The 61394-nt window shown below is 46.7% G+C and overlaps 2 protein-coding genes across 2 annotated transcripts; both read left to right on the forward strand.

Moving 5' to 3' along the window:
• The first annotated feature begins 1342 nt into the window (after positions 1 to 1342).
• Positions 1343 to 11073, forward strand: LOC122097432 (cytochrome P450 2A13-like). The gene is made up of 9 exons (XM_042667922.1): positions 1343 to 1527; positions 2364 to 2526; positions 4187 to 4336; positions 4810 to 4970; positions 5280 to 5456; positions 7595 to 7739; positions 8143 to 8330; positions 9408 to 9549; positions 10669 to 11073. The coding sequence occupies exons 1-9, from the start codon at positions 1351 to 1353 to the stop codon at positions 10848 to 10850; spliced, it is 1485 nt and encodes a 494-aa protein (XP_042523856.1). The 5' UTR covers positions 1343 to 1350; the 3' UTR covers positions 10851 to 11073.
• A 20858-nt stretch (positions 11074 to 31931) lies between these two features.
• Positions 31932 to 40359, forward strand: LOC122097366 (cytochrome P450 2F2-like). Its single transcript, XM_042667796.1, is given in 11 exon segments — positions 31932 to 31978; positions 33169 to 33358; positions 33444 to 33606; positions 34114 to 34263; positions 35536 to 35696; positions 36492 to 36671; positions 37028 to 37169; positions 37805 to 37825; positions 37828 to 37979; positions 38508 to 38649; positions 40107 to 40359. Coding segments are annotated over 10 exon segments (1464 nt in total). The 5' UTR covers positions 31932 to 31978; positions 33169 to 33187; the 3' UTR covers positions 40289 to 40359.
• The last annotated feature ends 21035 nt before the right edge of the window (positions 40360 to 61394 follow it).

Raw genomic sequence — 61394 nt, forward strand, 5'->3', positions numbered from 1 at the left:
TTGGGGCACCTGACTGTCCAGTGTAGTCCCAGACAGTATTAAAGACTTTCTTTTGACTGTACTCTTTGAGCCTGTATGGTCTCTCCTGGTGGTGGGGGGAAGGGGCTTCCCTTCAACAATTGTCTCTTCCACATTGTTCTTAACACTTTGTCATGTATGATATACCAACCTTCAGGCAGATGATAGAATATAGCATAGATGACACAGAATATGGGTTTGTGAAACTTCCATCTATGTAATTGATTCACCAAGGTAATAAGATATAGTAAAATATAGAGAGAGAATTGCTCTTTAACAATTCATGGCCCAAGAATCACTGAGAAATGATGTTTCCAATCTTCACTTTCTATTCAAGAAAAAGAGAAGCAAAGCAAGGACCCAGGCCTGGGGTTAAGCAAAGGCCAACAGGGAGCTGACCACACCACTCAACTCCTCCCTCTCTCCCTTTCCAAAATCAACAAGTAACTTGCCTATATTGTTGTGTGTTTTGTTTTCTGCACTTTGGCCCTCCTCATTGACCCCAGACAGATAGCAGTTGCTGGTGCATCTCCCCCCTGCCTGTCTCCTAAGAGAAGGTGAAGGAGGAGGGAGAGGAGAAAGAGGGAGAGGAGGGAGAAGGAAGAATTTCACATAGAAATCCTTACAACAGCTATACTCTATAATCTTAGTATATCCCTCCCTAACACTTTACACTGGTCCTTGGGCTTGAACTCAGGGTATGTGCACTATCCAAGCCTTTTGTGTGTGTGTGTGTGTAAGGCTAGTGCTCTACCAGTTCCACCCATAGCTCCATTTCCTACTATTCAGTAGTTTATGGAAGGGAAGAGTCTCATAGACTTTCCTGACCTGGCTGGCTTTGAACCCCAACCCCCAGATCTCAGTACAATGAGTAGCAAGGATTATGTGTGTGTGTCACTGGTCCATGGCTTTCTGATTTTCATGATCCTGTCTCTGTTATAGAGAGATTCCCAACCCATACATCCTGTTGTCACCACCAATAAATCTAAGGATTTCAATTCTACTGTGCATCCCCTAAATCTCTATCTCTCTGGCCTGTCTTCAGTCTGGGGTTCCAAGTCCTGTCTCAGGCATCAGCCACACAGCTTTGAAAATCTCCACTCCCCAGCTCTGAATTCAGCCTGGAGCTCCGGAACCTGTGAGTGTGCCCAGCTGTGTGTGCCCTGTCCTTCCCAGCTGTGGGTGTTGCAAAGTGGGGGGGGGGGGGAGAGGATGAGATTGAGCGATAAAGTGACACATTAACTAAATAGGAGCAAAGGCCTCCCCTTCTATCCTCAAACGCCTAAACACACACTGCCCCAGCCATCCCTGCTTGTCACCTCCACCGCCACCATGCTGGCCTCAGGCATGCTTCTGGCGGCCATCCTGGCCTGCCTGAGCGCCATGGTGCTGATGTCTGTCTGGAACCAGAAGTTCTGGAAGAAGCTGCCTCCTGGCCCCACCCCACTGCCCCTCATTGGGAATTACCTCCAGCTGGACACAGGAGACATGTACAATGCCCTTATGAAGGTACGGCCTGGCAGGGAGAAGGGTTATGCCTGGAAGATATAGAATTTGCCTCTGTTTCACCTGGCTACATTGGCAGAATATTGGTAGGGTAAACCAGAGGGTTAGCCAGAGTTTGGCAGATTGAGTGGATGAATGCAACCTGGGAACAACCAGATCTTGGGATGTTCCATTCCTTGCTTTTCAACATCAGATTGAGTGGAGCACCATTTATTTGATCTCATGCCTGTGTCATCCTAGCAACTCAGGAGGCTGAGATCTGAGGATTGCAGTTCAAAGCAGCCCAAGCAGGAAAGTCCGTAAGACTCTTTATCTCCAGTGAACCACCAAGAAAGCCAGAAGTGGAGCCGTGGTTCAAGTGGTAGAGCACCAACCTTGAGAGAAAAAAAGGCAAGAAAGATGGGGTTGGAGGCATGGCTCCATTGGTAGGGGGCTAGCTAATAAGTAAATGCATCAAGTACCCAGTTTGAGTCCCAGTCTCAGACCAAAAAAAGAAAAAAAAGAGAGAGAAAGAAACAAAGAAACAAAGAAAAGAAGGAAGGAAGGAAGGGAGAAAGAGAAGAGGAAGAGAGAAAGAGAGAGAAAGAAAGAGAGAGAAAAAGAAAAAGACAGAGAAGGAGAGGGACGGAGGGAGAGACAGAGAAAGAAACAAACAAACAAACAAACAAAGAGAAAGAAAGAAAAGGAAGAAAGCCAAGCAAGAACATGAGGCCTTGAGTTCAAGGTCCAGTAGCGGCATGCCTGTGTGCATGCACACACAGGACATAGGTCAGAACTGACTTCTGGGGGGACACGGCCTGTGAGCCAAAGCGATCTCCACTCCCTTCATGCCCCTTCAGATCAGCGAGCGCTATGGGCCTGTGTTCACCATCCACCTGGGGATCCGCCGCGTCGTGGTGCTGTGTGGGTATCAAACTGTGAAGGAGGCGCTGGTGGATCAGGCGGAGGAATTCAGCGGGCGAGGCCAGCAGGCCACTTTTAACATGCTCTTCAACGACTATGGTGAGGGAGCCATCACTGGTGGACAGTGTAGCCAGAGCCTCCTAATGGCCTCGTTTTGCCCTGTTTTCCACTGGTGTCTCTCTGTCCATCTCTGTGCCCATCCAAGGTCTTCTTGTGCATCCCATTTTCTCCCTGTCTCTACCTCTGTCTCTTTCTTTCACACTAGGTAACTTTTCTTTCTTAGAAACTCTTGAGAAACCATGTCAGCTCTGGTAGCTCATGCCTGTAGTCTGAGCTACTGGGTTTCAGAACCACAGTCCAAAGCCAACCAAATCCAAGATTGTTATCTCCAATGAACCAGAAAAAAACAAAAAAAAACAGAAATGGAGCTGTGACTCAAGTAGTAAAGCAATAATTGTGAATGGATAAAGCTGATAGGACTCAGGCCCTAAGTTTGAGCTGAGAAGTGGCACAAAATATTTAAAAATAAGAAGAAGAGGAAGAAGGACAGGAAGGAGGGGAAGAGGAGGAGGAGGAGGAGGAGGAGGAGGAGGAGGAGGAGGAGGAGGAGGAGGAGGAGGAGGAAGAACTTTTTGAGAGCCTCCCTATTGGAATCTAGCTTTTTCCTCCTTTTCCTCATGTTTTTGTGTTTTGGTCATGCTCAGATTCTCTATTTCCCTAAAATTCTTTGTCCCTTCCCCCTTTTCTCCTCCTGAATCTCATGCAAAATCATCTTGAATGTTCCCATACTTCGATTTCCCAGAAATAACCTCTCCTCTTCCCAGACCTTCTCTGGGTCCTCTTCCCTGATTTCTGCTTCTTGTCCAACTCAGTATGGAAAATGTCACACACTTTGTACCCGTGCCAGATCTCTACCATCTTAGCCCCTTCTTTCCCTCTTCCCTTCCTTCTTCCCTTCCCTTTCTGCACTGGAGTAGCTCTGAATCTCTCTTACTACTTCTGTCTCACCTGCCTGCCTTCTTCCTCCTCATCCTCCTCTTCCTCCTTCTCCTCCTCCTCCTCCTCCTTCTTCAGCTCTCTCTCTCTCTGTCTCTGTCTCTCTGTCTCTGTCTCTGTCTCTCTCTCTCTCATGTGTGTGTATGTGTTTGTGTGTGTGTGTGCATGCGTGTGCAAGTACTGGTGCTTGAACTCAGGGCCTGGGTGCTGTCCCTCAGGTTGTTTTGTTTTGTCACTCAGAGATGGCACTCTAACACTTGAGCCACAGCTCCACGCTAGCTTTTTGCTGGTACATTGGACAAGAGTCTCACAGGCTTTCCTGCCCAAGCTGGCTTTGAACCATGATCCTCAGATCTCAGCCTCCTGAGTATCCAGGATGCCTGGTGTTGAGCCACTGGCACCCAGCCTTCTAGCTTGCCTTTCCATGTCTCTCTTCTTTTTGACTTCTCCCCACTCAGGCACTTTTTCTGTGTGGGTCTGAGACTGGCTCTACATAACTCTTCTTTGTGCTCTTTTCTTCTCCCCTCTCTTCCTGTCTCTTCCTCTCCCCTCCTCTCCTCTCTCTTCTTTGGTCTTCCCTTCCCTATCTTCCTCCATCCTCCCTTTCCCTCCTCCCCTTCTTCCTCCCCCTCTTCTTCCTCGGTCTCCCTCCCCCCACCTTTGCCCTTCTTCCTCTCAGGCTCCCTCACTCGGGAGGTGGGTAGCCCCCCATGCCCTCCCAGTCCCCCTCCCCCGTGACCCCCACACACACCACCTCTTCCAGGCGTAGCTCTGAGCAACGGGGAGCGCGCCAAGCAGATGCGGCGCTTCGCCATCTCCACGCTGCGGGACTTTGGCGTGGGCAAGCGCGGCATCGAGGAGCGCATCCAGGAGGAGGCAGGCTTCCTCATCAAGACCTTGCGGGGTACCCAAGGTGAGCCACGGCCGGGCCAAGTGGGGGGTCCTCTGACTTGTTGGGCGAAAGGGAAACAAAACATTGTGATTGCGCATATGGGGCTCACAGCCAGGCCTGCGCTGCACTGCGAGGCCTGGAACTCGGGGTCAGAAGTTTGATGCTCCTCAAATGCTCTACTGACACAGCCCACCAAGGTGACTTTTTTTTTCTTTTGTCAGTCGTGGGGCTTGAACTCTGGGCCTGGGCGCTGTCCCTCAGCTCTTCAGCTCAAGGCGAGCACTCTACCACTTGAGTCACTGCACCACTTCTAGTTTTTGAGTGGTTTACTGGAGATAAGCGTCTCATGGACTTTCCTGCCCAGGCTGGCTTCCAACCATGATCCTCAGATCTCAGCATCCTGAGTAGTTAGGATGACGGGCGTGAGCCACCAATGCCCTCCTGGCTTCAAGTTGACTGTTCTCATCTTTCCTTAACCCTGCCAACCCCTCCAGGTGCCTTTGTTGACCCCACCTTCTACCTGAGCCCAACTGTCTCCAATGTCATCAGCTCCGTGGTGTTTGGGGACCGCTTTGACTATGAGGACAAAGAGTTTCGGTGCCTGCTAAAGACGATGATGGTGATCAACGCATTTTCAGTTTCTCCTGTGGGCCAGGTGACCAGTGCCCGCTCTGCCTACTGTATGCACCACCATGCCTGCTAATGGCTTAAACTCAGGGCCTGGGCACAGTTCCTGAGCTTTTTCACTCAAGGTAGTGCTCTACCACTTGAACCACAGCATCCCTTCTGGCTTTTCAGTGATTCATCAGAGATACCAGTCTCACAGACTTTCCTGCCCTGGGCTGGCTTTGAACCACAAGTCTTCAGATCTCAGCCTTCTGAGTAGCTGGGATGCCAGGAGTGAGCCACCAGCGCCCATTTTAATTGTCTTTCTTTCTTATCTCCTCTTCTTCCCACCCTCCAGATCTATGACATGTTCTATTCCATCATGAAACACTTTCCAGGGCCACAGAGAAAGATCGTTAAAAACCTTCGGGGGCTAGAGGACTTCATAATCAAGAAGGTAGAACAGAACCAGCGCACCCTGGACCCCAACTCCCCACGAGACTTCATCGACTCCTTCCTCATCCGTATGCAGGAGGTACTGCCAGTAGCATCCCCTGGGGGTGGGGGGCAGGGAGAACTAGGAAAGAAGGAAGCCAAGAAGAAGGAAATCAGGCTAGGGAGTGTAGAGGAGAAAGGCCCAATCAAATGTGGCCCCGTGCTAATCATCCTCACACTCCCTCTCATAATTAAACATCCTGGTTCCAGGTGCCACTGACTCACACCTGTCATCCTAGCCACTCAGGAGGCTGAGATCTGGGGATCATGGTGCAAAGCTAGTCTGGGCAGCAAAGTCTGTGAGATTTTTTATCTCCAATGAACCACTAAAAAGCCAGAAGTAGAGCTGCAGCTTAAGTGGTAGAGCACCAGCCTTGAGCAAAACCACTAAAGGATCATGCCCAAGCTCTGAGATGAAGCCCCAGTATCTACACATACACACACACACACACACACACACACACACACACACACACACACACACACCACTTTCATCTACTAAGCCCTTGGTATAGGACATGGGTAAGCAAACCCTCACAAGAACCATGTTTACAAGACACCACCGTGTGCATGGTGTTATTTTAGCTTGCTTGCTTGCTTGCTTTTGTATGTGTGAGTGCCATACTGAGGCTTGAACTCTGGGCCTGGATGCTGTCCAACTTTCCCACTCAAAGCTAGTGTCCTGCCACTTGAGCCATAGCTCCACTTCCGGCTTTCATTGATTATTTTTTGCTGATTAAGTGGAGATAAGAGTTTTATTAATGGTACTTTCCTTGCCTGGGCTGGCTTCGAACTGAAACCCTCTAGATCACAGCCTCCTGAGTAGGTAGGATGACAGATGTGAGCCACAGCACCTGGCCTCTTGACCCCAGTTTTACAGAGGAAGGACGTACAGCCCAGAGACGCGAATGCCTTCCCTAGGCACACACGGAGGAGAGCGTGAACCCTAGCTCCTCCCAACTCTATGGCTCTAAGCCTTTTAGGCTCTATTCTGTCTTCTATTTCTTGATATCAGATACACCTGGGGGGCCAGGTGGCCTGGCTTTACAGGTGACCTGACATGGGAGGCTCACACCCTAATCTGTATGACAGTCTCCCATCTGGGAACAAAACAAAAGTTGAGGATTTATGAAATCTGATGGTTAAAGGATTTGGAAATGTTTTAAGGTACTTAAAGGAGTCAGATGCTATCACTGAAAGTTCTGTCTCAGAGAATGTGTCTCTATATCACCCTCATGGTGACATACCTGCCCTTTTTTTACCTAGGCCCTCCCTTGCTTTCTAAATACCCTGACCATTTAGAGTAACAACAGCCAGGCATCAGTGGCTCATGCCTATAATTTCAGCTACTCAGGAGGCTGAGTTTCAAGGGTCATGGTTCAAAGCCAGAAGGGGCAGGAAAAGCTGTGAGACTTTTATCTCCAATTAACCAACAAAACAGAACAGAATAGAACTAGAGCTGTGGAGCATTAACCTTTGAGCACAAAAGCTCAAGGTCAATGCTCAGGCCCTGAATTCAAACCCTAGGACTGGCACAAAAACAACTGACCAGGAAAAAAAAATGAGTAACAACCAAAGGACAAAGGACAGATATTTGGGGTTTGTTTGTTTGTTTTTGTCAGTGGTGGGGCTTGAGCTTGGGCCTGTGTGCTGTCCCTGAGCTCTTCAGCTCAAGGCAAGCGCTTTACCAATTGAGCCACAGCACAATTTCCAGTGTTCGGTGCTTAATTGGATGTAAGGGTCTCACAGACTTTCCTGACCAGGCTGGCTGTGAACCTCCTGAGTAGCCAGGATTACAGGTGTAAGCCACTAGCACCTGGCAGGACAGGTAGTTTCAGCTTGGCAGAAAAGCACAGCCAGGAGCCAGGACAGTGGAGCAAGCCTGGCAGATCTAGAATTCATCTTTCTAAGGATCATGGTTCAAAGCCAGCCCAAGTAGGAAAGTCCATGAAACTCCATGAAACTCTGATCTCCAATGAACCACCAAAAAAGCCAGAAGGGGAGTTGTGACTCAAGGGATTGAGTGCAGGCAGTGAGCAAGAAAGAAAATCAGGGACAGTGGCCAGGCCCCAGGACACACACACACACACACACACAGACACACACACACACACCATCAGAATGAACCCAAGATGGCATTTGATAGACAGATTCAAGCTGAGGCCTCTCTTCCTGCAGGAGAAGAAGAAAAACCCCAACACAGAGTTCTCTATAAAGAACCTGGTGGTGACAGCACTGAGTCTCTTCTTTGCAGGCTCCGAAACAGTCAGCAACACGCTCCGTTATGGCTTCCTGCTGCTCCTGAAACATCCCGAGGTGGAGGGTAAGGCTGAAGGACAACAGGAAGCCGGGGACTCCTTCCGTAGGCCCTCCAAACTTCTCTGACACCGGGGCATGCCCACAAGCATTGATCCTCAGACATGCCCTGCTTTGCATAGTTGCGGATTGTAAGTTGTCAAAATGGCACACGTTCCTGGTCAATTAGAGATCTAGGTTGAAAATCAAATATGAAGCCAGGTGCTGGTGGCTCCTGTGTGTAATCCCAGCTTATTCAGGAGGCTGAGATCTGAGGATCATGATTGGAAGCCAGCCCAGGCAGGAAAGTGTGAGACTCTTTATCTCCAGTGAACCACCCAAAAGCCGGAATTGGTGCTGTGGCTCAAGCGGTAGGGCGCTCTTTGGACTCTCGTCCTTGCACCCCTAAACACACACCCCTTCTGCATCAGCCAAAGTCCATGAAGAGATTGACCGGGTGATCGGAAGGAACCGGCAGCCTCAGTTCGAGGACCGCCACAAGATGCCCTACACAGAGGCGGTGATCTACGAAATCCAGAGATTCACCAGCTTTGCCCCCATGGGCATCCCTCGCCGGGTCACCAAGGACACCAGATTCCGAGGCTTCTTCCTCCCTAAGGTGCACACCTCCCCACTCCCCGGGACCCCAGAACGAGTTTCCACCCGCAGCTTTCAAACCCTCACTCCATTTTCTCACCCACCAATTCCTGACCCTCCATGTCACCCCAGAGGTCGCTCTCAGACTCATCCTGCTATTCTCTCCCCCCCCCCCTGCCATCTGAATGTCTCAAGGGGGATTTGACCCCCTGGTTCCCAGCTCCCTGTCTTGAGACAGGTAACCTTCCTAGTCCAGTCCCCCTCAAAAAAAAAATTCCTACCTTGAAAGATACCAGCTGCAACTGGGTGCCAGTGCTCACCTCTGTAATCCCAGCTACTCAGGAGGCCAAGATCTGAGGATGGTGGTTCCAAGCCAGCCAGGGCTGGAACACCCATGAGACTCGGATCTCCAGTTAACCAGCAAATAGCCAGAAGTGGAGCTGTGGCTCAAGGTGGTAGAGCACTCGCCTTGAGCAAAAAAGCTCAGAGACAGCACCTAGGCCCTGAGTTCAAACCTCAGTACTGGCATCAAAAGAAAAGCCAGGACTGGGCATTGGTGGTTCATGACTATAATCCCAGCTACTCAGGAAGCTGAGATCTGAGGATCATGGTTCAAAGCCAGCCCGGGCAGGAAAGTCCATAAGACTCTTACCTCCAATGCATCACCAGAAAACCGGAAGTGGAGCTGTGGCTCAAATGGTAGAAGTCTAGCCTTGTGTGAAAAAGCGCAGGGGCAGTGCCCAGTCTCTGAGCTCAGGCCCCAGGACCAGTGTACCTGTGAACACACACACACACACACACACACACACACATACACACAGCATGTGCCAGTGAGTCCCAGACCCTCTGCTTCAAGAGATCCAGACCTTATATTTCCCATGCATCTGCCTCAAGCGATCCTGCTCCTCCAAATTCCCTCCCTCATGGACCCCCCGCCCAGCTCCACTGGCTGCTTCTGTTTCTCTTCACCTGGGTCTCTGCAACTTCCCACCCTCCCACCATCTCTACTAGAGTCTCTGCCTTGAGCACACTAATCGTTTAACCTTCCTAATCAAATCTCCCTTTCTCTTCCTCCTCCTCTTCTCCCTCCTTTTTTCAGGGTACTGAAGTGTTCCCCATGCTGGGCTCTGTGCTGAATGACCCTAAGTTCTTCCCCAACCCTAGAGATTTCAACCCTCACAACTTCCTGGATGACAAGGGACAGTTTAAGAAGAGTGATGCTTTTATTCCCTTTTCCATCGGTGAGTGTCCAGTGTTTGCCACCAGGCCATGGCCCACAGCAAAGGGGTCAGCTGTATAGGCCAGCCCCCTCTCTGAGCTACGGCCTCATTAATACCTTTCTCCGGCTTGGAAGTTCCTCTTGCAACCAACTAGGAGAATCACAAATAAGTGTAAAGTGCCAAGCATTTATATCCAGGACAAAAGTAATGTGCAAACCCCTTTCAGAGATGGACAGGGATCGGGGGAGGGATCAAGGGTCAGTTAGTCATAGGTCTTTCCAAAGACACAACCAATTCTTCCAGCTCTTAGAAAGAGGATGGGATCTGGGTGCTGATGGCTCACACTGGTCACCCCAGCTCCTCAGGAGGCTGAGATCTGAGGATTGTGGTTCAAAGCCAGCTGGAAGAGGAAAGTCCATAAGACTCTTATCTCCAATGAACCACTGAGAGCCAGAAGTAAAGGTGTGTCTCAAGTGGTAGATTGCTAGATTTGAGAGGGAAATAAAAGCTAAGGAAAAGTACCAAGGTTCTGAGTTCAAGACCCAGGACTGACACAAGAGAAAAGCAAGAAAGAGAAGGAGTGAGGGAGAGAGCAACGGAGGGAGAGTGCATGCCTAGAATGCAGGAAGCCCTGGGTTCCATTCCTCAGCACCACATAAACAGAAAAGGCCGGAAGTGACACTGTAGCTCAAGTGGTAGAGTGCTAGCCTTAAGCAAAAGAAGCTCAGGGACAGTGCCCAGGCCCTGAGTTCAAGCCCCAGGACTGGCAAATAAACAAAAAAAAGGACAAAAAGAGAAGAGAGAGGGAGGGAGAGAAAGAGGGAAGAAAAGGAAGGAAGGAAGAAAAGGAAGGAAGGAAGGAAGGAAGGAGAGAGGGAGGGACATGGTAGCACAGTGGTCTTATTGAGTGTATTTTGGATACAGGTGTCTAGATTTCCCATTGCTCCAGCTTGGCATGGACCACCCCATCTCTTATATGAGGGACTCTGGGCTCAGAGAGACTTAGAACCTTGTGGAAAGTCTCTCCGAGATTTAGAGCCCCCTCCCCTCCTCTATGGAATGCAGCTGGAGGCTCCATATTGAAACTAGGCCTCAGGGAGTTGGCTTCACCCCTGCTCTCCTCCCTCTTCTCCTCTGCAGGAAAGCGGTACTGCCTGGGAGAAGGCCTGGCTAAAATGGAGCTCTTTCTCTTCCTCACCACCATCTTGCAGAACTTCCGCTTCAAGTCCCCAAAGGCTCCCCAGGACATCACAGTGGACCCTGATTCCTTAGGCTTTACCAGAATCGTACCGAAATACACCTTGGGTTTTCTGCCTCTCTGAGCCAGGCTTGTGCCCAGGAAGGAAGTGTGGGTGGGGCTGGGGGAAAATAGAGGGCAGAGAGTGGACCAGATGCATAGGAGAGGAAGAAAGAATAAGAATGAGAAGGGGAGGGATAAATGAGAACGCTGGAAGAGATGACCTTGATCTAGGTATATTTTATTCATAAACTGCTTTGTCACATGGCAACTCCTCTGTACAACTACTTAAAGATAATTTTTAAAGAGTAAAGAATAAAAAGAAGGGCTGGGAAGGTGGCTCAGTGGTAGAGCGCTTGTCTTGCGTGCATGAGGCCCTGGGTTTGATTCCTCAGCACCACATAAGCAAAAAGAAAAAAGCCAGAAGTGGCGTTGTGGCTCAAGTGGTAGAGCGCTAGCCTTGAGCTGAAGAGCTGAGGGACAGCGCCCAGGCCCAGAGTTCAGGCCCCACCACCAGACCCAAAAAAAAAAAAAAAAAAAAGAATAAAAAGAAAACATACCTTGAAAAGGAACAGAAGAGGGAGAATGTATTCTATTGAGGAAGAATATCAATAATTATAGATAGTAATAATAATAAATAATACTAATAATAATAATAGATATTTTTCATCATGCAAGTCAGCTCTATGCTACAAATAGCTTATGATCCTCTCACTTGAGTGTTTGCAACCCATGCGAAGTGTTCCAGCCTGCTTTAAAAGAAACAAAGCTGCCAGTCGCTGATGGCTCACACCTGTCATCCTGGCTACTCAGGAAGCTGAGATCCGAGGATCACAGTTCAAAGGCAGCCCTGGCAGAAAAGTCCATGAGACTCCAGTGAACAAGCAAAAAGCCAGAGGTATTTTAACGATAATGAAAAAATGTTATGAAGTTGGGCATTGGATCCACAAACCATGTGAATATAAAAGTCATTAAATCATACATATTAAGTGGGTAAATCGTATGATATATGAATTATAGCTCAATAAAACTTTTTTAAAATGGGAAAAAAGCCAGAGATGGAAGTGTGGCTTAAGTGGTAGAGCACTAACCTTGAGGAAAAGAGCCAAGCAATAGCTGAGGCCTTGAGTTGAAGACTGTGTACTAGAACACACACACACACACACACACACACACACACACATTTCAAAACAGAACAGGACATGATCAAAACAAGCACATAAAACAAAACTCAGAATTTCATTAGCTCCCTGGGAGATATAGATAAATTGATCAATTGATAGATCAATAGATAGATATCTCAACTATATATTAGTCATTACTACATATTATATACTATACTGTATGTAATAATATACAATGTATATCATTTAAATATAGCATAATTTACATTAAATATATAATAATTTGTGTAATATAATAATATGTTATATTTAATAAATATACTATAACATAGAATATATTACATATATTAGGATATATTTATACTATATAATAGTATATAGTATCATAGCATATAATACATACTACATACTAGTATATGCTATATACTAGTATGTATAGTACACTATTATATGCTGCACAATATATTATATATAGCATGTTATACATTATATTATAATGTTATAATATATAATCTAATATAAATATAATACATGTATTTATAGATAGACTATGTAATTGTGTGATTTTTTTATATATATTAATTACATATACACACATTATATACAGTGGGCACTGGTGGCTCACACCTGTAATCCTAGCTACTAAGGAGACTGAGATCTGATGATAGTTCAAAGCCTGTCCTGGCAGGAAAGTCTATGACACTTATCTCCAATAAACTACCAGAAAACTGGAAGTGGTGCTGTGGCTCAAGTGGTAGAGCGCTAGCCTTGAGCTGAAGAGCTGAGGAACAGAGCCCAGGCCCAGAGTTCAAGCCCCATGACTCACACACACACACACACACACACACACACAAAATACCTATAATACACCACAAAATTCTGTAATATAGCGAAAACTCCATGATACAGAATTATATATGTATATGTGTATATGTATATATGCACATATACATATATATATTTAAACGCATGCTACAGTGAAGCCACAAGAAGTGACCCGTGATATGGTGAGGGAAGTCTGGATTTATCCCCTCAGTGGCTAAGTCTTGGTCTACTTGTCTTAGTTTTTCTGGAACTCAGAACACAACCTCCAGAACAGATTTCTAGGCCCTCATAGCTCCCACTAAACATGCAGCTTCTCCTCTGAGGTTTCCCCCCACTCCCCCCAAATCTCTCTCCCTCTATTGTAGCGTGCAGGTGAACAGCCCCTCCCCCCATCTCCCAGATGGAGCTGAGGTTGGATGAGCTCTGCTGTATTCTGGTCCCTGCACCCTGTGGCCTGTGGACCCAGGGAGCCCTGGGCCCCCTCCCACACCCTCCCACCCAGCCCAGGACCCGCTGTATCCTTGGCACCATCCATGCAGGCCTGTGGCTGGTACTGGGGACCTGAAGTACAGTCTCCAGCCACTTGGGAACATTGTGGCTCTTGGGGTAGTCCTAGCAAGCGGGTTGTACCTGGACACCCCCTCCAAAGCCTGAAGTGAGGCCTAAAACCACTGGAGAGCTCCTAGATGTGTCCAGATCATGGGGGTCTGTCCCCTGAGAGCTTCGGGGGACTACCATGGAATTGCTAGATGAAGGAGTCTTGGTTCCACCCCCTCATGAAGACCACAGGTACCTGGGGCAGGTCTCCACCCCCCTGCCCCAGGCCAGGATGGGAGCCCTGGGGCTGCATTCGATTAGGGTAACCAGTTGGGGACCTCAGCACCTGCCATCTATGGATCCATCCTGCCCCCAGCTACTGGCCTTGTGTGATGGCGTCAGCCATGCCCAAGGCACTTTGATAGCAGTTCCTCAGGGATCTGGATGTGGAAATAGTTACTCAAGGGTGTATGTGTGTGTGTGTGTGCACGTGCGTGTGCCAAGTGTAATATCATCTTGAACAGCCTATAATTTATATTTCATCTGTGATGTCTTTATCTAATGTGTGTGTCAAGACTGATTAAGGCTGATGAATCTCGATCTTCAGATCTCAGCCTTCTGAGTAGCTAGGATGACAGACATGAGCCACTGGCGCCCGGCTCATTTTCATTTTTAAACAACTAGTGTTTATTAAAATTAATACCAAGTGGAGGGGGGACCAAGATGGCGACGGGGCAGTAGGGAAACGCCACAGCTCTCTCCAACCAAAACTAGAGTTCGAGTTCCAACGTTTAATCTCCCCAAGAGACCGACAACAACAAAAAGACGAACACTCAGAGAAAAACCAGAGGTGGAAAATAACAAAAAAAGAAAGAGAGGAAAAGAAGAATTTCAGAACAGAGAAGAGCGAAGACCCCTCCCCCAACCTTTACTGGCCGCGCGGCAGTGCGCCAAGCCGCCGGCCAGCCGGCCCCACGGGGGCTGCCGGAGCCACAGAGACACAGGGGGCTGCTTGCAGATCACCAGGTACCGGATTGCAGAACAGCGGATCGCCAGGAACAGAGAAACCTACCAGCCGGGAGTCTCCACGAGGATCCCACCCCCACCCATCACTCTCCACCGGAGCAGAGAGGCTCCATCCCGCCAAAGCCGCCCGGCACCAGCAGCGCGGCAAAGGGACCTGTCGGCAGACCACCCGCCCAATCGCGATCGCAACTACCCGGCGGGGGGCCGCCCAACCCAGCCCGCAACCACAACTGGGTGAGTACCCAACAGGGGACAGTGAATCCCTCAAGGGAGACCAGAGCTAGAGGGAATCCCCAGACCCTGACCTAGACTCCCTACCCCAACACCCGGACCACAGGACCCACTAAAACTGGGAACTGTTCGAGAGCTCCACCAGCCGGTGGAGCACACTCTGCTGGCCAGGCCAGAGCAAGAGTGCTCCTGGAAGGGAGCTTAAATGCCCAAGCCAGGAACAGCACCCCTGGGTCAAGACTACCAACAGTAGAAGAAATTTGAACTGTGTCCTCCAGGCTGCATAACCTAGGTGGTATACACATTAGCACAGGCCTAACCAGCACCCTCCAGGCTGGGGCCGGAACCAGGCCTGGGGACCCGCACCTGAACAAAGCAAAAAGGGTCAGAAGTGGGGCTGTGGCTCAAATGGTAGGGTGCCAGCCCTGAGCTGAAGAGCTGAGGAACAGCACCCAAACCTAGAGTTCAAGCCCACAACCAGCCCAAAACAAACAAACAAAAACACATCAGGAGCCCATAGCAGACTCCAGTATTTGGGAGAGTGCATCCAGAGCATCTGATCTTCCCAAGAGCACCCGCAGGAGCAAACACAAGCAGTCTAGGCTGCTCAACCCTTCCAAAGGCGGGAATTGCTACAGCAGAGAGCTGAGAATCCTAAGTGAATAGCAGCTGGAAATAGGCTCCCAACAGAATCCAGATCAGGCACAGACTCTCTCTACCAATACAGAATCAGCAACCAAGCAAAGACAGACACACCAAAACAAGATTGAAGAGCAGTCTCCTGAACCCCCATGCGAAAATCACAGAGAAAAATCACAAGGTTTACCACTACCCAGGACAGCAAGCTCACCTCAAAAGCCAGCAGCCACGCAGGGGAGAGCCCCAGTGGGAGCAAAGCAGGAATGGAAGACAAAAACTACATCCAAGGGTTGCTGGAGGCAATGACTCAAGAAATAAAGCGAGAAATGGATCAGAAATTGAAAGAGCACAAGGATGAACTATCAAAAGATATACAGGACATCAAACAAAAGTTGGATGCAAAAATAGAAGCTGCACAAACCTCAGTAAGAAGTGAGATAAACGCCAAATTAGAGGTAATGCATACTGATCTCACCTCATTGAGAGGTGAGATCAGTACTCTGAGAACCAACATTGAATCCATAAAGGGATCCATTTCCACCATGCAAACCACAATAGAAGCCACGGTCAACAGAGTGAATGAAATGGAAGGTAGAGTGTCAGATACAGAAGACAGAATACACCAACTGGACCAAAAAGTGACAGATATGGAAAAATCACTCAAATTAAACCAAAGGGAAATTCAAGAGCAAGCAGATAATGCTAAAAAAATTTAACCTTCGCATAATCGGAGTGGACGAAGGTGAGGAATTCCAGAGCAAGGGAATGCAACACCTATTTAACAAGATAGTCAATGAAAATTTTCCCCAACTCAAAAACAACCATCTTAACTACATCACAAAAGCTTATCAAACACCCAACAAGCAAGATCCCAGGAGAAACACTTCTAGGCACATTATAGTAAAAATGATGGATCTGAATAATAAGGAAACAATCCTGCATGCAGCAAAAATGAAGAAGGAGCTATACTACAACGGGAAAAAAATTAGAATCACTGCAGATCTCTCCACACAAACAATGAATGCAAGAAAAGCCTGGGAAAGCACCATACGAGCCCTGAGAGCCAATAACTGCCAACCCAGACTGATATACCCGGCAAAGCTAGCATTCACATTCGATGGAGAACTGAAAACTTTTAATAGCAAAGAAAAACTAAATGAATACATAAACATTAAGCCAGCATTACAAAGAATTCTAAGAGGGGGGACACAACCTGAAGAAAGCAACCAGGAACTGGGACCTGCCCCAAACAGGCATTACTCAAAGTCTAACTGAGCAAGCCCAGGAGGAAAGGAAAAAAGAAAAACTTAGGAAAACGGAATGGCAGGGACAACAATGCATCTCTCTATACTTTCTCTTAATATAAATGGGCTGAATTCACCAATTAAAAGAAAACGAACTGAGGACTGGATCAGAAAACAAGACCCATCCATCTGTTGCCTTCAGGAGACCCACCTCTCAGCCAAACATACAAACAAACTCAGAGTGAAGGGGTGGAAAAGGATCTACCAATCAAATGCCCCCAATAAGAAAGCAGGTGTAGCAATCCTGATATCTGACAAAATAAACTTTTCATTAAAATCAGTACAGAAAGACAAGGACGGACACTACATATTAATAAAGGGAACAATCCAAGAGGAGGATATAACCATCATCAACTTATATGCCCCAAATATCGGTGCACCCAGATATGTTAAACAAATGCTCTCAAACTTACAGAATAAAATAGATCCCAATACGATAATACTAGGAGACTTTAACACGCCACTCTCACCAAAGGACAGGTCTACCAACCAGAGGATTGGCAAAGAAGCTACCGAATTAAGTGAGGCCATACTTCAAGCGGAATTAACTGACATCTACCGAGTATTTCACCCTAAAACAACACAGTACACATTCTTCTCAGCAGCTCATGGAACTTTCTCCAAAATAGACCATATCATAGTTCATGCAAGGAACTTAAGCAAATACAAAGGGATCGACATAATCCCCTGTATCCTATCTGACCACAGTGGAATCAAGCTAGCTCTCAATAACAAAGCATACCGCAGAAATTTCTCTAATACATGGAAATTGAACAGCACACTCCTTAACAAGGCCTGGGTAACAGAAGAGATCAGAGAAGAAATAAAGCATTTCCTAGAACTCAATGAAAATGAAAACACCTCACAAAGAAACTTGTGGGACACAGCAAAAGCAGTCCTGAGGGGCAAATTTATTGCCCTCAGTGCCCACATCAAGAGAATGGAGACAGACCAAGTAAATAATCTCATGTTGCAACTAAAACAGCTAGAAAAACAAGAAAAAATGGGACCTAAAGCTACTAGACGAAGCCAGATAACCAAATTGAGAGCAGAGATTAACCAATTAGAAAATCAGAAAACCATAACCAAAATAAACCAAACAAAAAGCTGGTTCTTTGAAAAAATAAACAAAATTGATGGCCCGTTGGCAAGATTAATTAAAAAAAGAAGAGAGGAAACCCATATTAATAGGATTAGGGATGCCACGGGAAACATCACAACACGTACCCAAGATATCCAAACAATTCTAACAGACTACTTTCAAAAGCTATACTCTCTAAAGGAAGAAAATCTGGCGGAAATGGATGCATTTTTAGAGAAATACAAGTTACCCAAACTGAGCAAAGAAGAAGTTAACCAATTAAATAAGCCAATATCCTATAATGAGATACAGGAAGCTATCAAAAGTCTTCCAACAAAAAAAAGCCCAGGACCAGATGGATTCACAGCAGAATTCTATAAGACCTTTAAAGAAGAACTAATACCCATACTCCTCAAGCTCTTCAGAGAAACAGAGAAGGAGGGAGCTATCCCAAACTCATTCTACGAAGCCAATATCACACTCATCCCCAAACCAGGCAAAGACCCAACCAAAAAGGAGAATTACAGGCCAATCTCCTTGATGAACACAGATGCAAAGATCCTTAACAAGATTCTAGCTAACAGAATCCAGAAACACATTAAAAAAATAATACACTATGATCAGGTAGGCTTCATCCCAGAGACACAGGGATGGTTTAACATACGTAAGTCAATAAATGTAATCCAGCATATCAACAGAGCCAAGGTCAAGAATCACATGATTATCGCCACAGATGCAGAAAAGGCCTTTGATAAAATTCAACATTCATTCATGCTAAAAGCTCTGGAGAAAATAGGAATAAAAGGAACATTTCTTAAAACAATAAAAGCCATTTATGACAGACCAATAGCCAATATTATACTTAATGGGGAAAAGCTACAACCAATCCTCCTAAAATCAGGAACAAGGCAAGGATGCCCACTGTCTCCACTCCTCTTCAACATAGTCCTAGAACCCTTAGCCAGGGCAATAAGGCAAGAAAAAGACATTAAAGGGATCCACATAGGGAAAGAAGAAGTTAAACTATCCCTTTTTGCAGACGACATGATACTATACCTCCACGATCCCAAAAACTCCATCCCCAAACTTTTAGAAATCATAAGTCACTTCGGCAAAATAGCAGGATACAAAATAAACCCACAAAAATCAGTTGCCTTCCTATACACTGATAATGCACAGGAAGAGAGGGAAATAAAGGGAGCAACCCCATTCACAATAACCTCCCAAAAAATAAAATATTTAGGAATTAACCTAACCAAAGATGTAAAAGAACTATTTAATGAGAACTATAAAAAGTTAAAGAAAGAAATTGCAGAAGACACTAGGAAATGGAAAGACCTCCCATGCTCCTGGATAGGCCGACTTAATATAGTAAAGATGGTGATACTTCCAAAACTAATATACAAATTCAATGCAATTCCTATTAAAATCCCAATGACGTACATCACTGAAATACAGAAAACAGTCCAAAAATTTATATGGAACAACAAAAGACCTAGAATAGCCAAAACAATTCTAGGGGATAAAGACAATATGGGAGGGCTATCCATGCCGAACTTCAAACTCTACTACAGAGCTATAATCACAAAGACAGCATGGTACTGGCACAAAAACAGACCCGAAGACCAATGGAACAGAATAGAAGATCCAGATATAAATCCACAGGCCTACAGCCAGCTGATATTTGACAAAGGAGCCAAAGACATACAATGGAAGAAACACAGCCTCTTCAACCGCTGGTGCTGGGAAAACTGGGCAGCCACATGCAGAAAACTAAAAGTGGACCCCAGCCTATCACCATGCACCAACATCAACTCAAAATGGATTAAAGACCTTAACATTAAACCTGAATCTCTGAAACTACTGCAGGACAGAGTAGGAGAGACACTTGAACTAATAGGCACAGGAAGGAACTTCCTGAACAGAGTCCCAGGGTCACAACAAGTTGGAGAGAGACTCGACAAATGGGACTACCTTAAAATAAAAAGCTTCTGCACAGCTAAATCTATCGCAACTAAGCTAGAAAGACAACCAACTAATTGGGAAAAAATATTTACCAGCAATATATCAGACAAGGGGTTAACATCCTATATATACAGGGAACTCAAGAAACTAATCCCTCCCAAACCTAACAAACCAATTACTAAATGGGCAAGGGAACTAAAGAGGGACTTCTCAAATGAAGAAATAAAAATGGCAAAGAAACACATGAGGAAATGTTCATCATCCCTGGTGGTGAAGGAAATGCAAATAAAGACAACCCTGAGACACCACCTTACCCCAGTCAGAATATCCCACATCCACAAATCAGCCAACGACAAATGCTGGAGGGGATGTGGAGAAAGAGGAACCCTATTACACTGCTGGTGGGAATGTACACTTATACAACCACTTTGGAAAGCAGTCTGGAGGGTCCTTAGAAAGCTAAAGATTGACCTCCCTTACGACCCAGTCATACCACTTCTAGGCATCTACCCTGAACAACAGGAACCAATATACAAGGACACGTGCACCTCCATGTTTATTGCAGCACTGTTCGCAATAGTCAGGATATGGAAACAACCTAGATGCTCCACCACAGATGAATGGATCCAAAAATTGTGGTATCTATACACAATGGAATATTATGCAGCCATTAGAAATGACAAAATAATGGCATTTGCAGGGAAATGGATGGAGCTAGAAGGAATCATGTTGAGCGAGGTAAGCCAAGAACGAAGAGACAAACGGTACATGGTCTCCCTGATAAGTGGATGCTAAATCCAAAAGGTTAGGTGATACGATAAAACTAACAGGACTTAAGAAACAAAGAACTCCCGCTCATCTGGTTGAACCACTACTAAATATCCCCATGCTGCTGATCACAAATATGGTATATAACATGTGAACACTGTTATATATTACAGACTGTGGTAGACAATTTGCTCCAGGGAAGTTAGAATGAACTTGTGACTTTGAAATTATGTAATCATTTAATCACAATCAAAAAAAAAAAAAAAAAGAACCTCGGGGAAGGGAGGGAGGGAGGGGATGGTAGGGGGAAAACAATGGAGGGGGTAACAATGTTCAAGAAGAAGTGTACTCATAACCTCACTCATGTAACTGTAACCCTCTGTATAGTAGCTTTACAATAAAAAAAAAAAAAAGTAAAAGATCAAAAAAAAAAATTAATACCAAGTAATGGTCTTAATGAGGTGGGCGGCACAGGAATGAAGGCAGGAAGGGTAAGCAAATGAAGTCACTGTATTCAATGGACACTATGTAGAAAATAAACTTTGTAACTTGTGGGTGGGGACCAGCAGGGAGAAAATAGGGGAGAATAAAGGAAGCGGTGACACTGTCAAGAAACATCGTACTGATCACCTGACTTATGGACTTGTAACTCCCTTATACAACTACTTAACAATTAAAGAGTTGTTCTTAATTATTAGATAATACCCCTTAAGTATGAAATTTTAATAAATTTGAAATAAAAACCAAAAGGGCAGCCAGGCACCAGTGGCTCACACCTACAGTACTAGTTACTCAAGAGGCTGAGAACTGAGGATCGTGGTTTTCACAGAAAAGTCTGTGAGGGGCTGGGAAGGTGGCTCAGTGGTAGAGCGCTTGCCTTGCATGCATGAGGCCCTGGGTTTGATTCCTCAGCACCATATAAGCAAAAAAAAAAAGAAAAGTCTGTGAGACTTTTATCTCCAATTAAACAGCAAAAAGCCAAAAGTGGAAGGTATGGCTCAAGTGGTAGAGCACCAGTCTTGAGTTGGAGTTCAAGCGCCAGTACCAGCACAAACACGCAAAAAAGCCACCAAGTGCAGTCACTATTTGGTTTATTATTCACTAAGTGAAGAAAATCATTTACTAATTGCCAAAAGAGAGCCGGGGGTGGGTGTTCACGCCTATAATCCCAGCTATTCAGGAAGCCAAGATCTGAGGATCTTGGTTTGAAGCCAGCCTGGAGAAGGAAAGGCCATGCAATCATTTGGACATTTCCAACTCCTCCTCTGGGCACCACTTGAGTCTTCAGAGAATGTTTAAGTCTGATAGACCCAAGGATTCCTGGGGGGTCCACTTACACCCTTCCAGCCACTGCCCAAATCATCTTACAACAACAGCCTAAAGCCAACTAATCCTCAAAGATAGGACTGAGCCAGGACCTGCAGTAGCTAAGGAGCCCAGGAAATCATTACGTTTGCCTATGAAAAAAGACGCAATCATGTTTGCAGTTACTGCTTATGCAACACTATCCTAGCAATACATAATTAGCATAATTCTTCCATGTAAGTCCTTGTCTTGCCTAGTGTGCTCTCTAGTCTGAAGGCTAATTTTAAAAGGTAAATAGCAACAGTTATCCTAACAAGAAGCCAGGCACCCGGTGGTTCACATCTGTCATTCTAGCTACTCAGGAGGCTGAGATCTGAGGATACAGGTTCAAAGCCACTGTCAGGAAAGTCCATGAGACTCTTATCTCCAATGAACCACCAGAAAACCAGAAGTGGCACTGTGGCTCAAAGTGGTAGAATGTTAGCCTTGAGCTAAAGAGGTCAGAGACAGCACCCAGGCCCTGAGTTCCAGCCCCATGACTGAAAAGAAAAAAAGAAGATATTTTAACATGAAATAAGAAGTAGGAAAGGGGGGCGATCCCCTTTCCTGTGAAACAGGAAACTATACAGTATACAGATAAAAAAAAAAAAAAGGTCTAGCCAGGCACTGTAATCCTAGCTACTCAGGAGGCTGAGATCTGAGTATTAAGGTTCAAAGCCAACCCAGGCAGGAAAGCCTGTGGGACTCTTGGCTCCAATTAACCTCCAGAAAACTGGAAGTGGAGCTATGGCTCAAAATGGTAGAGTGCTTGCTTTGAGCAAAAGAACTCAGGGACAATGCCAATGGAGACTTGGGTAAGGTTGTAATTTTAACTTCTTATATAATATTGACACTTACACAATTTAAGTACAAGTCTAATTTTCACCTTGTGGCAATATATTTTTATTTTATTTTTATTTTTATTTTTTAGGTCCCGTCGTGGGGCCTGAACTCTGGGCCTGGGCACTGTCCCTCAGCTCTTCAGCTCAAGGCTAGCACTCTACCACTTGAGCCACAGCGTCACTTCTGGCTTTTTTCTTTTTGCTTATGTGGTGCTGAGGAATCAAACCCAGGGTCTCAGGCATGCAAGGCAAGCGCTCTACCACTGAGCCACCTTCCCAGCCCAACCTTGTGGCAATATAAAGGGAAGGATTCCTACAGTGTTAGACTGAAGATTCCTGGTTCACTGATTTAGACAAAGATTTTTGTCTTTTTTTTTTTTTTTGTCAGTCATGGAGCTTGAACTCAGGGCTTGGGCTCTATCCCTGAACTCCTTTGCTCAAGGCTAGCACCTTACCACTTTGAGCCCCAACTCCACTTCTGGTTTTCTGGTGGTTTCACAGACTTTCCTGCTCAGGCAGGCTTTGAACCATGATCCTCAGATCTCAGCCTCCTGAGTAGCTAGATTATAGGTGTGAGTATCCAGTACCTGGCTTCAGACAAAGAATTTGGAGACAGAACTTGGCCTTGGTTTTTCTTTTTGTCTTTTTCTTTTTTGGGACTTGAACTCAGGGCCTGGGCACTGTCTCTGAGCTTCTGTTGCTCAAGCTGAGTACTCTACCACTTGAGCCACAGCACCACTTCTCGCTTTTCTGTGTATGTGGCACTGAGGGATTGAACCCAGGGCTTCATGCATGCTACCACTAAGCCACATTCCCAGCCCCTTGCCTTGGTTTTTCTACAATCCTTCAGTGCATCACTGCCACTGCTACTGAGACAATCATTATTGTCACCTTGCAGGAGAGAAAAAAATCAGTGTCCAGAGGCGCTGCAGACAGCTTTGGGCCTAAGCCCCATGAGCCTGGCTCTCTCCAGAGCTTTCCAGTTCTAAAGGCAGACCAGGGGAGTCAGTGCAAAGTAACTGAATCTCTTGGGCCTTGTGTGTGTGTCATAATATGGCAGAATAAACAACTCTCAAATACTTCCAGATTTTCACTGCCTGGTGGGACAAGGAGACAGGAGAGGAGCCATTAGTGTCACTTTTCATGTTTCATTACAAACAAGGTCATATAGCACAGTACACCATCCTTGAACACTGGAGCAAACAGGGAACCTTAGACATACACCGTGTTCTACTCAGGGCAGAAAGGGGCATTGAATCTTTGTAGGCTGTCCAGAATGGTAAGAATAAAGAAGAAAAGGGGAGGGGGGGAAAGGGTGGGGAGGAAGGAAGGAAGCAAGCAAGTAAGCAAGCCGGGTGCTGGTGGCTTACTCCTGTAATCCTAGCTACTCCGGAGGCTAAGATCTGAAGATCACAGTTCAAAGACAGCCTGGGCAGAAAAGTCCACGTGACTCTTATCTCCAATTAACCACCAGAGAACTAGAAGTGGAGCTGGTGCTCAAAGTGGTAGAACACTCTTGACCAAAAGAGCTCAAGGCTCAGAGTTCAAGCTCCATGACTGACAAAGAAGAAGGAGGAGGAGGAAGAGAAGGAGAAGGAGGAGGAGGACGAGGAGGACAAGGAGGAGGAGGGAAAGAATGAAAGAAAGGAAGGAAGGGAGGGAGGGAGGGAGGGAGGGAGGAAGGGAAGGAGGGAGGGAGGGAGGGAGGGAGGAAGGAAGGAAGGAAGGAAAGAAGGCAGGAAGGAAGGCAGGCAGGAAGGCAGGAAGGCAGGAAGGAAGGAAGAAAGGAAGAAAGGAAGGAAGGAAGGAAGGAAGGAAAGAAGGAAAAAGAGAAAAAAAGAAAGCTGAGCACCAGTGTTTCACGCCTATATTCCTAGCTACTCAGGAGATCTAAGGATTGCAGTTTGAAGCCAACCGAGGCAGACAAGTCCCTGTAGAGACTCACTCTTCTCTCCAACAAACCATTCAAAAATTGGAAGTGGTGCTGTGGCTCAAGTGGCAGAATGCTAGCCCTTGCACACAAAGAGGCTGAGGGACAGTGCCCAGGCACTGAGTTCAATCCCCACAACCAACAAAATAAAGAAAGGAAAGAAAGTAAGTCAGGCACCTATGATTTATTTCTATAATCCCAGCTACTCAGGAAGTTGAGGAGGAGAAGAAGAAAGAGGAATAGGAAGGAGAAAGTATTCAAAAATGCTCTGGCATTGCAATAATCCTCATTGCACAATTTAAAAATAAATCATTATTGAGCTGGAAACTATTTTCTTGGAGGAAACTAAATCCATTCAAGATGTTCATAATTTTTGTCATCCAATAAACTCATTTTGTTATCTTGACCATGGAAGAACAATGTTTTCTCAGAAATTTTTATGTGGAAGTTGGCCATATCAATATTCTGTTTATCCTTCCTAGTATACAGAAGAGATTTTTCACTGCAAAGTGGTCTCAATTTTTATTTAACTTTGTGTATCTTTGTGTATGTGTCTGTGTGTGTATGGTTATGTGTGTGCATGTGCGTGTGCTGGGCCTGGGGCTGGAATCAGGACGTGGGTGCTATTCCTGAGCTTTTTTGCTCAAAGCTAGTACTCTACCACTTGAACCACATCTCCATTTCTGGCTTTTTGGTAGTTTGTTGGAGATAAGAATCTCACTGACTTTCTTGCCCAAGCTGGCTTAGAAATACGATCTTCAGATCTCAGATCTCCTGAAGATCTCAGGAGATCTTCAGATCTCCTGAGTGGCTAGGGTAACAAGTGCCAGCCACAAAACTTTGCAGGCTGTCTTTAGGTTTTGCCTCTGTTTCGAGAATACTTCTCAACTCATTCAATTCTCAACATGCCATCCTGATACCAAAACCCTAACAGATAGTGAACTGTACTCCCAGCACTCAGGAGGCTGAGGCAGGAGTATGGAAAGTTTTAATTTCATAGAATTTTTCTCAGTAAACAACAAAAAAATCCAGCTATTGAACATTTTTGTATTTAACTTTTTTATTGTTATGATAAAGGTGATATACACAGGGGTTATAATTACATAAGTCAGGTAATGAGTACATTTCTTTTTTCTTTTTCATTTTTTTAGTCAGTCATGGGGCTTAAACTCAGAGCCTGGTCATTGTCCTTGAGACTTATTTTGCTCAAGGCTACTGCTCTACCACTTTGAGTCCACAGAGCCAAAAGAGATAAGAGCATGACTCAATTGTGGTGGCTAATTGGAGATAAGAGTCTCACAAACTTTCCTGACCCAGTTAGCTTCAACACCATGATCCTCAAATCTCAGCCTCCTGAGTAGCTAGGATTACAGGTGTGAGCCACAGGTGCCCGGCTTTGGACAATTTCACCCATTTTCTTGTTCTCTCAGATTTTTCCTCCCATCCCCACCCACAAGTTGTATAATTCCTTTCCCACATAGTATCTAGTGAGTATCATTGATGCATCTATTTTACATTAAATTTTTCCACACGAAAAAAAGATGAAGATACACAAATCCCAATGCTGCTTCCGATTTAGCACTTTAGAAGTGAATAGTAGCCCAAGGGATAGACAGCAACTTCAGTGGGTGTGGAGGAGAAAACAATGTTGGGGTGGATTCAAAAGACAATACAAAGCCGTGAATGGTAGTGCACACCTGTAAACTCAGCTCCACGGAAGGAAGAGGTAGGAGGATCATGGTCTAAGATCTAAAATTAAAAAAAAAAAAAAAATAGAAGCCCAGCCTGAAAAACAAACAAAAAGCCAAAAGAGATGAAAGCATGATTCAAGTGGTAGAGCTCTGACCTAGAAAACACAAGACCCTGAGTTCAAATCCTACTACCACCCTAAACAGCAACCAAAAGAATAAAAAAGCAGAGCGCCAAGATGATCCTTTCAAAGCACTTATTAGAGGTCTTATTCTTATTTACAGAGTGGCCTGCGGTTCTCACCGTGAAGAGAAAATGGAGCATTTCCAAGGTGTGTCAGAAAGGAGACCAGCTATGAATTTGGTTTACATAAGGTATTAAGAAGTTCTGGCTCAGAATAAAGGTCAGATTCCTACAGGACCATGAACAACAAGAGCGACCTGTATCAGCACTTTACAAAACAGTCAGCTAGCAGGTCATGGGGAGGGCAAGGCATTCATGCCTTTTCTTTGTGTCTGTGTGTGTGCCAGTCTGGAGCCTTGAACTCTGGGCCTGGGCGCGATCCCTGAACTTTGGAGCTCAAGGCTAGCACTCTACTATTTGAGCCACAACACCATTTCTAGGTTTTTTTGATGGTTCACTGTAGATAAGAATCTCACGGGGGCTGGGAAGGTGGCTCAGTGGTAGAGTGCTTGCCTTGCATGCATGAGGACCTAGGTTTGGTTCCTCAGCACCCTATAAGCCGAAAAAGCCGGAAGTGGTACTGCAGCTCAAGTGGTAGCGTGTTAGCCTTGAGCTGAAGAGCTGAGGAACAGTGCCCAGGCCCATAGTTCAGGCCTCATCACACACACACACACACACACACACACACACACACACACAAAGAATCTCACAGACTTTCCTGCCTAGGTTGGCCTTAAACCTCAATCCTCAGATCTCTGCCTCAAATTCCATGGCTTTTGATTGCAGAAAGAAAGCCTGGGCCTTTTGAGGTGTAGCTCAGTGATAAGTTATGTGCTTACCATGTGGGCCTGATTCTCAGCAAGAAGAAGATAGGAGAAGGAAGAAGGGAAGGAGGAGGAGGAAAAGAGGAAGAACAAGAAGAGGAGAAGGTAGAGGAGGAGGAGGAGGAAGAGGAGGAGAAGGAGGAGGAGGAGGAGGAGGAGGAGAAAGACGAAGGAGAGGAGAAAGAGGAAGATGGTGAAGAGGAAGGAAAAGGCGAGCTGGGCAAGCTAGGATTGCACACGCCACTCCATCCTTGGCATTTACCTTCTCACAGGCTCAATTCTTCATCCAAGTCTCATGGGCCAGCAGGAAAGTTGGGGTCTCTGCCAAGTCCTTTTCCTCAGCTTTACAAAACACTGCAAACAAACTCCACACCTACAGTAAACACAGGTGCATATACAGGATCTAAACTCACCTTTCTGAAGCTTGCCCCCAGAGCTTCCCTTCCCAGGATGCCATCCCCACAAACATGGGCTTGGTGGAGCCCACCAGGAGTCCTGAGGATTGACTGATTCCCTTGGGTGGCTTTGGGACAGAGAAACAACTTTCCAGTGGTTGTGGTTTCGTGGTTGTCGTTGCTCATGGTGGTGGTGTTCTGAGACTGAGACATGGTCATAATATCACCATCATTGTCACCATCATCATCATCATCATCATCATCATCATCATCCCACTAAGAAAAAAAACAGACTGTTGCACTGACACCCCCCCCATCCACTCCCGGAGGTTCTAGAATCACCCAAAGGAGACTAGTGGTCCCCAGTCCAAGCCCCCAATAAGAGGGTCATAGGACACCACCAAGGGCAGCATGATATGTTCCTGGACTCGGGGCCTCAGGAGGACCATGTTTTCTCCTTACTAACACCATGGGTTAGAGTGAAGTGTCTCTATATAACCATGAAGAACAAGCCCAAGTTTTGTTTGGTGTTCCTGGGGTTTGAACCTAGGACTTAGTAGACAAGTGCTTTACCGCTTGAGCGACTACATCCCAGCCTAGATCTAAGCTCTTCTGAACACTAGAGAGGCAGCGTGCACCGTTCGCCACCTCCAACCTCACCACCTTCAAATGTCCTCTTTCTGGGCATTCACCAGCTATTCAAAAAGTGGAGGTTAAATAATTGCTTCACGGCAGTTTATAAATCAGAGCTCAAGTGGAAGTGCTCAGAGCTTCCAGAAAAAAATATTCAGGGCTGGGAAGGTGGCTCAGTGGTAGAGCGCTTGCCTTGCACGCCTGAGGCCCTGGGTTTGATTCCTCAGCACCACATAAGCAAAAAGAAAAAAGCCGGAAGTGGTGCTGTAGCTCGAGTGGTAGAGCGCTAGCCTTGAGCTGAAGAGCTGAGGGATAGTGCCCAGGCCTAGAGTTCAGGCCCCACGACCTGACCCCCCCAAAAAAAGAAAGAAAGAAAAAGTATTTATCTGGCAGACCACAGAATGGGCAGAGTGCCAAGGGCTTGAGTGCGCACCTGGTACTCATGAGCCTTGGGCTCAATCCCAAAGAAGGGAAAAAACAAAGGCTACAAATCTGAACCATGACATTCCAATTAGGCTCTGGGTGGCTCTTCCTGCTTTCTGCTTCTTCTCCGCACATAGAGATTTGGAATATGTAGTATACACATTTCCAGCTCTCCAAAAAAGGAGGGGTTTGGTAAAAAAAAAAAAAAAAAAAAAAAAAAAAAAACCTTGGACAAACAGTACAACAAGCACAGAAGGACAAACTAAACAAGGAATACAAATAAAGTTTCCAGAATTAAATTCCTGCAGCCAGGAGAAAGAGCCATTTCCTCCAACTACCATATTCTTTTCAAAGATCTAACACCAAAGGCATCAGAAGGTTGCCTTGTCAGATGCCAGTGCTCACACGCTTAATCCCAGCTATGCACTCAGGAGGATGAGAACTGAGGATTGGGGTTTCAAGCCTGCCTAGGCAGGAGAATCCATGAGATGAGATTCTTATCTCCAATTAACCAGCAAAATGCTGGAAGTGTGGAGCTGTGGTTCAAGTGGTAGAGGGCTAACTCTGAGGAAAAAAGCTACACCACACACACACACACACACACACACACACACACACACACACACACACACTCACACAGAGTTAGCACTCAGTCCTCCCAAGATACACTTCAGTGTTGCCAGACTCCAAGCAAAGTCTCTGAACATCTCATATTTCCAGCATGGCTGTGCATTACCCACACATGATTATGGGGCTTTCCCAGCCCCATAATGAAGACATAAATAGCTCTATGGAGGTTTGAGATTAGTAGAATACTGCAGAAAGTGGATACCTAATGGGAGGGGGGGAGAGAGAAAACAGAGAGGAACAGAGAAACAGAGGGATGAGGAGGGAGGGAGGGAAGGAAGGAAGGAAAAAAGGAAGGAAGGAAGGAAGGAAGGGAGGAAGGGAGGAAAAGGAAGGAAGAGAGGGAGGAAGGGAGGGAGGGAGGAAAGAAGGAAGGAAGGAAGGAAAGAAGGAAAAAAGGGAGGGAGGGAGGGAGGAGGGAGGAAGGGAGGGAGGGAGGAAAGGAGGGAAAGAGGGAGGGAGGAAAAGGAAAGAGGGAGGAAAAGGAAGGAGGAAAGAAAGGGTAAAAGGAAGAAAGAAGGGCTGGGAAGGTGGCTCAGTGGTAGAGCACTGCCTTGCATGCCTGAGGCCCTGGGTTTGATTCCTCAGCAGGACATAAACAAAAAGAAAAAAAGACAGAAGTGGCGCTATGGCTCAAATGGTAGAGCGCTAGCCTTGAGCTGAAGAGCTGAGGAACAGCGCCCAGGCCCAGAGTTCAGGCCCCACAACCAGACCCAAAAAAAAAAAAAAGAAGAAGAAGAAGGAAGAAGGAGGGAGGGAGAAAGAGGAAGGGAGGAGGGAAGAAGTGGAGAGGGGAGGGAGAGAAGGGAAGAGAGAGGTGCGGGAGGGAAGAGCAGGGAAGGGGAGGGAACCATATTGCAGGATCTAGACAGGAAGCTGGTGTGTGGAGGGGGGAGGCTGGGGGGGAAGTGGGTCAGGTCTGTATCTGTCTCCTGTCACCCCTCAGTGCCATGGCTGTCATCTGCACTGCCTTCTTCCTCTCCGGAGGATGTGTAGTGGTGGCGGGGATCCATGTCTGGGATTACTAGAGGGCTGGAGGCCTGGTTTCTGGCCTGTTGACGACCCTGGAGTGGGGCCCATGTGGGAAAAGGACAGCCCATCCCTCCTCCCCCCTCCCCCAGCCATTCCAGCTGGAGCCCATCCAACCCTGACAGCACTCAAACCTCTTCTTCTGAATTCCCGGGGGTGGGGGTCCCCCCCCCCGAGGGAGGCGGGCACCCCTCAGATGCCTCTGAATACAGTTCCAAGTCAGGGCAAACTGCTGAGAGGGCTGGAAGGGGTCCAGGCAGCACCCTTCCCCCCCCCCCCCAGAGGAGGCAGGGAGGCCCTGGGAAAGCAGAGACCTGTAATCCCATAATCCCCCTCTCCCAGCCCTGCCCAAACCAGACTTTCAGGACAGAATCCACACCATGGGTCCCTCCCCACCCCCCAGCTCTCAGGTACCTGACACCTGGGGTGTCACCTTCCCCCCCCCCAGGGGGGCCCAGCCTTCCTTCCTTTGCCTCCCAGAGGAGCAGAGCTGTGGTATTGGGGAGGGGAAGCCCCACCTCCATTCGCTCCCCCAGATCTTTGGCCTCAAGAGTCCTCTGCCAAAATCTGCATCTGACACTCTGTACTCTGACTTGGACACCAGTTGAGTAACGGAGCAAGACCGAGCTGGCGGAACACTCCCCGGGACAGCCAAAGAACTTAATATGGCCTGAAGCATGGCTTGGGGAGGCTGGGGCTGTTTTCTCCCCTTCCAATGACCCTGACTTTCTCCTTTGCTTTTCTTCGATCTCACTGCTCTGCAGTCACTCCTGGAAACATAAGAAAAAGACAGAGACAGACCCACAGAAAGAGAGACACAGACAGAGAGAGTGTAAATAAGGGTTTATCAGGATGGGAGAGAGACAACCAGAAGAAGAAAGCAAGCCAAAGACCCTAAGACACAGAGGAAGAGGGAGAGAAGCAACTAGAACCCATAGCTGAGACCTTCCCCAACAGAGACTAAGTGATATCCCACAGAATCTCAGAGACAAGCAAGCCCTAAGAGATAGAGGACCAAAGAATAGCTCTGAAGAATATAGAGCTATGGTTCAAGCTGTGGAGCACCAGCCTAGAGGAAAAATGAGGCTAAGGGACACAGCGTAGGCCCTGAGTTCCATCCCAAGGACCGAGATAGATAGATAGATAGATAGACATGAATATGTATGAATGTGTATGTATATATATATGTATGGTATATATATGTATGTATATTTAAGCATATATACATATACTTAAATATGTATATAAGAATATAAAGAAGCAGGAGGGGCTGGGCATATGGTTTAGTGTACAGTGTTTGCCTAGCATGCATGAAGCCCTGGGTTCAATTCATCCATACCACAAAAACAGAAAAAGCTGGAAGTGGCGCTGTGGCTCAAGTGGTAGAGTGCTAGCCTTGAGCAAAAAGAAGCTCAGGGACAGTGCCCAGACCCTGAGTTCAGGTGTCAGGACTGGCAACAAACAAATAGAAGGAAGAAGAGGAGGAGAGGAAAAAGGAGAGAGCTATGGGAACTCAGCCCCCTAGACACAAGAAAATCCCAGGGAAGAAATCACCTTCCCCCAGGTCTCTGACCAGTAAGTCGCAGAATTGGCCTTAAACCCAGAGAAATAAAAACTGAAGTATCCAAAAATGCTGCATGAACTCAGGCTGGCTCTGTCTGTGGTCACACCCAACAACCACCCCCCCTCCTAGAACCCAGCCTAGAGCAGAAGCCTTCCCCCTGATCAGGGACAAAAATCTGCATTGACCTCGGCTGGGAGAGCACAGCTCAGTCTGCAGCCTAAAGGCCCCAGGTGAAGGAGGGTTCCTGGGCTGTGGTCCCCACCCCCAGGACTGCTGGTCCAGGGCAGGGTGGGGAAGTAGGCGGGGCTGGGGTAGGGCAAAGGAGGGGTGCAGATAAAAACAATCTGAGAAGTCACCACAGCCCAGATCACCAGTTACCTCCGCTGTGCACAGCAGGTAAGGGGAGGGGTGTGGAGGAGGAGGGATGACTCTGCAAAGCTAAGGCTGTGGGTTCCATATCTCCCTCTCCCCAAACCTACCTGCCAGCTTCTAGGGGAATCAAGATGTCTCTGGGTCTGTGTTCTGTCTCTGTGGCTCTTTTTTGTCTAAGTCAGTCTTTGCCTCTCTCCTTTCTCTCCCTACCCCCCACTCTCTCTTCTTTTCTCTTTCTGTTTTGCAGTATCTATCTCTGGGAGTTTTGTTTTTTTCTGTTTTCTGTTTTTGTTGTTTTGGACACAAAGCCTGCTTCCTCCTGTGGTTGTAGTTGTTGATTTAAATAACTATACCTCGCTGTCTCCTCATCTCCATCTCTTCTGTCTTTCTCAGCTCTAGGTCTGATTATGCCTCTTTCTCTAGTCTATGTTAGCCTCTCTTTCTGAGAGTTTCTCTCTCTCTCTCTCTCTTCTCTCTCTCTCTCTGAAACTGGTTCAATCCTGTGTTTTGATTTACCTAATCTCTGTGTTTGTGTACCTTTACATCTTGTTATGGAGTGGGTACATTTATAGATAGGAAAATACATAGATGGAGAGTGAGACAAAGAGACAGACAGACAGAAAGATAGAGAGAGAGAGAGAGAGAGACAGACAGACAGATAGATAGATAGATAGATAGATAGATAGATAGATAGATAGATAGATAGATAGATAGGTAGATAGAGAGAGAGAGAGAGAGAGAGAAAGATAGATAGATAGATAGACAGACATCTAAGAACACAGATATATCTCCAGGTTTCTGTCCGTGTCTCTCATCCACATTCCTGTCTCTCTGTATTTGGAACATCTCAGCCTCTATTTTTTGCCCCATACTCCTGCTCTTCACTCCCCTCCCCCCTTCTCTCCTCTCCTCTGGCTTCTCCCTGTCTCTGCTTCTTTCTATCTCCCTGCTCTCTCCACCTGCCCCCATTGCCAGGACCTGAGGAAGGAAGACTCCAGAAGGAGAGAGGACTGAGAGGCCCCTACTCTCATCTCCCTTTGCTTTCCAGACCCAGCAGCTGCCTGGGCATGGACAGTGTGGGCACCGCGGTGCTGCTCCTGCTGCTGGCCGGCATCTACCTGCTCCTGTCCTTTGGTTTTCACAACAAGGGCCGGCTGCCCCCGGGCCCCAGGCCTCTCCCCATTCTGGGGAACCTGCTGCAGCTCCGCTCCCAAGATTTGCTGACCTCACTCACCAAGGTGCAGGCATGGGGCCTTGGGGGAACGAGATGGGGTGTGGGTGGGGGAGGGGGAAGAGCCTCCTGTGACTTCCTTCCATCCTCAGCTGAGCAAGGAATATGGCTCCATGTACACCGTGTACCTGGGGCCCAGGAGAGTCGTGGTACTCAGCGGTTACCAAACAGTGAAGGAGGCGCTGGTGGACCAGGGGGAGGAGTTCAGTGGCCGTGGAGATTACCCAGTGTTTTTCAACTTTACTAAGGGCAATGGTAAGCCTCCTCCCTTCTCCACCATTCCCTAAGCTTCTCCTCCCCACCCCCGTCACTCCAGAACCTTGAATGGCACCGCCATCCCAATCCCCATCACTATCCAACTCCAGCTTTTGTGCTTAAGACAGGTGCTCTACCACATGAACCAAGCTCCACTTCTGGATTTTTTGGGGTTCATTAGACATAAAAGTCTCCCAGACTTTCCTACCCAGACTGGCTTTGAACCATGATCCTCAGATCTCAGCCTCCTGAGTAGCTAGGATGACAGGTGGGAGCCACCAATATCCAGCAGTCATGGGGTCCTTAAAGAAATAGTCAGAATGTTCAGAATTGGACAAAGGAAAGCCCACGGCCCCGTGAAAACTCCAAGAAAACAACCTGGCTCAGCCTGGAGGGTCAGGGATGGTTCCCTGGAAAGAGACTCAGTCTCCCTTCCAGCAAACACCAGGAAAAGGGGGATTCAGGGGCTGAGTTGTCCACTGAGCCAAGCACTGCTCCTCTCCCCAGGCATCGCTTTCTCCAATGGAGAACGGTGGAAGGCCCTGAGAAAGTTCTCTGTCCAGATACTACGGAACTTTGGGATGGGAAAGAGAAGCATGGAGGAGCAGATCCTGGAGGAAAGCAGCTTCCTGTTGGAGTCCCTGCAGAATACACAAGGTCAGAGTGGAGAGGGTTCTTAATGAATGCAGCCTGCACCCCTAACCCACACCCATCCTTCTTAGTAGGCACTGTGGTGAATGCAAAACTTCTGAAGGGGCCTTACTTGCCTCGTTTTGAGAATAGCGCCCCTAGAGGAGGGTCCACTTATGACCAAGATTTCAGGCATGAGTCACCAGCACCTGGCTCTCCCATAATTATTCTTTTCTTTTTTTTTTAATTTTCTTTTTTATTCCCTTGATTCTTTTTTTGTGTGGGGGGAGGAATCAGTCATGGGGCTTGAACTCAGAGCCTGGTACTGTCCCTGAGCTCTTTTGCTCAAGGCTGGTGTTCTAGCACTTTGAGCCACAGTGCGGCTTTTGGCTTTTTCTGTGATTAATTGGAAATAAGAGTCTCATGACTTTCCTGCCCAGGCTCCCTCTGAACTGTGATACTCAGATCTCAGCCTCTTAAGTATTACAGGCATGAGCCACCAGCACCTGGCCCTACCATTCTTTATCACATCTGCAAAGTCACTTTTACTATGAGAAACAAGACAGTCTATTCACAGGTTGTAGTGAAGGAGACATCAATGTTTTGGTGGGGGGAGGGGAGCATTATTCTACAGTCTCCTAATCAGTCAGATCTTATCAGGAGTTTCCACCCTTGAACACTGACATCTTCTAACAGCCCCACAAAGAGACAGGGCACTGCCGTGAAGCCCATTTTACAGAAGAGAAAAGTTTCAGAGAAAGAGATTCATTCTGGCCCAGGTCACCTCAGGACTGAGGAGAGCCCAAGTCAACCTTCAAATTAAGTCCCTTTAACTGCAGACTGGGCTGGGACTAGTGGGTCTTGGGGCTCTGTTGAGATGGGTTCCTCTGCTCTAGTTGGGTGTGGTCTGTTTGGCTGTTGGAGGTTTTGAGGATTGTGTTCCTGTGTGTGGGTAAGTGTGTGCACTGTGAGATTGCTGCTGTGTTCTGTGAAGTCTGATCATCTGGAATGGGCTGTGTGGTCTCAGGCACAGACTGTTTTGTTGGTATCGTCTTGTTGAGATTTGCAGAATGTCGTGGTTTTCAGATGCCCAGTGTGTTGCCAGATATTTTCTGGGTCTGGTATATGGCTTGTATGCTGGGTGGCCATGTGGGTGCTGCAAGATGTGGACTGGGTCAATGGTTGCATGCCAGCGTGGCAATTCCAGCTGAGGTTGCATGGGTTTGGGGGCCTTGGGTGGCGTGGGATGTCTTCCCAAATCCACGCCTCCCACCTCCTCCCGCCTTCTCCACGCTTCAGGCGAGCCCTTCGACCCAGTGTTCGTGCTGAGCCGCTACGTGTCCAACATCATCTGTTCTGTGATCTTCGGCCACCGTTTCGATTACAGCGACGAGCGTTTGCTGGCCATTATCCACTTCATCAATGACAACTTCCAGATCATGAGCAGCCCCTGGGGCGAGGTCAGTCAGCAGAGTGAGAGATGGGAGAGAGCTGCGCTGGGGCTGGGGTGGGAGGGGGTGTGGTTCCCGGTATTTAAACACAAATTGGAAATAGCCAGCAGAGAAAGGACCACCAAAGAACAGGTCTGGCCACGCCCCCACTGGCCACGCCCTTGGAGAAGGAACTTCCCCTAGCCCAGGCACCCCACCCCTATTCTTATCTAACTGCTCCAATATGGCCATGCCCACTAGAGAAGGGCCAGCCCTGATTCAATCTGGACACCCCTGTTTTGTGTGACCACGCCGCCTTTGGCCACGCCCCTCTGGAGAAAGGCCCTGCACGGACCAAGTAGGGACACCCAGTTCTTATTTGGCCACACCCCTCTGCAGAAGAAACCTTAACTGACCCAGTCTACCAACTCGCCAGCTCTGCCACCCACATCCCTAAAGTGGCTTAAAGCTCTTCATTTACCCGATGTCCTCTTCCCCTAACTTCATCCATTCCCCCCAAAATACCATCCTAACACTGTTGGTTAACTTATGCCTGTAATCTTAGTACTCAACAGGTTGACATCTGAGAAATCCAGTTCAAAGCCAGCCTAGACCAAAAAAGTCTATGAGACTCGTATTTCTCCTTAACCAACCAAATAGCCAAAAAGAAGTGTGTTGAAGTGGTAGAGAGCTAACTTTGAGCGTAGAAGTTCAGGGACAGTGTCCAGGCCCTGAGTTCAAGACCCAGGGGAGGCAGCAGGCACAAGAAAGAAAAGACAACTCTGCCTGCTCCTCCAAGCCCTTCCAACTCTCCCCACTCCCCAGCTATACAACATCTTCCCGGGTCTTCTAGACTGGCTGCCTGTGGGATCGCACTGACGAATGTTCCAGAACTTCAGAGGTATGAAAGATCTGATCACTCCCAGCATCCGTGAACACCAGGCTTCCCCAGACCCTGACAATCCCCGGGACTTCATCGATTGTTTTCTCACCAAGATGGCACAGGTAATCCTCGGCTTAGAGATCACACCTGTAGTCTAGCCTGAAACCAACCCTCTTGCTACCCTGGCCTCAAACCTCCAGGGATCCCAGATTAGGCAAGGGCTGGGGGCCTTGGCTCTGCTGAGAGCACCAACTAACAGCTCATTAAGACCTTGCCACTGCCCAGTTCATCCTGGAGCCTGAGGCTGAGATTTTCTCTATCTGGTCTTTGCACCTCCCCAAACCGCCCCCCCCCACCCATCTTCCTGGAAAGGGAACCAGGGAATGAGCCAACCTGGCACCCAGCAGCATTGGTGGCACCGGTTGGGGAATGGGATCCCCTGGCCCTGGCCTGTACCGTCATGTGTCAACCTCTGCAGGAGAAGAAGGACCCGCTCACCCACTTCCAAATGGACACCCTGCTGATGACCACACATAACCTCCTTTTCGGTGACACCGAGACAGTGGGCACCACGCTGCGCCATGCCTTCCTCATACTAATGAAATACCCCAAAATTCAAGGTGCTGCCCCCCTGCCAGCTGGCCCTGAGTCCTATCCACATAGCGCTAACGCCTGAGGTGGCCCAGCCCAGCCCTTAGGGGTCCACACCTGCTACCAAGGATCCTACCCGCGCTGCAGGGGTCCCCCCTATGACCACTTTTCTAGGTCCTCCCACAGCCCTGCCCAAAGCCACGCCCCCAATCCTGGCCCAGAACACGCCCCTCACCACGCCCACATGTTCCATGTAAAGCCACACCCCTAACCACGCCCCTGACCACCCCTCCAACCATATCTCCCAATTGATGCCTGTGGCCACATACCCAATCCATCTCTCCAGTTTCACTCCCTGCTCAGGCCTCCCAAGGCCCGGACTCTGAGCAAGTCCAAAACACATCCCCCCCTCCATTGTATTATCCCACCCACAAAGCCCTGTCTGTGACCCACCCCCTTCCTAAGCCCAGCCTCTGGGTGGACCCCCAAGTTTCTTTCCTGCCCCCCCCCACCCCCCCAGAGCATGCGCATGCACGTTCCACCCAACCACTGGACCCATCAGCCAACCAGCCAGGTCCTGGAAGCCCCGCCCAGAATCCCAGCAGCAGCCGGAAGTCCCACCCCCAGTCCCAGCCCCTCCCCGCCTTCCCTCCTCTGCCTCCAGCCCGCGTGCAGGAAGAGATCGACGCTCGCGACAGCCCACGCTGGAGGACCGCGCGGCCACGCCCTACGCCGACGCCGTGATCCACGAGGGGCGGCGCTTCGCTGACGTCATCCCCATGAACCTGCCGCACCGCGTCATCAAGGACACGGCCTTCCGCGGCTTCCTGACACCCAAGGTGTGCTAGGCACCTGGCCCACGACTTCCCGCGCTTGCAGCTGGCCGTGGGCGCCCTAGGACATGGCCACCAGTGCCCTAAGGCCTTAGCAAGGAAGCATCCCAAGCCCTAGCATTGCACCTCTCAGATCCTTAAATCTACAACTTCAGCCTCTTCCCAGGACCCCATCAGAGTGCACTGGGGCCTGTCCTTAACTCCACACCCCTTTCCTGTCATAAGACTTGCATCTCGGGGCTCATCTTTCCAATCCCCAGGGTTTGGGACTTAATCTTAGGACCTATGTGGCTCAAAACCCTATCCTCAGAATTCTCCCTCCCCAGGAATTGAACAGCTGCTTACACAAGGCAAAGAGGTGAAGGCCCCATTCCTTCCTCAGACACCACCACACACACCAGCATCACTGGGAACCCCAGATGAAGATGGAGTCCAGTGCCCTACCCTCACGCCCTTTCAAAGTCCCCAGGAATTCCAGGTCTGAAAAGTGGAAATGTCAGCTTGCACAACACTGACCTCTCCTGGTCTGTACAGGGCACGGACATCATCACCCTCCTTAACACCGTGCACTATGACCCCAGCCAGTTCAAGACACCCCAGGAGTTCAATCCTGAGCATTTCCTAGACACCAATCAGTCCTTCAAGAAGAGTCCAGCCTTCATGCCCTTCTCAGCTGGTAAGCCCATGAGTCAGTCTCCAAACCTTAGGGTTTTTGTTGTTTGTTGTTACTGTTGGTGTTGTTTTGGTGGTGGTTTGTGCGGGGGAGGAGGGTGTAACTGGAATTTAAACTTAGGGCCTTTGTTCTCACTTGGTCTTACCTCCAACTCTGGCACTCTACCACTCGAGATCCACTTCCAGCTTTTTGCTGGTTAACTGGAGATAAGAGTTTTAAGGGACACTGGTGGCTCACTCCTGTAATCCTATCTACTCAGAGACTGAGTCTGAGGATCATGGTTCAAAGCCAGCCAGAGGAGGAAAGTCCATGAGACTCTTATCTCCAATTAATCACCAGAAAACTAGAAGTGGGGCTGTGGCTCAAGTGATAGAGCACTTGCCTTGAGCTGAAGAGCTGAGGGGAAGTACCCAGGCCCAGAATTCAAGCCCTACAACTGACAAAAGAGAGAGGGAGAGGGAAGGAGGGAGGGAGAGAGAGAGAGAGAGAGAGAGAGAGAGAGTGCTTTATGGACCTTCCTGCTCTGGCTGGCTTTGAAACAGGATCCTCAGATCTCAGCCTCTTGAGTAGCTAAGATTACAGACAGAGCCACCAGCACCTGTCTCAGCCCTAGTTCTAATTTCACTCTATAAACTCTCTCGCTTCTCCATCTCACCCCATGCTTATCCGTGAATGCATAGATAGTCACTCTCCCAACTCTAAAGTAACTTAAAAGCTCTGTCACTACAAGGCACAATTGAAGTACTGCCAGCTTTGGTGCGTTGTTTTGGCTCATTCCTGCTTTTAGGGGAGAAATCCCCATTTACTCTGTAGCAAGGAGAAAAATAATAAATGACCATATTCAGTAGTGTGTGCCAGACCCTACCTGAGAGGGATTACCAGGAAAGAGGGTGACAGCTGAGCTCACACCCAGAGGGTTTGCATCCCATTTCTGTCCTGCCTGTGTGGACTTGGATTTGTTACTTCTCTTCTCGGAGCCTCAACTCCCACACCCATAAAAAGGCAGATAATAAGTCAGGCCCTGATGGCTCACACTTGTAATCCTAGCTCTTTAGGAGGCTGAGATCTGGAGGATCCTAGTTTAAAGCCAGCTGTAATTAACCAGCAAATAAGCTGGAAGAAGAGCTGTGGATCAAACAGTAGAGAGCCAGCCTTGTGGGAAAATGGCCACTGACTGCTTCATGGAGCTGAGTTCAAGCCCTAGTCCCAGCACAAGCACACATACACACACACACACAGAGCTCAGAAATTGTGCCTTTTCCAAGAACACAAAAGTTAGCTCTGACACTATCAACATTTAAACCTGGAACAGCTGTGTTTGAATTTGCACTTGCTCCATTTTCTCCAAGCATCTTTCTACCTCAGGATTTTCTCTGGGAGTTTTAGGGGGAGAGGTGCAGTTCCTCACCCCTCTTAATTCACCTTAATTCCTCCTGGCCCTCCCCTCTCCACCCCTGCAGGACGCAGGCTGTGCCTGGGGGAGCCTTTGGCCAAAATGGAACTCTTCCTCTACTTCACTGCCATCCTGCAGCGTTTCACCTTGCGGCCGCTGGGGGCGCCTGAGGACATCGACCTGACCCCGCTCAGCTCTGGGCTGGGCAATGTACCCAGGACTTTCAAGTTGCGGGTGCTCCCGCGCTGACACCCCCACACCTGGAAGCCTGGCCTGTGAGCTTGGTGTGGGGTGTCTATCTAGGGGATATTCTGCCCTCCTCCAGCATCATGTTCCCTTTGCCTGTCATCCTACATCCATCCTGTACCTTTATCCACTGTGGGTTCAGAGAGAAATACTTGGGGATGGAAATGCATCTCCTGTGCCCTGGACCTGCACAATGTGTTCTGTGACTTGGCCTTTCCTGGAATTTCCAATCCAATTATCTTTCTAATAGATTCTAACCTGTCTTGGCTGAGTTAAATGACACTGGTATTACCTATCCATGGTCAGAATGCCCATCATTAAGAAAATAAACAATTGGTCACTGGTAGCTCACACTTATAATCCTAGATACTTAGGAGGCTGAGATCTGAAGATACAGGTTCAAAGCCAGGCTTGTTTGGAAGTCTAAGAGACTCTTTATTGCCAGTGAACCACCAAAAACGCCAAAAGTGGGGGTGAGGTTCAAGTGGTAGAGCACCAGCCTTGGCTGAAAAGGGTCAGGAACAGTACCTAGGCCCTGAATTCAAGCCCCAAGACTGGTACACAAACACACACACACACACACACACACACACACCCTAGTAGCAACAGAGGTACCAGAAACCTGAGCCACTAGTGCCTATCTAGCAATAGATATTGTCACATGAAATAAGAAGTACAAGAAAGAGGAAAGTGTGTGTGTGAGAGAGAGAGAGACAGAGACAGAGAGCAAGCGAGAGGGAAGAAGAGAGAGGGAGAGAAAGAAAGAAAAAGAAAGAGAGGAAAGAAAGAAGAGAAAGAAAGAAAGAAGTCTAATCATGTTATTTGTGGTATGGAGATCAAGAAAACTTCTAGCAAAGAGCCTTTACTCCTAGCTACTCAGAGGGCTAAGATCTGAAGGTTGTGGTCTGAAGCCAGTCCAAGCAGACAAATATGCAAGACTTATCTCCAGTAAGCCAATAAAAAGCTAGAAGTAGAGGTGTGGCTCAATTGGCAGAGTGCCAACCATGAACAAAACACAAATAAATAAATAAATCTAAGCCAAAGCACAAGGTCTTGAACTTAAGTTCTGCTACTGATATTTAAATATAAAAATTTAAAAAGGCAAAAGGGGACTTGGGTGGGGATGTGCTTTCAACTTCTGATATAATTCTGCAACCCACACAATGAACTTTGTGTGTAATTAACACCCTGTGGCAATAGAAAGGAGGAGACTCCTACGGCAGTGGACCAAAGCTTCCTCGTTCAGTGATTTAGAGGAAGAATCTGGAGACAGGGCTTGCCTTGGGTTTTCTACAATCCTTCAGTGCATCACTTCCACTGCTACTGTGACAATCATTATTGTCACCTTACAGGAGAAGAAAGAATTATTGTCAGAGGCGCTGCTGACAGCTTCGGGCCTGAGCCCCACGAGCCTGGCTCTTTCCAGAGCTTTCCAGTTCTACAGGCAATCTGTCTTCCGGGCAGTAACCGTGTGTGTGTGTGTGTGTGTGTGTGTGTGTGTGTGTGTGTGTGTGTGTGTGTGTCATAATATGGCAGAGTAAACAACTCCCAAATACTTCCAGATTTTCAGTGGGGTTCAGGCTCTGGTACTGGCTGCTTTCACTGCCTGGTGGGACAAGGAGACAAGAGAGGAGCCATTAGTGTCACCTGTCACAAAGTCATAGCACAGTCTGCCATCCCTGAACGCTGGAGCAAACAGGGAACCTTAGATGTACACAGGTTCAACTCAGGGCATAGAGAGTCCAGAATGAAGGCTGCAGGCTGTCCAGAATGTGGGGGAAGAGCCAAGAAACAAAGGAAGGGATGAACGAATGCAAGATCAAGGGCCAAAAGCGTCATGAATCTTTGCAGGTCCAAGAAAGAAAGAAAATGGGGGGAGAGGGGAAAGGAGGGAGGGAAGAAGTTAGGAAGGAAGGAGGGAGGGAGGGAGAGAGGAGGGAGAGAGGGAGGGAGGGAAGAAGTTAGGAAGGGAGGAAGGAACAGAGGGAGGGAAAAAGAAAAATGGAAGGGGAAAGAAGGCAAGGGAAAGGAATGGGACGGAGGAGAAGGGAAGGGCAAAGGGACAGAACATCGAGGGGAGAGAAACAGGGAGAAAGAGAGTGAGAATAAGCACAGATTTATCAGGAGATGGATAGGAGAGAGACGGAGAGGAGAAAGCAATCCAAAGACCCAACACACAATGGAAGAAGAAGAGAACCAACTAGTATTCGCAATTGAAATCCCCGTACCCTACCCTGGAAGGCAGAAGCCAAGTGAGATCCCACAGAATCTCAGAGACAAGCAAGCCCTAAGAGATGGAGAAACAACGGATAGCTATGAAGGACATGGAGCCATGACTCAAACAGTAGAACTACAGCCTTGAGCAAAAGTAAAGCTAAGGAACACAGCCTAGATGCTGAGCTGAATCCCAAGGACCAGCACAGCATACACACACACACAGAATGCATGTGTGTATGTATGTGTGTGTGTGTGTATAGATAGATAAATAGATATAGATATAGATATAGATGAAGAATAGGAGGATGGAGAAGGAGAAGAAGAGAGCTATGGAAACCCAGCCCCCTAGACACAAGAAAATCTCAGGGAAGGAAATGGCTTCTCCAAGGTCTCTGACCAGTAAGTTGCAGAATTGGCCTTAAACCCAGAGACATGAAAACCAAAGTATCCAAAATGCCAAAGGAACCTGGCACAAGTGGCTCACGCCTGCCATCCTAGCTACTCAGGAAGCTGAGATCTGAGGATTGTGGTTCCAAGCCAGCCTGGGCAGGAAAGTCTATAAGGCTCTTATCTCCAATGTAGCACCAGAAAAATGGAAATAGTACCATGACTCAAAGTGGTGACATGCTAGCCTTGAGCAAAGAGAGCTCAGGCCCTGAGTTCAAGGCCCATGACAAAAAAAAACAATTGCCAAAGGAACCCAGTGCCGCACGGAATCTGCTCCTGTCCAGGCCAGCTCCCCCCCCCCCACCCCCCATGGCTGCTGGCCCAGGGCATGGGGGGGAGGTGAGCAGGGACAGGGTAGGGCAAAGGAGGGGTGCAGATAAAAAACGCTGAGAAGTCACCATGCTCCAGATCTCCCAAAGCGACTCAGCTGTACACAGCAGGTAAGGGAGCGGCAAGGGGTGGGGGGAGAGGGCGTGGAGAAGGGTTGATTCCCCAAAGCTAAGACTGTTGGTTCCATATCTCCCTCTCCTAAAACTTACCTGCCAGATTTTGGGGGAATCAAGATGTCTCTAGGTCTGTGTTCTGTCTCTGTGGCTTCTTTTTCTTACACTTAGTCTTTTTTTTTTTCGGGGGGGGGTCCGGTTGTGGGGCCTGAACTCTGGGCCTGGGCGCTGTCCTTCAGCTCAAGGCTAGTGCTCTACCACTTGAGCCACAGCGCCACTTCCGGCTTTTTTCTTTTTGCTTATGTGGTGCTGAGGAATCGAACCCAGGGCCTCTGGCATGCAAGGCATGCGCTCTACCACCCAGCTACCTTCCCAGCCCCGGTTTTGAGGGTTCTGATTTTGCTGTTTTTGTTGTTGTTGAGAGAACACCTCACTCTGTCTGTGGTTTTTGTCCCCCCCCCTTTTTTAAGTAATTGTACCTCTCTGTCTCCTTATCTCCATCTCTTCTTTTGTCTTTCTCTAGCTCTAGGTCTGATTCTGCCTCTTTCTGAGACTTTTTTCTCTCTCTCTTGATCTGGCTCAGTCTCTGTGTTTTGATTTGTCTAATCTCTGTGCCTAGAGTTGGTACCTAGATGGATAGATAAATAAGCAGATATCTAAGAATACATATATAGGCAGATATCTAAGAACAGAGACATGTCTCCAGGTATCTGTCCGTGTCTCTCATCCACATTCCTGTCTCTCTGTATTTGGAACATCTCAGTCTCTATTTTTTGCCCCATACTCCTGCTCTTCACTCCCCTCCCCCCTTCTCTCCTCTCCTCTGGCTTCTCCCTATCTCTGCTTCTCTTTATCTTTCTCTCTCCACTTCATCATCATCATAACAATAAAATAAAATAAACACAATCCTTAGATCTCAGGCTCCTGAGTAGCTAGGATAACAGACCTGAGCCACCAGCACCCAGCTACGTTATCTTGATAATGATTCTAACCTGTCTTGGCTGAATTAAATGACACTGTATTGCCTGGCAATTGTCAGAATGGCTGTCATTAAGAAAACAAACTCTACACTGGTGGCCCCCACACCTGTAATTCTAGCTACTCAGGAGCCTGAGATCTGAGGATCTTGTTTCAGGTTCAAAGCCAGGCTGGTTCAGAAAGCTGCAAAACTCTTATCTCCAATGAACCACCAAAAAAGCCAGAAGTAGAGTGTGGCTCAAGTGGTAGAGCACCATCCTTGAGTGAAAAAGGTCAAGGACAGCACCCAAGCACCAAGTTCAAGCCCAAAGTCTGATACACATAGTCACACACACACACACACACACACACACACACACACACACACACACACACACCCTAGTAGCCCTGTGCCACCAGTGCCTGGCTTGCAATAGATATTGTCACATGAAATAAGCACAAGAAAGGGGGAAGAGAGAGAGAGAGAGAGGGTAATAATGTTACTTGTCGTATAGAGATCAAGAAAACTTCTAGAGAGGAGCCTATACTCCTAGCTACTCAGGGGGCTGAGATCTGAGGATCATGGTTTGACTCTAGTCCAAGCAGACAAATCTGAAAGACTCTTAACATCTTTTTTTAATCTTTATTTATTTTTCTGTGTTTATGTGGTACCAAGGAATCAAACCCAGAGCTTCATGCATGCTAGGCAAGCACTCTACCACTAAGCCACATCCCTTGCCCCCAAATCTGAAAGACTTATCTCCAATGAATCAACAAAAAAGCTAGAAGTAGAGGTGCAGTCCAAAAGGCAGAGTGTCAGCCATGAATAAAACAAAAATAAATAACTCTAAACCAAAGCACAAGGTCCTGAATTCAAGTCTTCGTACTGACATTGAAAAGTGAAAGGAAAGCAGCAGAGCTCTCTGGTCTACACCAACAAGGACCCACCAACTCCAGCATGGGCTATCTCCCAGCAGCAGGGGACTGTGGGAATCAGACCCCTGTTTGAGTCTGGGGAGGGGGGCATCCACCACCTCTGACCCCCACGCATACGCATACATCAGCACCTGTTGCTTCCCAAGATGGTGGGAGCTAGTCCTGGGGTGGACTCTGTTCCCAATTCCCACTGGGCTTCTGTGCGGTCAGCCAGGCTGGCTAGCCAGCACTTGTGAAGCTAGCCCCGATGTGGCACTGGGCATCTGGAGGCCCATATGGGCAACTCTGGGGAGGTGGGGTCTTCCTGCTTTTCCCTATCCCCAGCCAATGGCAGGGACTCCCATGAGTTCCCAGAGACCCCACACACACACCACGTGGGTCAGCTGCATCTCCATAGTGGTTTCTTCACCCTTCACGATGCCTGAAATGTTCTTCATTGCTAAGCTGGTGTCTCTTCCCACATCCAAACTTCCTTGGGCCCTCCCTTGTGGAAATGCCCCCCCTTGCTTTACACCAAGCCTTTTTGCCCACAGACATCCCCACTTCCTCTCAAAATGTCCTCCCAGGAGAAGGAGAAGCAAGCAGTTTCCAGAAACCCAAAATGGTGAGTCAGGACCCTACTGGAGGTATGGCGGAGGACTATGGCCCCGCCCTGGGTCCCTCAGGTCTTCCTCCCCCAAGAAGCATTCTCAGAGGGAATGGATGGACAGACAGGCTGGGGAGAACCAAGGCCAGGCCCAACATGGACACCGCATCTTGGAGCCCAACATATGTAGGGAAGAACCATCCACCCATTTACTTCCACCCTCTGGAGAAGTCTAGAGTGGTCCCACCTCCTGCCATCAGAGGACAGGTTGGGTGTGGTAAGATCTCTGCACTAGGCAGCTGCCTAAGCTTTTGCCTTGGTATTCCCCATCAATTTCATACTTTCCTCACTTTGCAGTCAGATGAATGTCACCCTTAATCTGTGCCCCACAACCCGGACCAAGGTGGGGCCTTCAAAGGAGGTGAGGAGATCCTATGGCAGGTCCTAGGGACAGATGCCCCAAGCCAAAGGTCTAAGCCCAGATAGGCAGTAGATGCTCATGGCAAGTGGGAGGAAAAAGGGGCTGTTCTCTGTCCCCACAAGGCCACAAAAAGCCCAAAGATTTGTGCATCACCAACTGATCATTGTTAATAAAGTGCATCTGCTTAAAAAAAAGTAAAACAAAAAAATGAAAAGATTTGAATGAGCATATAATTTCAACTCCTGAGATAATACTGCAACCCACACAATTATGTTGGTGTGTAATTTCTACCCTGTGGCAATAGAAAGGAAGACTTCTACAGGAGTGGAAGGAAGCTTCTTGGTTCACTAATTTAGAGGGAGAACTTGAACACAGAGCCCTAGCTCCACTTCCTCTTTTCTGATGGTTCACTGAGAATAAGAGTCTCATGGATTTTCTGCTCAGGCTGGCTTTGAACCATGAGCCTCAGACCTCAGCCTCCTGAGTAGCTAGAATGTCAGGCACGAACATCCAACATGCGGCTTCAGACTACAAATTTGGAGATAGAGCTTGCCTTGGTCTTTCTACAATCCTTCAGTGCATCCCTTCTACTACTATTGGTACCATCATTATTGTCATCTTGGAGGAGAGAAAAAATTGCTGTCAGAGGCTCTGACTGACAGCTTCAGGCCTGAGCTCCATGGGCCTGGCTCTCTCCAGAGCCTTCTAGTTTTACAGGCAGACCAGTGTGGTTAGTACCAAGTAACTGAATCTCTCAATCCCTGTGTGTGTCGTGATATGGCAGAGTAAGCAACTCCCAAATACTTCCAGATTTTTAATGGAGGTTTAAGTTCTGGTACTGGCTGCTTTCACTGCCTGGTGGGACAAGGAGACAGGAGAGGAGCCATTAGTGTCATGTGTCACATTTCATAACAAACAAGGTCATATCATGGTCTACCATCTCCAAACACTGGAGCAGATGGTGAGCCTTTGACTTTCACAGTGTTCAACTCAGGGCATAAAAAAGCATGAACCTTTGCTAGCTGCCCAGAATGGAAAGAGAGATGGGAGGGAGGGAGGGAGGAAGGGAAAGAAAGAAAAGGAAAGAAGAAAGGAAGAAAGAAAGAAAGAAAGAAAGAAAGAAAGAAAGAAAGAAAGAAAGAAAGGAAGGAAGGAAGGAAGGAAGGAAGGAAGGAAGGAAGGAAGGAAGGAAGGAAGGAAGGAAGGAGGAAGGAAGGAAGGAAGGAAGGAAGGAAGGAAGAAGGAGAGAGGGAGAGAGGGAGGGAGGGAGAGGGATGGAAGGTAGGAAGGGAAGAGGAGAGCACAAGAGGGAGAAAAAGAAAAGGAGAGCTAGGGAAGAAGAAAGGGAAGGAAGGAAGGAAAAGGGGAGGGAGGAAGGGAGAGAGGGAGGAAAATGGAAGAAGAGGGAAGGAGGACAAGAGAAAGGAAGGAGAGGGTAAAAGGAGAGAGAAGGTGGGGAGGGAGGGAGGAAGAGAGAGAGAATACTGTGAGGAGACTGCCATATGGTTCAGGAAGAAAAGAATTTATTGTGGCAAGAGCAAACTGCAAGTCTGCATGAGATAGAGGCATGTGGAGAGAGAAGAGAAGAGGGAGGGGACTGTGGGTGAGTGAAATTATATGGGGAAAGACGGGAAGCGGGACCACCGCAGATACAGAAGTGATCTCAGAGCCAGGGGAACCTCTCATTGTCCAAAGGAGGCATGACCAGCTTGTTCAGGAAGTGACCTCAAAGCCGGGTGCCAGTGGCTCACACCTATAATCCTAGCTACTCAGGCTGAGATCTGAGGATCGCGGTTCAAAGCCAGCCCGGGCAGGAAAGTCCAAGAGACGCTTATCTCCAATAAACCATCAGAAAACCAGAAGTGGTGCTATAGCTCAAGAGGTAGCACGCTAGCCTTGAGCTGAAGAGCTGAGGGACAGCGCCCAGGCCCAGAGTTCAAGCCCCACGACCGACAAAAAAAAAAAAAAAAAAAAGTGACCTCAGCAGATGAAGAGATGACCTCAGAATCTGGTGTCTATTGCTGACTCACAGTCAGGTGGTTGACAGTCAGGTGATTACTGGTTTCAGGAAGGTGATTTCTGGTAAGACCTTGCACTATCTTTCACAAGGAAGAAGGGGGAGGGGCTGTTCTCATAGGCAGACCTAACATTCCAGCCTTTCCATAGTTATAAAGGGGTACCAACTCTCCCTACTTCCTGCTGGCAGGGGGTGGAGATGTTGTCCAGTCCTGGAGAAGGAAGCAGTAATCATTCCTAGGTGGTGGACACATGTATGGGTCTTTGGATGAAATCTGAATCTTATGGGGCACAGGCTGAGCAATAAGAAAACAAATACAAGAGGTCACACAAATAGAAGGAAGGGCATCCATTCATTCGGGGTGGAAAAGAAAAAATTGGATGACATGTCTAGTTCCTATCTCTTGTGTTCCAGGCAGTCCTGGAGTTGGCAGAAAATGTCCCTAGCTACTTCTGAATAACATCTGGCCACTGGGTAGGGAGAGCACAGTCAGAAGCTGGGGATGGATTGGAGTGGTTAAGAGCCCAGTGGGAGGCCTTAGGAGATGTCTGAATTACAAAGATGGGAGACCCAGGAGGATCCACAGGCAAATTGTCCCGAGTCTAAGACTCACTATAAGTTCCTGTCCATTTAGAAGAAAGACAGGTATGAACATTAGATAGGCATGCTTATTAAGTATTTCCTTTTGATCTCCCAGCTCTGGTTAATTTTGTAAGGGCAAGCACAAAATGACTCCATTTAAAAGGTGACACCATCCCATTTTACTCCTCTCCATGATCTCTGTTTCCAGGAGTAGTGTGGGGTGGGGGTAGGTACTCGTGGTAGGAATGGCTTGTCCCAGTTAGCATCTCTTTTGTTAGTCACAGGGCTTGAACTCAGGGCCTGGGCACTGTCCTTGAGCTCTTTTGCTCAAGGTTAGTACTCTACCACTTTGAGTCACAGGGCCACTTCAGCATTTTGCTGGTTAATTAGAATTAAGAGTCTCGCAGGGATTTTTCTGCTCAATCTGGCCTCAAACTGCAATCCTCATGGGCTGGGAAGGTGGCTCAGTGGTAGAGCACTTGCCTTGCATGCATGAGGCACCACATAAGCAAAAAGAAAAAAGCTGGAAGTGGTGCTGTGGCTCAAGTGGTAGAGCACTAGCCTTGAGCTGAAGAGCTAAGGGACAGTGCCCAGGCCCAGAGTTCAAGCCCCACAACAGGACCAAAAAAAAAAAAAAAACTGCAATCCTCAGATCAAATGAGCCTTTGCCCCTTTCACTCCTCAGATCAAATGAGCCTTTGCCCCTTTCACTTCCAACTGATCTCCAACAAGGAGATAAATAGAAATAATTTTTAAGTAGAACATACCTGGAACTTGTTAACAATTGACCAATAAGTGCATGCAAGTGTTATTTATTCCTCTGTGGGTCTGACCAATGCTTCAGAGGACAAAATTTACAATGACAAAACTAAATTTGGGACAGCTACAGATTAACTAATTTAGCACTTTAGGATACTACTTAAGATTGAAACCATTGTCAGCCATGTATCCAGGGCAATTTACATACTTGGGAAACAAACATTAGACAGGGAAAAATCAGGTCTTAACATGAACAAATTCTTACTGCCCAGATTCTTTTTTTTCCAAAGGAAGTCATTTTTAATTCCCTTTCCAAAGCCTTTCTTTACTAACTTCTGCTGTTTTTACACTCCCTTTGCATTAATTTGCATTTTAAATAACCCTCAGAAAACCTTTCAACTAAAGTTTCCTTTCAATACAATGTAACAATCCTTTGAAACATTTGGTAAAATCCATCTGATAACCTTCTTGGAGTGGAGCAAGTTAAGTAGTTGCAATTGAAGCCAAAAAGAAAATAATTTAAAGAAATATCAGTACAGAAGGAGGGACCAAGATGGCGACAGAGCAGTAGGGAAATGCCACAGCTCTCCCCAACCAAAAAGAGAGTTCGAGTTCCAACACTTAATCTCCCCAAGAGACCGACAGCAACAAAAAGATGAACACCCAGAGAAAAAGAGGAAGCGGGAAAAAAAACAGAAAGAAAAAGAATTTCAGAACAGAGAGGCACAAAGACCCCTTCCCCAACCATTACTGGCCCCACGGGGGCTGCCGGAGTCCCAGAGACACAGGGGGTCATCTGCAGATCACCTGCGCAGAAGCCGCCTGAGGTACTGGTGTTGGACCCCCTGATCCTGACAAAAGAGAAACCTCTGAACTGGGAGCTTGCACAAAGATCCCACCCCCACCCCTCACTCTCCATCTGAGCAGAGAGACTCCATGCCACCAAAGCCACTCGGCCCCACGGCGGGAACCCCAGAGCTACACGGGAAGCCCACAGAACACCAGAGCAAAAGACCTGCAAGGAACTGGTGCTGATCCAGAGAGCGCAAATAGAAACAAACCCCAGCGCTCAGAACCTGCACGGAGGCTCCTCCCCCTCCCGCCCTCCCCCCCCCCCCCCACAGCCAGAGGCCCAAGTCCCATCCCACAGCACAGACCCGAACAACATCAACTTAGGTAGAGACAGAAGAGAAACACACAGAGCCACCACCACCCAGCCCAGCCCACAACCACCTCAACTGAACTCTAATTGCAACAGCAACCAACGACCTACATCACACAGAAACAACCAGCTCCAGGGTGAGTACCCCACAGGGGACAGTGTATCCCTCAAGGGAGACCAGAGCTGGTGGGAATCCCCAGACCCTGACCTAGACCCCCTACCCCAACACCTGGACTACAGGACCCACTAAAACTGGGAACTTTGAAAGCTCCACCAGCCCATGGAGTACACTCAGCTGGCCAGGCTAGAGCAAGAGCACCCCTGAAAGGGAGCTTAAACGCCCAAGCCAGGAACAGTGCCCCTAGGTCAAGATACCCAACAGTGGAAGAAATTTAAACTGTGTACTCCAGGCTGCATAACCTAGGCGGGATACACAACAGCACAAGTCCAAAAGGCATGTCCCAGGCCAGGGGGCTGGGACCAGGCCTGGGGATCCAGTGCCTGAGCAACACAACCAACTCCTCCCAATTGAAGTCAGAAGCTAAGCATACACCTCAGCAGAGGGGAGAAAAACGGAACTGCACCCCCTGGGAATCACGCCTGTGACAGCAAAAGACCTGGGGGTTTAGGACAAGAGAAGCCCAAACCCCACCAAAACTCCACCCATATACTCTAGGCTGGGAATTGGGCAACACAGGCCACCAGCACCTGATAATAGTCAGGAGCTCAGGCTGGTAAGGTGGCTCAGCAGTAGAGTGTTTGTCTTGGGTGCATGAGGCCCTGGATCTGATTCCTCAGCACCACATAAGCAGAAAGGGCCAGAAGTGGTGCTGTGGCTCAAGTGGTAGAGTGGTAGCCTTGAGCTGAAGAGCTGAGGGCAGCACCCAGGCCCAGAGTTTAAGCCCACAACAGGCCAAAATATATATATATATCAGGAGCCCATAGCAGACTCCAGCATCTGGGAGAGTGCATCCAGCACATCTGATCTCGCCAAGAGCACCTGTAGGAGCAAACAGGAGCAGTCTAGGCTGCTCAACCCTTCTAAGGCAGGAACTGCCAGTGATCTACAGCAGAGAGCCCAGAACCCTATGTAAGTCAGACCAGCAGCTGGACGTCGGCCCCCAACAGAACCGAGATCAGGTACAGACTCTCTCTACCAGCACAGAAACAACAACCAAGCAAAGACAGACACCTATTGATCAAAACAAAATTTCAGATTAGTCTCCAATAATCCCTAAACCCCCATGTGAAAATCACAGAGAAAAATTACAAGGTTTATCAACACCCGGGATAGCAAGCTCACCTCAAAAGCCAGCAGCCACGCAGGGGAGAGCCCCAGTGGGAGCAAAACAGGAATGGAAGACAAAAGCTACATCCAAGAGATGCTGGAGGCAATGACTCAAGAAATAAAGAGAGAAATAGACCAGAAATGGAAAGAACACAGGGTCAAAATATCAAAAGAGATGCAAGATATCAAACAGGAGATGCATGCAAAAATAGAGGCAGCACACACCTCACTAAGAGCTGAGATTAGTGCCAAAATAGAGGCAGCACACACCTCACTAAGAGGTGAGATCAGTACTTTGAGAACCAACTTCGAATCCATAAAGGAGTCCATTTCCTCCATGCAAACCACAATGGAAGCCACAGTTAACAAAATGAATGAAATGGAATGTAGAATGTCAGATAAAGAAGACAGAATACATCAACTGGACCAAAAAATGACAGATACAGAAAAATCACTTAAATTATGCCAAAGGGAAATTCAAGAGCAAGCAGATAGTGCCAAGAAATTTCACCTTCGTATAATTGGAGTGGACGAAGGTGAGGAATATCAAAGCAAGGGAATGCAACACCTATTCAACAAGATAATCGGTGAAAATTTTCCCCATTTCAAAAAAGAACATCTTACCTACATAACAGAAGCATATAGAACACCTCACAAGCAAGATCCCAGGAGAAACATTTCTAGACACATTATAGTAAAAATGATGGATCTGAATAATAAGGAAACAATCTTGCATGCAGCAAAAATGAAGGAGCTATACTACAATGGGAAAAAAAAATAGAATCACTACAGATCTCTCCACACAAACACTGAATGCAAGAAAGGCCTGGGAAAGTTCCATACGAGCCCTGAGAGCCAATAACTGCCAACCCAGACTGACATACCTGGCAAAGCTAGCATTCACATTCGATGGAGAGCTGAAAATTTTAATAGCAAAGAAAAACTAAATGAATACATAAACATTAATCCAGAATTACAAAGAATACTAAGAGGGGGAACACAACCTGAAGAAAGCAACCAGGAACAGGGACCTGCACCTAGACAGGCATTAATAGAAGTCTAACTGAGCAAGCACAGGAGGAAAGGAAAGAAGAAAAACTTAGGAAAACAGGGAATGACAGGGACCACAATGCATCTCTCTATACGATCTCTTAATATTAACGGGCTTAATTCGCCAATCAAAAGAAAAAGAACTGCAAATTGGATCAGAAAACATGACCCATCCATCTGTTGCCTTCAGAAGACCCACCTCTCAGCCAAACATACAAACAAACTCAGAGTGAAGGGTTGGAAAAGGATCTACCAATCAAATGCCCCAGTAAGAAAGCAGGTGTAGCAATCCTGATAGCTGGCAAAATAAACTTTTCATTAAAATCAATACAAAAAGACAAGGATGGACACTACATATTAATACAGGGAACAATTCAAGAGGAGGATATTACCATCATCAACTTATATTCCCCAAATATCGGTGCACCCAGATATGTCAAACAAATGCTCTCAAACTTACAGAATAAAATAGATCCCAATATGATAATACTAGGAGACTTTAACACCCCACTCTCACCAAAGGACAGGTCTACCAGTCAGAGGATTGGCAAAGAAGCTACTGAATTAAGTGAGGCCATACTTCAAGCGGAATTAACTGACATCTACCAAGTATTTCACCCTAAAACAACACAGTACACATTCTTCTCAGCAGCTCATGGAACTTTCTTCAAAATAGACCATATCATAGTTCATGCAAGGAACTTAAGCAAATACAAGGGGATCGACATAATCCCCTGGATCCTAATTGACCACAGTGGAATCAAGCTACTTCTCAATAACAAAGCATACCGCAAAAATTACTCAAATACATGGAAATTGAACAGCACACTTCTAAGCAATGCCTAGGTAATGGAAAAGATTAAAGAAGAAATTAAAAAATTCCTACAACTCAATGAAAATGAAAACACCTCACAAAGAAACTTGTGGGACACAGCAAAAGCAGTCCTGAGGGGCAAATTTATTGCCCTCAGTGCCCACATCAAGAAAATAGAGACAGAGGGCTGGGAAGGTGGCTCAGTGGTAGAATGCTTGCATGCATACATGAGGCCCTGGGTTCAATTCCTCAGCACCACATAAGCAGAAAAAAAAGCCGGAAGTGGTGCTGTGGCTCAAGTGGTAGAGCGCTAGCCTTGAGCTGAAGAGCTGAGGGACAGCGCCCAGGCCCAGAGTTCAGGCCCACAACCAGACCCTCCCCCCCCCAAAAAAAGAAAGAAAATAGAGACAGACCAAGTAAATAATCTCATGTTGCAATTAAAGCAGCTAGAAAAACAAGAAAAATTGGAACTTAAAGTTACTAGATGGAGCCAGATAACCAAACTAAGAGCAGAGATTAATGAAATAGAGAGTTGGAGAATCATAGCCAAAATTAGCCAAACAAAAAGCTGGTTCTTTGAAAAAGTAAATAAAATTGATGGACCATTGGCAAGATTAATTTAAAAAAGAAGAGAAGAAAGCCATATTAACAGGATTAGAGATGCCACGGGAAAAATCACAACATGTACCCAAGATATCCAAACAATTTTAATGGACTACTTTCAAAAGTTATACTCTCTAAAGAAAGAAAACCTGGCAGAAATGGATGCATTTTTAGAGAAATACAAGTTGCCCAAACTGAGCAAAGAAGAAGTAAACCAATTAAATAAGCCAATATCCTACAACGAGATACAGGAAGCAATCAGAAGTCTTCCAACAAAGAAAGCCCAGGACCAGATGGATTCACAACAGAATTCTATAAGATCTTTAAAGAAGAACTAATACTCATACTTCTCAAGCTCTTCAGAGAAACAGAGAAGGAGGGAGCTATCTCAAACTCATTCTACGATGCCAATATCACACTCATCCCCAAACCAGGCAAAGACCAAACCAAAAAAGAGAATTACAGGCCAATTTCCTTGATGAACACAGATGCACAGATCCTTAACAAAATTCTATCTAACAGAATCCAGAAACACATAAAGAAAACATACACTACGACCAGGTAAGCTTCATCCCAGAGATGCAGGGATGGTTTAACATGTAAGTCAATAAATGTAATTCAACACATCAACAGAGCCATCAATAAATGTAATTCAACACATCAACAGAGCCAAGGTCAAGAATCACATGATTATCGCCACAGATGCAGAAAAGGCCTTTGATAAAATTCAACATTCATTCATGTAAAAGCTCTGGAGAAAATAGGAATAAAAGGAACATTTCTTAAAACAATAAAAGCCATTTACAACAGACCAATAGCCAATATTATACTTAATGGGGGAAAGCTACAACCAATTCTCTTAAAATCAGGAACAAGGCAAGGATGTCCACTGTCTCCACTCCTCTTCAATATAGTCCTAGAACCCTTAGCCAGGGCAATAAGGCAAGAAAAAGACATTAAAGGGATCCCCATAGGGAAAGAAGAGGTTAAACTATCCTTTTTTGCAGATGACATGATACTATACCTTCACGATCCCAAAAACTCCATCCCCAAACTCTTAGAAATCATAAATCCTTTCGGCAAAGTAGCAGGATACAAAATCAACCCACAAAAACCAGTCGCCTTCCTGTACACTGACAGTGTACAAGAAGAGAAGGAAATAAAGGAAGCAATCCCATTCACAATAACCTCCCAAAAAATGAAATATTTAGGAATTAACCTAACCAAAGATGTAAAAGAACTATTTAATGAAAACTATAAAAAGTTAAAGAAAGAAATTACAGAAGACACTAGGAAATGGAAAGACCTCCCATGCTCTTGGATAGGCCGACTTAATATAGTGAAAATGGCAATACTGCCAAAATTAATATACAAATTCAATGCAATTCCTATTAAAATCCCAATGATGTACATCTCTGAAATACAGAAAACAGTCCAAATATTCATATGGAACAACAAAAGACCTAGAATAGCCAAAACAATTCTATGGGATAAAGACAATATGGGAGGGATATCCATGCTGAACTTCAAACTCTACTATAGAGCCATAATAACAAAGACAGCATGGTACTGGCACAAAAACAGACCCAAAGACCAATGGAATAGAATAGAAGATTCAGAAATAAATCCACATGCCTACAGTCAGCTGATATTTGACAAAGGAGCCAAAGACAAACAGTGGAAGAAGCACAGCCTCTTCAACCGCTGGTGCTGGGAAAACTGGGCGGCCACATGCAGAAAACTAAAAGTGGACCCCAGCCTATCACCATGCACCAACATCAATTCAAAATGGATTAAAGACTTTAACATTAAACCTGAATCTCTGAAATTACTGCAGGACAGAGTAGGAGAGACACTTGAACTTATAGACACAGGAAGAAACTTCCTGAACAGAGTCCCAAGGTCACAACAAATTGGAGAGAGACTCGACAAATGGCACTACCTTAAAAATAAAAAGCTTATGCACAGCTAAAGCTATCGCAACCAAGCTAGAAAGACAATCAACTAATTGGGAAAAAAATATTTACCAGCAATATATCAGACAAGGGGTTAATATCCAGTATATACAGGGAACTCAAGAAGCTAATCCCTCCCAAACCTCACAAACTAATTACTAAATGGGCAAGGGAACTAAAGAGAGATTTCTCAGATGAAGAGATAAAAATGGCAAAGAAACACATGAGGAAATGTTCACCATCCTTGGTTGTGAAGGAAATGCAAATAAAGACAACCCTGAGATACCACCTTACCCCAGCCAGAATGTCCCACATCCACAAATCAGCCAACGACAAATGCTGGAAGGGATGTGGAGAAAGAGGAACCCTATTACACTGCTGGTGGGAATGTACACTTATACAACCACTTTGGAAAGCAGTCTGGAGGGTCCTCAGAAAGCTAAATATTGACCTCCCTTATGACCCAGTCATACCACTTCTAGGCATCTACCCTGAACAACAGGAACCAATATACAAGGACACGTGCACCTCCATGTTTATTGCACTACTGTTCACAATAGCTAGGATATGGAAACAACCCAGATGCCCCACCACAGATGAATGGATCCAAAAATTGTGGTATCTATACACAATGGAATATTACGCAGCCATTAGAAATGACAAAATAATGGCATTTGCAGGGAAATGGGTGGAGCTAGAAGAAAACATGTTGAGCGAGGTAAGCCAAGAACAAAGAGACAAATGGTACATGGTCTCCCTGATAAGTGGATGTTAAATTAAAACATAAGGTGATATGACAAAATTAACAGGACTTAAGAAACAAAGGACTTCCACTCATTTGGTCAAATTACTACTAAATAACCCCATGCTGCTGATCACATGTATGGTATATATGTGCACACCGGAGGGAAGCCAGGAAGACAACACAGAACTAGAGGGAATCAGGGAAAAACATATAACAGCGGAACCTATCAGCTGCACTGGACATTGACCAAAATGAACTAAGCAACTTAATGGCAGCAATGGGAGGGAGGGAACAAGTGGGAAAGAGGGAACAGCTGATGCTATGCAAAACAAAAGAAATGTACATATCACCCAATGTGGAAGAAATAACTGTATTGCAAAGCTCATAGAACTCATAAATGTTATAGACGGTGATAGACAATTTGCTCCAGGAAAGTTAGAATGTGTTTGTGACTTTAACTGAGCATCACTATCCCACAACACTGTGAAATTTGGGAAATTATGTAACCACTTAATCACAATAAAAATTTGAAAAAAAAAAAAGAAATATCAGTACCAAAAGTACCAATATCAATCAACATCAAAAATCAATAGTTTGGTAGAAAAGACTCTTTTTTACACCTTGATGATAGATTTTATACATTAAAATGAGGTTGTTTTGAACATTTTCATATCTTTTTTGGGGGGGCGACCAGTCATGGGGCTTGAACTCTGGGCCTGGGCGCTGTCCCTCAGCTCTTCAGCTCAAGGCTAGCGCTCTTGAGCCACAACACCACTTCTGGCTTTTTTCTGCTTATGTGGTGCTGAGGAATTGAACCCAGGGCCTCATGCATGCAAGGCAAGCACTCTACCACTGAGCCACCTTCCCAGCCCCACATTTTCATATCTTCACTCACACTTGCACACAAAAGTTTCAAGGTGCACTTAGGTTTAAAAGAAAATTTGCTGAGAGCCCGTGGCTCACACCTATAATCCTAGCTACTCAGGAGGCTGAGATCTGAGGATCGTGGTTCAAAGCCAGCCCAGGCTAGAAAGTCCATGAGACTCTTATCTTCAATAAATCACCAGAAAACCTGAAGTGGTGCTGTGGCTCAAGTGGTAGAGTGTTAGCCTTGAGCTGAATAGCTGAGGGTCAGCACCCAGGGCCAGAGTTCAGGCCCCATGACCGACAAAAAAGAAAAGAAGATGAAAATCAGCCATAAGTTGCTGGAATTCCAATGGCAAAAGACATTTTGCCCATTGCATGATATAACCACATAGTCAATGCTAGAAAAACAGGCAGCACCAAACAAATTACAAGGCAAAACTCAAGACACAAAATTTTGGCCAACAACAAATGATTTCTTACAGATAACCAAGATCTAGATAGCCAAGAACAGAATATGTTTTGATAATCTTGGCTAGCAAAGCACATTAGATGGGTGGGCCTGTTTCCAGGGCCTGCAAAGAGAGGTGGCAACTTTGTTGGCAAGGCACATTAGGACATGAATTGATCATTGAATGCTTCCTGGATGGGTGGAGGAGTATGAGTGTTGGAAAGAAGCAGGGGTAGAGGGAAGGGGATTATGTGAACCTAAACCCTTAAGCAACCACATGGCCAGATGGCGAAGTTCTGGACAAGTCAGGATGGTAAGAAAACTTGGTAGAGCTTTGAGTGAGCAAGCAGACAGACAAGCAGAAAGGAAGGGGCACACTCTAGCAGGTATGGGTGCTCTTGAGGAGAGAGTGAAAAAGACCAGCAAAGAGCAAAGAAAACCTGAATGTATGGAAACTCTGATCCTTTACCATTGTCTTGGAAGAAATTGTCCAAATCTTGCAATAATATGGGGGCAAAAGTGTTTTCAGAGAGGAACCAATATGGTGATGAACCAGTAGGGAAACACCGCAGCGCTTTCCAACTAAATAGAGAATTTGGGTTCCAACATGATGTTCTTCTAAGAGATCAACAATACCAAAAAGGCAAACAACCAGAGAAATACAGGACCTGACAAAAGAAAAGAAAGAGGGGGGAAAAAAACCACAGAACTTTCACAAAGATAGAAAATCACGAAAGCCTCCTCCCTCCCCACCCCTCACCAGCAGCAGGGCTCTGCACAGCCCAGCCGCAAAAGCAGCCCAGCCTGCGGCTGCCTGGAACCTCAGAGCCACAAGCAGACCATAGAACCCAAATGCAGAAAACTCCCACAGCACCAGACCCAGACAGTAGAGACAGAGACAGAGACTGGAGGAGGTACCAGAAACCCACCACCGCACTGATCAGCCCACAATCATTGCCAGGGAGCATGGTGAAGACCAGCAATCAGCAAACTACAGCACATTGATAGAGCGATCTGCCACAGCACCACTGGAACCGTGAGCACTCCACAGAGTTCCCCCTACATGGGAATGGTACGTGGTTCCTACCTATGTGCTCCGGACAGGAGATCCAGCAGCCTCCCCCATCTGGCCCTGACTAATGGAACTGGGAATCACCTGTAAACTTTAGCAACTGGGAACCGACAAACAAGTGTACCCAACAGGGATCCTAAACCAGCGAGGCCACTGGACCCTGACCCATACTGCAAAATACATGCATGCTCCTGCCACTAAAGGAGCACCCACCAACATTGAGAGCTGCCAAGAGATTATGTACAGTTGGCCCCAAGGTTAGGCAACCCACTGGGAACCAGCCCAGGCCAAGTAAAGGCTCCCTTCTGTTGAATACCAACAGGCAGGGCTTGGGCCACAGACCTCACAAATCCTGAACTTCACTGAGTAAATCACAATGAAAGATGACAAGACTCATGAACAATCAAGACAACACACCAAACCCAAAGGCAGCAGCAACCCAGAAAAGAACTCCAGTGAGGGCTAAAAAGAAATGGAGAACAAAAGATTAAATAAGCAATGATGGCACAATTGGCCAAAGTAATAACAAGAGTTATAACAGCAATTTCAAGAGTACAAAGGAGAAATGTCAAAGGAATTAATTCCAAGACCTAAACAGAGGAGCAGTCAAGAACAGATGCAGTACATACCTCCATAAAAGATGAAATTAACACTTTGAGAATCAATGTAGAAACCATAAATAGATCGATTTCCACAATGGAATCCATATGTAACAGAATGAATGAGATGGAAAATAGAATATCAGGAGTTGAAGATAAAACAGAGGAGCTGGAGAAGAAAGTCAAAGATATGGAGAAAAAAACTCAAATTACCATAGGGAAGTCCAAGAACTGGCAGACAATGCCAAGAAATCTAATCTTCGTATAATTGGGATCAAAGAAGGAGAGGAATACCAGAATAGAGGCATGAAACACTTATTCAATAAGGTTATTACAGAAAAGTTCCCCAGTTTCAAAAGAGAAAACCTCACCCATGTAACAGAAGCACCTAGAAAACAGGATCCTAGAAGAAACATTTCTAAATACATTGTAGTAAAGATTCTAGACCTGAATTGCAAAGAGCTGATTGTAACTGCTGTCAAATCAAAGAAGGAGCTACAGTACAATGGAAGGGAAATTAGAATCACTGCAGATCTCTCCATACAAACTCTCTCAACACAAGGAGAGCCTGGAAAAGTACCATCCAAGTCCTGAAAACCAATAGCTGCCAACCCAGACTGGTATAGCCAGTGAAACTAGCATGCACATTTGATAGAGAAACTAAAATTTTTAATCATAAAGAAAAATGAAAGGAATTCAGGAACAAGAAGCCAGCCAGTGATACAAAAAATACTAAAGGAGGAATATAACCTGAAGAAAATAACCAGGATCAAGGAACCACATCAGACAGAAATGTAGTAAAGAGTTCACTTCAATAATATCAAATGTCCTTTTTTTGTTTTTTCTGACTAAATGCAATTTCAAATATGTTTTATCTGATATTATTATTACTACCCCAGCCTGTTTATGAGGGCCATTGTTTGGAAGACCTTGTTCCACCCTTTCAGTTAATTGAATAGTTAATATTTGAAAGCCTCAAGATCATAGTTAAGGAAAGACAGAGGAATTGTTGCAGATTAGGTAAGCTAAGTAAACAGAATAACTAAGCAGACTAGATTAGATTTTGTGATGGAAAGAATACTAGTTTAAAAAAATGCTGCTGACTACTAATAAAAACCAATGTATGGAGCTGGGAAGATGG

This window comes from Dipodomys spectabilis, unplaced genomic scaffold, assembly GCF_019054845.1.
Source record: "Dipodomys spectabilis isolate Male_0828 unplaced genomic scaffold, ASM1905484v1 ptg000422l, whole genome shotgun sequence".
Lineage (NCBI taxonomy): Eukaryota > Metazoa > Chordata > Mammalia > Rodentia > Heteromyidae > Dipodomys > Dipodomys spectabilis.

What these genes read in the sequence shown, in the direction of transcription:
- LOC122097432 (XM_042667922.1), top strand. Translation starts at nt 1,351, where the DNA reads ATGCTGGCCTCAGGCATGCTTCTGGCGGCCATCCTGGCCTGCCTGAGC. An exon ending in GACCTTGCGGGGTACCCAAG is followed by an intron (nt 4,337 to 4,809) that starts GTGAGCCACGGC and finishes CAACCCCTCCAG; the next exon opens with GTGCCTTTGTTGACCCCACC. An exon ending in CAGTTTCTCCTGTGGGCCAG is followed by an intron (nt 4,971 to 5,279) that starts GTGACCAGTGCC and finishes CCCACCCTCCAG; the next exon opens with ATCTATGACATGTTCTATTC.